Source organism: Choloepus didactylus, chromosome 22 (genome assembly GCF_015220235.1).
Source record: "Choloepus didactylus isolate mChoDid1 chromosome 22, mChoDid1.pri, whole genome shotgun sequence".
Lineage (NCBI taxonomy): Eukaryota > Metazoa > Chordata > Mammalia > Pilosa > Megalonychidae > Choloepus > Choloepus didactylus.
In genome coordinates this window covers 11,033,068-11,105,156 of record NC_051328.1, presented here as the reverse complement: position 1 = coordinate 11,105,156, position 72,089 = coordinate 11,033,068, and the positions used below count along the sequence as shown (strand labels likewise).

At 41.1% G+C, this 72,089-nt stretch overlaps 1 protein-coding gene across 2 annotated transcripts; it reads left to right on the top strand.

Moving 5' to 3' along the window:
* Positions 1 to 41,043: 41,043 nt before the first annotated feature.
* CES5A (carboxylesterase 5A) lies at positions 41,044 to 70,332 on the top strand. Of its 2 annotated transcripts, XM_037815617.1 has the most exons (13): positions 41,044 to 41,116; positions 42,668 to 42,872; positions 44,831 to 44,969; positions 46,426 to 46,559; positions 49,818 to 49,971; positions 51,461 to 51,565; positions 53,099 to 53,203; positions 54,514 to 54,654; positions 57,211 to 57,279; positions 59,958 to 60,105; positions 67,625 to 67,774; positions 69,758 to 69,830; positions 69,907 to 70,332. In XM_037815617.1, the coding sequence occupies exons 1-13, from the start codon at positions 41,044 to 41,046 to the stop codon at positions 70,136 to 70,138; spliced, it is 1,728 nt and encodes a 575-aa protein (XP_037671545.1). In that variant the 3' UTR covers positions 70,139 to 70,332. The 2 variants fall into 2 exon arrangements, with proteins under 2 accessions (XP_037671545.1, XP_037671546.1); XM_037815618.1 differs by lacking the exon at positions 67,625 to 67,774.
* The last annotated feature ends 1,757 nt before the right edge of the window (positions 70,333 to 72,089 follow it).

Here is a 72,089-nt window from a genome sequence, read left to right as displayed (position 1 = left end):
AATATTTTAAACTCTCCCTCATTTTTGAAGGTCAGTTTTGCCAGAGAAAGAATTCTTGGCTGGCAGTTTTTCTCTTATAGTACCATAAAAATACCAGACCACTGCCACTTGCCTTCATGGTTTCTGATGAGAAATCAGCACTTAGTCTTATTGCAGATCCTTTATATGTGACAAGACTATTGTCAGAAAGACAAGGGCTTTTATCTTGCTGCTTTCAGGATTTTCTTTTTATCTTTGACATTTGACATCCTGATTACTATGTGTCTCAGAGTAGGTCTGTGCCAGTTTGTATACATTACGTCCCCCAGAAAAAGCCATGTTCTTTGATGCAATCTTATGGGAGCAGACATATTAGTGGGGATTAAGTCGGACCATTTGGATTGGGTTGTTTCCATGGAGATGCACCCCACCCAGCTGTGTGTGATGAGTCTGATTAGATAGTTTCCATGGAGGTATGTCCCTGTCTATTCAGCATGGGCCTTGATGAGCTTACTGGAGCACTATATAAGCTCAGACAGAAGGAGTGAACTTGCTACAGCCAAGAGGAACACTTTGAAGAATGCACAGAGCTGAGAGAGGAGCTGCAGCTTACAGAGACATTTTGGAGATGGCCTTTGAAAGCAGACTTTTGCTCTAGAGAAGGTAAGAGAGGACAAATGCCCGAAGAGCAACTAATAGTGACATTTTTGAGGAACTGTAGCCTAGAGAGGAATGTCCTGGGAGAAAGCCCTTTTGAAAGCAGAACTCGGGAGCAGATGCCAGCCACGTGCCTTCCCAGCTAACAGAGGTTTTCCGGACGCCATTGGCCACCCTCCAGTGAAGGTACCCAATTGTTGATGCATTACCTTGGACACTTTATGGCCTTAAGACTGTAACTGTGTAACCAAATAACCCCCCCTTTATAAAAGCCAATCCATTTCTGGTGTTTTGCTTGCTAGCAGCATTAGCAAACTAGAACAAGGTCTTTTAGGATTTATTCTATTTTGAGTACATTGCACTTCTAATGGACATGTATATTTAGGTCTTTCATAAGAGTTGGAAAATTTTTGGCCAATATTTCCTCAAATATTCTTTCTTCTCCTTTTCTCTTCTCTTCTCCTTCTGGGACACCAATGACACATATGTTTGTGTGCTTCATTATGTCTTTCACACTCCTGAGACTCTGCTCATTTTTTTCCATTCTTTTCTCTGTTTGTTCTTCTTTGTGTAAGATTTTGGTTGTCCTGTCTTCTAGTTTACTGATTCTTTTTTTCTGCCTGTTAAGTCTTCTGTTGTATGCCTCTAGTATATTTTTAATCTCTTCTACTGTGCTTTTCATTCCCAAAATTTCTGTTATTTCTTTTTTAACTTTCAAATTCTTCTTTATTCCACCCATTGTCCTTTCTTTCTTTACCCATATTTTCCTTCATCTCTGTGAATTGATTTAGGAGGTTTGTTTGAACACCTTTGATTAGTTGTTCCAAATTCTGTGTCTCCTCTGAAGTTTTAATTTGTTCCTTTGACTTGGCCATATCTTCCTGTTTCTTGGTATTACTTGTAATTTTCTGCTGATATCTAGGCATCTGGTTATCTTGATGAGTTTTCTCTGAAAGTCAGTTTCTCTCTCTTGCCTAGGGTTTTATTGTAGATTGACTTTGTGTTAAGGCTCTTTTTGACAGATGGTTCAATTTATTCTAGACCTTTAGAATAGCCCATGTTTAACTGATCAGATTTTTTCAGCTCTTCTTCATCGGCTTGTTTTCCTGGGTATGCCGTATGATTTTTAAGATTGTGCTATTTGTGCAATTGTTTCATCCCAAGAGAAAGCTTCCTTTCTTCTCTTCCTTCTCTAGGAATCTTGATCTATTCTGTTTGTTTTTGTTTTGCCTCTATAGTTTTAAATTTTTCACACAGATTTTGTTGCCTCTAGCTGCTTTGTGTGTGTGTGTAATATAAGATATTTACATAGAAGTGATAACTTCCTAAGTGCAATTTAACAAGAAATTAGAGAGCAGATTTCAAAGAATGTTATTGGTTTCAGTTCCACAGTTTCAGTTATTTCCTTATTGTGAAATATAACATATATACAAAAATGTGACAACTTTCAAATTACAATTTAACAAGTAACTATATAGCAAATTTCAAAGAATATTATGGGTTACAGTTATACCATTTCAGTTCTTTCCTTCTAGCTATTCTAATACCCTAGCAACTAAGAAAAGGAGAATTATATAGAGATTCAGTATTCATAATCCTTTGTGGAATTCTATCTTGTCTGTTGCTACCTCTTTCTCTAGTTTAATCACTTTCCTGATCTTCAGGGATGTCTAGGCAGTGACCACCCTAACTTGTTCATGTTGAAAAGGGGTGTCAACATTATGGGAAAAGGGGTCTGGTCGATGTTCTTGAAGAGGCTATTGCCTCTGGGTTTTGAGACTTAGCTGGCACAGTAGTTCTCTGGAGGATTTAAATTTCTAAAGAATAAACTTAGTGAATGAAACTTTTATAGAGTCTCAGATAGGGACCCAGGTATTCTTTAGGGTTTTGGGGGCTACTGTTGACTTGGGCTTATCATACTGTGATCATTTAGGATATCTAGCTGAAGCTTGCATGGGAGTAACCTCCAGGATAGCCTCTTGACTCTATTTGAAATCTCTTAGCCACTGAAACCTTATTTTGTTGCCTTTCTTTCCCCCTTTTGATCAAAAGGCATTTTCAATCCCTCAATGCCAGCATCAGGCTCTTTTCAGGAATCCATGCCCTACATTGCCAGAAAGACTCACTCACCTGGAGAATCCTGTCCCACATGGATGGGAGGGTGATGAATTTATTTGCAGAGTTGGACTTAGAGAGAGAAAGTCCAAATTTGAGCAACACAAGAGGTTCTCTGGAGGTGACTCCTAGGCATAATTATAGGTGGGCTTAGCATCCCCTTTACAACCATAAGTTTCACAAGAGTAAGCCTCAAGATTGAGGACTTGACTTATAAAGTAGAGGATTCCTAATTTCAAATAGCATATGTTTTGTCCATGATAATCCATCCATATCTCACATTGTCATCACTTAGTTGTACAATCCTCATCACTCTCCATGTTAAACAATTCTCATGACCCAAAAGATCCCATAGCTCTTTTCAGCCCTTAGTTATTTTTCCCTAGTATTTTTATGGCACTAGTAAGGTATTCCTATTAATTATAGCCCCTAGTGGGCAATAGGTAGATTTTTCCCATATACCACTCTGTTGTCAACTCTCTGTACCAGAGTCATACCTTAGAAGTATATCATGAAAGCACCTATTTATGTTTGTAGTGCTGATCTTTGGGATACATGCCTTTAAACAGCCCCTTTCAATCCTGTTCACCTTCCATGCAGCTCTGATACTTATAATCGCATTAACAGTCATCACTCCTATCCATTCCCATACCTTTAAATGCACCCTCACTAACATGTCTGACCATATTAGGTTATCATTCCCCCTTCACTAGCTTCTATCTGTCTCTAGGTCCCCAATATTCTACATTATAAGACATTTATTTTTACATTGTTCCAGGGAGTTCATAGCAGTGGTAACATACAGCATCTCTCATTTTATGTCTGACTTATTTCACTCAGCATTTTATCTTCAGGGTTCATCCATGTTGCCATATGTTTCAGGATCTTGTTCCTTCTTACTGCTGCATAGTATTTCATTGTATGTATACACCACATTTTGTTTATCCACTCATCTGTTGAAGGGCACTTGGATTGTTTCCATCTCTTGGCAATTGAGAACAGTGCTGCTATAGAACATTGGTGTACAAATGTCTGTTTGTGTCACTGCTTTCAGATCTTATGGCTCTGTACTGAGAAGTGGAATTGCCAGATCATAGGATAATTTGATATCTAGTTTTCTGAGAAACCACCAAATTGTCTTCCACAATGGCTTACCATTATACATTCCCAGCAGCAATGAATAAGAGTTCCAATTTCTCCACATCCTCTCCAACATTTATTGTTTCCTGTTTGTTTAATGGCAGCCATTCTTATTGGTGTGAGATGGCATCTCATTGTGGTTTTGATTTTTCATCTCCCTAATAGCTAGTGAAGATAAACATTTTTTTCATGGTTTTTTTTTTAGCCATTTGTATTTCCTCTTAGGAAAAATGTCTTTTCTTATCTTTTGCCCATTTAATAATTGGGCTGTTTGTACTATTGTTGTTGAATTGTAGGATTTCTTTATATATGCAAGATATCATTCCCTTATCAGAAATATGGTTTTCAAATATTTTCTCTCATTGAGTTGGCTGCCTCTTTACACTTTTGAGAAAGTCTTTTGAGGCACAGAAGCTTTTGATTTTGAGGAGTCCCCATTTACCTATTTTTTCTTTTGTTGCTTGTGCAGATAAGGTCTAAGAAGCTACCTTCTATTATTAGGTCCTGAAGATGTTTCCTTATATCATCTTCTAAGAGTTTTATTGTGCTGTCCCTTATATTGAGGTCTTTGATCCACTTTGAGATAATTTTTGTATAGGGTGTGAGGTAGGGGTCCTCTTTCATTCTTTTGGTTATGGCTATCCAGTTCTCCCAGCCCCATTTGTTAAAGAGACTGTTTTGTCCCAGTTCAGTGAATTTGGGTACCTTATAAAAAATCAGTCAACCATAGATCTGGGTATCTATTTCTGAACTCTCAATTCAATTCCATTGATCAATTTGTCTATCTTTGTGCCAATACCATGCTGTTTTGACCACTGTGGCTTTATAACAGGCTTCAAAGTCTGGAAGTATAAGTCCTCCCATTTTGTTCTTTTTTTTAAGAATGTTTTTGGCAATTTGAGGCCCTTTTCCCTTCCAAATAAATTTTGATAACTAGCTTTTCCAAGTCTGCAAAGGAGGTTGTTGCCATTTTGATTGAAATTGTGTTGAATCTGCAGATCAGTTTGGGTAGAATTGACATCTTGATGTTTAGCCTTCCTGTTCATGAACACAGAAGATCTTTTCTCCTCTTTAGGTCCCATTGGTTTCTTTTAGCAACAATTTGTCATTTTCTGTGTAGAGGTCTTTTATATCCTTGATTAAATTTATTCCTAGGTACTTGATTTTTTTAGTTGCTATTCTGAATGCAATTTTTTTTATTGTCTCTTCAGTTAAGTCATTATTAGTGTATAGGAACATTACTGACTTATGTGCATTAATCTTGTATCCTGCTACTCTGCTGAGTATATTTATTAGCTCAAGTTGCTTTTTTGTCAATTTCTCAGGATTTTCCAAATATAAGATTGTATCATCTACAAATAATGACAATTTTACTTCTTCCTTTCCAATTTGGAAACCTTTTATTTTTTTGTCTTGGTGAATTGCTCTGGCTAGAACTTCTAGCACAATGTTGAATAATAGTGGTCATATTGGACATCCTTGTCTTATTCCAGATCTTAGGGGAGAAGGCTTTTAGTTTCTCACCATTGAGTATTATGCTGGCTGTGGGTTTTTCATATACACCCTGTATCATATTGAGGAAGGTTCCTTCAATTCCTACCTTTTGAAGTGTTTATATCAAAAAGAGACACTGAATTTAGTCAAATATTTTTCAGCCTCTGTCCAGATGATCATTTGATTTTTTTCCTTTTGATTTGTTAATGTGTTGTATTACATTGATTGATTTTCTTACATTGAACCACCCTTGCATGCCAGAAATGAACCCCACTTTGTCATAGTGTATAATTCTTTTAATGTGCCTTTGGATTTGATTTGAAAGTTTTTTTGTTTTTTTTGTTTTTGAAATTTTTGATTCATATTCATTACAGAGATTGGCCTATAGTTTTCTTTTTTTGTAGTATCAGAGTGATATTAGTTTCATAAAATCAGAGTGATATTAGTTAGGTAGTGTTCCTTTTTCTTCAATTTTTTGAAAGAGTTTGAGCAGGAATGGTGTCAATTCTTTTTAGAAAGTTTGGTAATATTCCCCTGTGAAGCCATCTGGCCCTGGGCTTTTATTTGCAGGTAGATTTTGATGACTGATTGGATCTCTTTGCTTGTGATTGGTTTGTTGAGGTCTTCTATTTCTTCTTGGGTCAGTCTATGTTGTTCATGTGTTTCCAGGAAATATTCCATTTCCTCTAAATTGTCTAGCTTTTTGGTATACAGTTGTTCACAGTGCCCTCTCATGAATTTTTTTTAAATTTCTTTGGGAACTGTAGTAATTACTCTGCCCTCATTTCTGGTTCTGTTTATTTGGATCTTCTCTCTTTTTTACTTTGTCAGTCTAGCTAAGAGTCTGTCAATCTTGTTGATCTTCTCAAAGAACCAACTTTTGGTTCATTTATTTCTGCTTTAATCTTTGTTGTTTCTTTTCTTCTACTTGCTTTAGTGTTAGTTTACTGATCATTCTCTAGCTTCTTCAGTTGTTCGGTTAGGTCTTTGGTTTTAGCTCTTTCTTGCTTTTTGATGTATGCATTTAGAGCTATACATTTCCCTTTCAGCACTGCCTTTGCTGCATCCCATAGATTTTGATATATTGATATATTTGATTCATTTTTAGATATTTACCTATTTCTCATGCAATTTCTTCTTTGACCCACTGGTTGTTTAGAAGTGTGTTGTTTAATCTCCATATATTTGTGAAAATCTGGTTCTTTGGTGGTTGTTGATTTCTCGTTGCATTCCATTACAGTTGGAGAATGTGCTTTGAATAATTTCAATCTTTTTAAATTTATTAAGACTTGTTTTATGCTTCAGCATATGATCTATCCTGGAGAATGTTCCATAAGCACTAGAGAAGAATGTATATCCTGGTACTTTGGGATGTAAATATATATATATTTCCCTTTATATATATATATATATTTCCCTTTATATATATTTATGTGTGTGTATATATATATATATGTATATATATATATATATATATATATATATATATATATATACACCTTACATTTATCATATTGTTTAGCTTCTCAATTTCCTTATTGGTTCTCTGTCTGGTTGTTCTATCTATAACAGAAAGTGGTGTATTGAATTTTCCCACTATTATTGTAGAAATGTGTATTGCTCCCTTCAGTTTAGCCAATGTTTGTTTCATGTACTCTGGAGCTCCTTGATTGGGTCCATAAACATGTATGATTATTTCTTCTTGATGAATTGTCTCTTTTATTAATATATAGTTTCATTCTTTATCTCTTATGACCTTTTTGCATTTAAGGTCTATTTTGTCTGATATTAGTACAGCTACTTCTGCTTTCTTTTGGTTGTCACTTGTGTTGAATATTTTTTCCGTCCTTTCACTTTCAGTGTCTTTGTGTTGCACGGTCTAAGATGAGTCTCTTGTAAACAGCATATTGATGGTCATACTTTTTAAACCCATTTTGCGAGTCTGTATCTGTTAATTGGAGAGTTAATCCATTCACATTAAAATTTATTACTGTGAAGGGAGTTCTTGAACCAGCCATCTTATCCTTCGGTTTTTAGTTGTCAGATCTATTTTTTTTCCACTCTTTTTTAAATTTAAGTCACTCTTACTACTACTCTTCAATTCTGTGCCCTCCTCAGACCTCTCTGTCTCCTTTTTTTTCTCAGCTGGTAGAGCTTCCTTTAGTATTTCTTGCAGGGCAGTTCTCTTATTAACAAATTCTCTCAGCATTTGTCCGTGAAAATTTTAAACTCTCCTTTAATATTGAAAGTGAGCTGTGCTAGAGAAAGAATTCTTGGCTGGCAATTTTGTGTCTTTGGGAATTTTAAATATGTCATTCCACTGCCTTGTTGCCCCATTGGTGCTCACTGAGTAGTCAGTGTTTAGTCTTATGTTGCTTCGCTTGTATGTAGAGAATCGCTTCTCTCTTGCTGCTTTCAGAACTTTCTCCTTCTGTTCAGAATTTGACAATCTGATCAGTATATGGCTCAGAATGTGTTTATTTGGATTTATTATATTTGGAGTTTGTTGGGCATATTTTATTTGCAAATTTATGTCATTTAGAAGGGTTGGGAATTTTTCCCCAACTATGTCTTGAAACACTCTTCCTAGCCCTCTACTCTTCTCTTCTCCTTCTGGGACACCAATGATTCTTATATTTGTGTGCTTCACATTGTCTATCATTCCCTGAAATCCATTTCAAATTTTCTGGTTTTTTTCAACATTTGTTCTCTCTTGTGTTTGCATTCAATTGCTCTGCCTCTGGTTAACTTGCCCTTTACTCTGCCTCTTTAAATCTGCTGTTGTGTGTCTCTAGTATATTTTTAACTTGATCAACAGTATCTTTTATTTCCATAAGATCTGATATTTTTAAAATTTATTCTTTCAAATTCTTCCTTATGCTCTTCTAGAGTCTTCTTGACATCCATTATGTCTTTAGCTATCTCATTGAAGTTATTTTGTAGATTTGTGTGTACTTCTTTAATTAATTGCTTCAAATTTTGTGTCTCTTCCAGCTTTTAAATTTGTTCATTTGGTTTGTCCATCTCTTCTTGGTTCTTCAGGTGCTTTATGATTTTCTGTTGGCTTTGAGGCATTTGCTTATCTCAGTAATATTATTTTAGGAAATGCAGTATTATTTGTGCATTCATATATAATTTGGCAGAGCTACAGCTTGCTGGAGTGCAGCTTCCCTGTCCTATCAGCAGAAGGCATTCTTGGGCCACCTCTTACTCTCAAGTCAGTTTTCCCCCAACTTCACCTGTGCACTGGGTGGCATCCAGACCATGTGGGAATCCAATCAGTGTACCAGATCTCTGTGTGCACTGGAGACTGCCTGCCCTGGGGGGGTGTGTGTGTGTGATGTGGGCCCTGTGCAGTACGGCAGGGAATATGCTCAACAGCATCCTCCAGTTCAAATGTGCCCTGCTCCCTGCCTGCCATGAACCCATGAGTCTCAGGGGTGTGGGAGGGGCTCCTGGTGCTTCTGTATGGTGCCCTCTCCTATTCTCGCTTCTTGCCTGTGCACACCTGGACTTCCATTGGGGGAGAGTAAATGCAGTCAGTAGTCACCTGCTGCCTCCCAGGTTCCCTCATGGGAGCTCCCAGCCATGTGGCTGTGGAGAATTATCTCCCCAGTTAATTGTTAAGGTGGTGCATGGGAGTGGAGAGCTACTGCTCACTCCCTTGTCTGGCAGCCATCTCACTGCTGCTGGTCCCAGGAGGCAGTCCTGGTTGAACAAACTTACCCCATCCCTCAAGGTGCAGTCTCTTGACTGCTCACACCCTGAAACGATGGTCCTGGGCATCCTCCAGCCCTGTCTAGTTTCCTTCATGGAGGAGAAGCTCTCTCTGCCTTACCCACTCCGCCATCTTCCTCTAGCTGCTTTTGCCTGCAGGGAAAATTCTGGGAGGACAGTCACCCCAGAAAGGACTTTCTCATGTCAATACTTCTCAGCCATAACAGCCCAGGGGCCCATGAAGGTGGCACACACCAGCTCCAAAGAGCTCTAGGGAGAAGGTCAGGAAAGAAGCCAAAAGCCTTTTTGGTGAGTCCCTGAAGCTGCGCCTTCCTGGCCTGCCCAGAAGATGGTGCCCTTCAGTGAACTGTTCCCCACAAGCTTAGGGAGGCACTGTGTCTTTAAACCTCACTGCCCATGCCCCTGTCAGGGGCAGGATTGACACAATGGCTACAGCCATCCCTCTCTGGGGTGGGCTGAAACAGCAACTCAGAGCCAGGACACAGTGGTCTGAATTCACTGACCAAAAGCCATATTCAGGGCTCAGCCATACTCCCCCTTTGTCCTTGGGCACCGGACTCAGAGGCGGCCTGCCTCAAGAGTGGGGGATGGGTGCCAGCATCCACTGTGGAGCGAGCTACTCACAGTTCTTTATCACAGTTCCTCAGCCTCTTCCTCCCGCTCTTACTGGATTCTGTACAGCTCTCCTCTGACCTCCAGAGCCCCAGAACAGTTGTTTCTGACACTTCCTGCCTGTCCACTGGCTCTTTTAGAGGAGGAGTGAGTCCTGGAGCTCCCTACTCCCCAGTCTTCCCCAGAAGTTCCCCCAACCTTGACTTTTATCTTGATCTTAAAGACAGCTTTGCTTCACCCCAAATCTGCTTAGTTTGGCTTGCTTCTTTTCCCTGGACAATCTCCGAGACCCTTCCTGGCTTTGCTATGCAGTGGGGCCACAGGTTCAGAGCTTTGCTGAAGTTTGTCTTCAGCCTCTGGAAGTAGTTATGGCATGCAATTTTATTTTTCATGGAGATACACATGCTGGAGGACAAGCTCCCCTGGACTCTTGCAGGCCCCTATACAGGCTTTATAATGGACTTGTGCAGGGCTCATTCTTTCAGAATGAAAGGGTCCTTGTCCAGCTGAGGCAAAGCTATTATTCCTTTGAGATGAAAACCTTGTCATTCCCCATGTGCTTCTCAAATTCTTTTCTCTCTTGATCAATGTGAGTGGGTATTAATCTCCCTTAATTCCTTGCAGCTGCCCTCACTTTGGATGGCTGTTTGGGGAGTGTTCCTTTGTTCCCTTTATCTTTCTTTTAAAGCAAATAGATTTTCTTTTGAGTTCTGGATGAATCCAAAGTTTTTGGTGGGAAGTGCTCTCTCTGAAACAACTTCTGCTAGGACAGGACACAAGAGCAGTGAGCAGGAAAGGAGCCATTTCTTGGAGTTGGAGAAATGAGTCTGCCACGGAGGGCAGACTTCTGAATTAACAGGATGGGTTCTGTGGGTGAAGGGGGCCTGCATTCAGGTCTGTATCCACCACATACTTGCCGTGTGACCTTGGGTAACAACCTCATCCTCTCTGGGTCATATTCTTGCTATCTGTGCAATGAGGGGTTTGGATTTGATCAATGGTTTGCAATTTTTTTTAATACTTTGGAACCCTCTTTTAAATTGAAATCTATAGGAGCCCCAAAATGAATCATGTAAAATTGATTGCTGTTTTTATAGGCCAAAAATGTCAAACATTGGCAATAGCATATTGTTTAGCCCAGGGTTTCTCAACTGTGGCAGTATTGAACTTTTGGGCCATAATTACGAGGGACTGCCTTGTGCATTGTAGGATGTTTAGAAACATCCCTGGCCTAAACCTACTATATGCCAGTACCACTCCCCTAGTTGTGACAATCAAAAGAGTCTCCACAGATTGTCAAATGTCCCTGGGGGGAATGCTTGTGCCAAATTGAGAATCACTGGTTTAACTTAATAGAACAGTTAAAAATCAAGCTTCTCCTTCATAGGGGTATTGGAGATGATGTTACCTGGATCCTGTTCTCTGTGGCCCAGCAGTTCTTCTGACAAACCAGTGTTTCAGGAGACATAGCTAAATCCTGATGCACTCAAAGTCCCAAAGTCTCTCATCTCAAAACTTCCATGCGAATCCAGGCTTCTCTTCCCAGGTCAGATTTTTAATTTGAAAGGCAGAGGAGGGATAATCAGCAGCTTTCCTCATTACTCCCAACTCAGAAGGATGTGCAGAAAACTGCATTTTCTAGGCATTCTCATGTGGTCACCTTCTCCAGGAAACTGTCTGTTATAATGACAACACGATAACACGCTTTTGACTTCTGTATCTCTTCTGAAAGAGGTCTGTCCATTCTGTTACATCAAACCAAGTTGCCCCCTGCCTTTCTCTACAAGCTTAGATGTTCGGGCTCTTTGACATTTTGGGGCATTGGGACCCAGGATGCGTACCTGAGCATGAGGGTTTCCAGGAAGGTGGGAGACTTGGCAGAATACAAATCGGTGGTCTATTTGGATCCATGCTGAATCATGTTATACCATGCCTCCAAGGCCCTTAACTCAGAACCTTCATCTCAGTCTCTGCCTGATTCTGGCACAGCAGCTGTGGCACGCTGGGCAAGCTTATGATTCTCTACCTGCAAAATGCAGCCATTGAGACTTCCTTTACAGGGAGGCTGGGAAGAGTAAATTTAGATTACCTATTTAAATGCCTACACAGTGTCAGACACACAATGGGTTCTTGGCAAGTAGTCACGAGGTGTTGATGCCTGTGATGATTTTGGCACTGGAGCCCCAGTTCCCTGCTCAGACAGTCTTTCTGGTGGCTGAGACCTGGCCAAACTGGGACACTGGGGCTTCAGCAGGGCATGGGCAGGGCTTCCTGGAACCCCAATGCCCCCCAGAGAAGCATTCCTTCAGGAGGACAAAACTTTTCTTCTGTAACTGGAGCTGAGGCTTATGATGAGCTCCTCCTCTCTGGAATATTTCCTGGTCTGCTGAAATGACCTCATGGGGTTATTTATCTATTCAGCCAATATTTATTGAGCATTTGTGATACACATCACACTTCACTTGGAGTCTGCCTTTAAAATCTCTTCAAGGGTTATTTGCATTTACTTAGCTTTATTATGTCCTTCCCAAACTAAAAATAATTTTATTTTTTTCTGATTATTAAAAATAACACATGTATATTGTAAACAAACTTTCAAGTAATATAGAAAAATATGAAATTGTAAAAAAAAAAATCAATCAAACTCCTGTCTCACAAATCTGCCCACCCTTCACATTTTGTGGTCCACCTTTCAGAGTTTCTCAATGCACCAATGCCTGATTTTACATGCATGTGCTCAAGGAATATTTACTATTTGCTTTTATGTTTTTATTGAAAGATGAAGTATAACATGCATATAGAAAAAATGCACAAATCTTTAGTGCACCACTCAAAGTTTTACAAAGTGGCACACATTAAACCACACCAAATAAATCAAAGTATAGAAATGTACCAGCTCCCCAGAATCCTCTGGTATACTTCCTTGAAGGCATTACCCAACACACTGGGGCAACCACTATCCTGATGTCTATCAACATAGGTTAGTTTGGCTGCATTTGAACATTACAGGAATCATGCAGTATACAGTCTTTTGGAATCAGGCAGTATACTCATATCTGCTGTTTTAGTTCTACCTTATGCCTGTGAGAGTTGCCAATTTCATGGCATATAATAGCCGTTCATTCTTTTTCATTGCTGTATAGTATACCATTGTATGGATATGCCAGAGTTTAGCCTGTGAATAAACTTATTAATTCTACCAATGATGAGCATTTGAGTTGTTTCCAGTTTTAACTATTACAAATAATGCTGTTCTGAATGACAAATTAACTTCTAAAGCCTAATGGTAGACACCTTATTGACAGTAAGTGCCCTTTAGACAAAAAAGAAACATGGAAACATCTGCCCCATGCTGGATCTTGGTTTCCCCTTTGTTCATTGAGGGGCTCAGAGGAGATGCTCTCAGGATCTTTCCATCTGGGACATTTAGGGATTCTGGGAATGGGTCTCTGCATCCAGGCACCTGCTTGATCCTTTCTACCCTAAGGCAAGGCTTCCGAAGGACTCATCTCTTCAGTTTGAGTGTTGACCAATAAGAAAGGCCAACTATCTCCTAAGAAAGACCAAGCAAACCTTCATCTTGGCACCCTCTAGGACAGATGCACCCTGTGCTGCTTAGAGGGTCCCAGAGCCATTTCTTTCCCACCACTGGGGGAACCTTAGACTTTTGCACTTCATGTCTGCTCTCACAGCCTAGTGCACAGATCACTCCCCTGCCTCTGGCTTCTTGCTGGGCCCCAGGAAGACACAGTGCTTCGTTTCCTACAGAGGACAGCAGGGAATTTTTCCCTGGAGTCAGAAGCTCTTGGCTTGGGCCTCTGGCAAGCAGAACATTTAGCAGTCCCCTGGAAAGACAGGCTGCAGAAGGACAGAATGAACACACTTTCCTTTCCACAGGTGAGCAGGCCCAGCCTTCAATGGGCCCTGAGATGATGACGCATTTTGGGGCTCGGAAAGCTCCTGAAGTTCCCACTGACTGAAAACCTACCTTTGTGAATTCATTCCCTGCGATATGCATGACCCTCAAAGGGCAGGTAAAATAGGGGTTAAAAGCACAGGCTTCCTAATCGAGTTTTAAGTTCAAATACTGATTCTGCCATTTGGCATCCAAGACCTTGGGCAAGATAACAACTTCTCTAAACCATCGTTTTCAACAACTCATTAAATGGGACAATGCATGTCACCCTTTTAGTCCACAGGGCCTCACGCATTGTAAGGTTGGTGCCCCTGGAGGAGGAGAGTGAGAAATCTCTAACATCTGTGGAGAGCCAGGAAACCCAGTTCTCTCTGACTCTCAGTCTCCCCACTGCTCCAGGAAGAGGCTCACTTTGATCATCTCTAGGCCCCTCCTAGCAGGATTCTCTTGGAATCTGTACTGCCATACTTGTTGCCTCCGAAGGCAAGTTTGCAATGTAGAGTGGCGGGTAAAAGCTCAGACCTGGAGGTTGGGCAGATTACTTAGTTCCTGTAAGCTCTAATTCTCTCTTCTCTAAAATGGGATTAATAATACCTACTTAATACAATGGTAGGAAGATTAAGTGCAGTACTATATGTAAAGTACTTAGCACAGAGGAAGCTATGATAATAATAACAAGAATGGAAATATTGCATAATGATCATGTAATGTTAATATGACTACTTATAAATAATTAAAGTAATTTTCTCCACCTAAAAGAAGGTGAACCTTTAAAGCCTGACTTCCACAACAATCATTGAAGGTAAAGGCATTGTATTAACAGCTAACCCAAATTTCAATGCACAAAAATATAATTTTCCTTGTTATTTATAGTTTTAATGGGAGGTCCCAGCTGTCTTGAAGGATGTGTGGTGGCAAAATATTTTGAAATGTCACATTGTCATGCATTCCTTGTACCTACTTGGCCCTTCCCCATTTGGTTGGCTAGGTCATTGTGCATTTATTTCCAAAGGCAAGGAACGTTTCAGCATAGAGCAACAAAAACGGATTTTTGAGGTTCAAAAGCCTTAGCTTTCAATAGAATGGAGATAGCTCACGCTCATGAACAATAGGAAGTTTGGAATTTCTGGGTCACCAGGTTCAGGGAGTTCATTCATACTTTGAGCCCTCCTCTGCTTCAAAAACTTTGCAACAGCAAACAAAATAAAAAGAGACAATTCAAAAGATGAAGCTCCGTTCAAATTCAAACCCAGTGATGGAGCAGAATAGCTAAACACTGTGTAGGCATGGAGCCACGGGCAAGCCGGCAAACAGGCCGTGCTGGCAGGGACTTCAACTGCAGGTTGCCAGTGTGTGCTCAGAGTAGAAATTAAGTTGAGCTAGGGAAGAATGAGGTTACACTTAGTGTGCTTGTGAGTTTGTGGACTGGCATTTGTACACACTGCAAATGTGCGCTCTGTGCAGTACAACTGGACACTTAGTAGGACTCTTTGGTTGGTTCCTTCCTAGTGAAAATCAGGGAGGCTTCCCCTGGACTGGTACCACGAGCTTGTGCTGCTGGCAGAGAGCTGTTTTGTTCCTGGAATGGCCCAGTGTGTATTTAAGGCTGTGACTTGAGCTGGGTTTTGGGACTAAATCCAACTGTTGGCTTTTGGAACCTGTCCAAAAGGGCAGACTTGGAAGTCTGCAGTGTATTCTGCTCAGCCAATGTAGAGACAAGCTAGAGCAGGGGTAACCCAATTTGATAGTGAGTACAGGACTGGTCTTCTAATACCCTGGGAGCAATGGTCACAGCAAAAGACATCTTTAGAAATAGTACTATATTTATTTATCTTTTAGCAAGCTATTGAAGTATAATTTACCTAGAGTAAAACCAGCAAATCTTTAAATGTACAACTTCGTAAATCTTTATATACATTTACACACATGTGAGATCAAAGCACAAAACATTAGCATAACCCACAAAAGTTCCCTTGTGCCCCTTTCTCCTTAATACTCCCTACTGATGTTACCACTATTCTGATTTCTATCACCATTGATTAGTTTTGGCTATTGGTGTCTGACTTCTTTCAGTCGAGAGAATGTTCCTGGGATTCATCTGTATTGTGTGTTTTGATACTGCTTTTTTAAAAAAATGATTGAGTAGTATTTAGTTGTATGAATGCCCCACAAATTATTTGTCCATATTCCCATTGATGAAGATTTGTGGCTCTCTGGTTTTGGGTTATTATGAATAAAGCTGCTATGCACATTCTCGCATAGGTTTTTTTGTGGCCATATGCATCTATTTCTCTTGGGCTATCTATCCAGGAATAGAATTGCTCAGCTATAGGGTTCAGTTTTATAATGTGGTTTTATCATTTTAACTCCTACATGCAATGCGTACTCCATGTCCTTGTCAATACTCAATATATTCAGCTTTTAAAATTTTTTAAATTTTAGCCCTTCTGGTGGGTGTGTAGTGATACTCATTGTGGTTTATAATTACATTACCCTGATGACTAAAGATATTGAGTACCCTTTCATGTGCTAATTAGACATTTAGGTAGCTTTTATAAAATGCTTCCTCAATTGCTCATTTTTAATGGAACTGTTTGTTTTTTAATTATTGATCTGTGGGAGTTCTTTATGTATTCCAGATATAATTTGTGTGTGTATTGTGAATGTTTTCTCCCAGTCTGTGACTTATATTTTCACTTTCTCAATGGTATCTCTTGATGAGTGAAAGTTTTAAGTTTTGATGAAGCCCAATTTACCAATTTTTTTCTTTTCTTGTTAGTACCTTTCGTATCCTATTTAGAAATCTTTGCCTATCCTAATATGAAAATATTCTCCTGTTTTCTTATAGAAGTCTATCATTTAGCTTTCCCATTTAGGTCTATGATCCATCGTGAATTAATTTTTTTGTGAATGGTAAGAGGTTGAGATGAAAGTAACTTATAGTAAATCCTGATGTCTCCAAAATTTTTCAAGGTCTTTTGCTTTTCTATATAAATTTTAGAATCTGCATTTAAATTTCTACCAAAAAACCTGCTGGAATTTATTCACTCTATAGATCAATTTAGAGAGAATGACCTGTTAATAATACTGAGTCCTTAAATCCATGAACATGGTTTATCTCTCCATTTATTTAGGTCTTTAATTTCTCGTAGCAATATTTTGTAGTATTAAGTAAGGGGTCTTTTAAGTCTTCTGTTAAATATATTCCTAGGCATTTAACATTTTGGGGCATGCTATTGTAATCAGCATTTAAAAATTTTCATTTTCTGGTTTTTGGTTAGTGGAAAAAATAATTGATTTTTTCATATTGAGAATAAGCATGTTCTCACAAATGCAATAAAAGACAGATTGTTCTGTAGCCATGGTAACAAGTAGCTAGCAGAACAAGTTTTAAATCTAATCAATAAATCAAGAACAGCTTGCTTCAGTGAACACGCTTTTTCAAATCAGCAAATCAGTGTCAGCCCCTTGCTTCTGAAAATCAGCTAATCAGGGACAAATTCACTTCAATAAACATACTTCTTAATGCCAACAAATCAACAACAGTTTCACCTGAGTAATCAGGCTTCTGCAGAAGATGTCAACCCACTTATGTATCTAAAAAAGTTCACCAATCCCTGAACTCCATTGTCCAATTTCCTTTGTGATATTTTCTTTGACCTATGGACTTTATTTTTTTAAATTCATTTTTATTGAGATATATTCACATACCATGCAGTCATACAAAGCGTACAGTCAATTGTTCACAGTACCATTATATAGTTGTGTGTTCATCACTAAAATTAACTTTTGAACATTTTCATTACCACACACACAAAAATAATAAGAATAAAAATTAAAGTAAAAAAGAACAATTATAGTAAAAAAGAACACTGGGTGCCTTTTTTTCTTTTTCGCCCCCGTTTTTCTACTCATTCATCCATACACTGGACAAAGGGGAGTGTGGTCCATATGGCTTTCCTATTCACATTGTCACCCCTCATAAGCTACATTTTTATACAATTACTTCAAGATTCAAGGGTTCTGGGTTGTAGTTTGGTAGTTTTAGGTATTTACTGCTAGCTATTTTAATTCATTAGAACTAAAAAGGTTGTCTATATTGTGCGTAAGAGTGCCCACCAGAGTGACCTCTCAGCTCCTTTTGGAATCTCTCAGCCACTGAAACTTATTTCATTTCCTTTCACATCCCCCTTTTGGTCAAGAAGATGTTCTCCATGCCACGATGCCGTGACCCATGGAATTTAGATGTGTGTTGCTTAATTTTCAGGTGTTTAGAAATTTTTCAATTACCATTTTGCAATTGATTTCTACTTTAATTCCATTGTGGTCATAGAATATAATATGTATGATTTTAATCCTTTGCAATTCATTAAAACTTGCTGTAGGGCCCAACATATGATCTATGTTGGTAAATGTTCCATGTGTACTTGAAGATAATATATAATATGCATTTGTTAGTGTAGTGTTCTATACATGTCTATTAGGTCAAATTCATTAATACTGTTGTTCAAATTTATAGCTTTACTGATTTTTTTTCCTGCTTATTCTATTAATGGCAGAGAGAATGCTGTGTTCAAACTTTTATCTATGATTGAAATGTTCTCCATTTCCTATATTCAATTTTTGCTTCATTATCTTGAGGCTATATTGTTATGTGCATATACAATTGATATTGTGATATCTTTCTGATCTTTATATCTTCTTTCAGTCACTAAAAAAGTTACCCTTGTTATCTCTGGTAGTAATTCCTGTTTTGAAATGTACTGTACTGAATGTACTGAAAATCTGTGTCTTTTAAGTGCAGTGTATAGTTTGTTTTCCTTAAATGTATTTAATAATTTGGGTGGGCTTTTGTTACTTTGTTATTTGTTTTAAAATATGATTCCTTTTTGTCTCTGCTTCTGGCTTTTCTAAATATATAACATAAGAAATTAATCCCTTTTACCCTTTTTACTATTTTCATCATATACTTTGCTTTTGTGCATCTTGGAGTCTCATAATACATTTATATTATATCTGTTTTTTTAATAAATTGCAAAGGATAAATTTAAAATAAAATATTTTCTATTAAACATTTTATTATTAAATGTTTAATACTAAATATTAAATATTTAAAATACAATAAAATAAATTTAACCTAGGATGTGAAAGACAGAAAACTAAAAACATTGCAAAATAAATAAAAGAAGTCCTAAATAAATGGAATGTCCTTCCATATTCACGGATTGGAAACTAAATATTGTTGAGATGCCAATTCTACTGAAAGTTATTTGCATATTCAATGCAATCCTAATCAAAATTCCAACATCCTTCTTTGCAGCAGCGGAAAAGCCAAGCATCAATTTTATATAGGATGGCTACTATTAAAAAAATTAAAGATAACTGGTGGTGTTGAGGATGATCCTCTGGATCCTCTGCAGGAACTGGAACTCTTATACATTGCTGGTGGGAAAGTAAAATGGTGCAGCCACTGTGACATCACAATCCAGGTGAGGAAGTCCAATACTTCTGCATTTTCCCCAGCTCCTCAGAGGGGCCCTGCATATATATTTTTATTCTCTGCCCAAGTTACTTTGGGATGTGTTGCTATTTCACACTAACCTGTACAAACCTTGTGTACAAGTCTTTTACATCCTTGGTTAAATTTATTCCTAGACATTTGATTCTTTTAGTTGCTATTGTAAATAGAATTCTTGTCTTGATTTCCTCTTCAGATTGTTCATTACTACTGTACAGAAACACTACTGATTTTTGCATGTTGATCTTGTTCCCATGACTTTTCTGAATTCATTTATTAGCTCCAGTAAGTTTGTTGAGGATTTTTCAGGATTTTCTATGTATAAGATCATGTCATCTGCAAATAGGGAAAGTTTTACTTCTTCCTTTTTAACTTGGGTGCCTTTTATTTCTTTTCTTGCCTAGTTGCTCTGGGTAGCGCTTCCAGTACAATGTTGAATAACAGTGGTGACAGTGGGCATCTTTGTCTTTTTCCTGATCTTAGAGGGAAAGCTTTCAGTCTTTCACCATTGAGTATGATGTTAGCTGTGTGGGCTTTTCATAAATGACCTTTATCATACTGAGGAAGTTTTCTTTTATTCCTAGGGATGCTGGATTTTGTCAAATGCCTTTTCTGCATCAATTGAGATGATCATGTGGTTTCTCCTTAATTCTGTTAATGTGGTATATTACATTAATTTATCTTCTTATTTTGAATCACTCTTGCAAACCTGGGATAAATCCCAGGTGATTGTGGTGTATAATTCTTTTAATTGCTATTGAATTTGTTTGTATTATTTTGTTGAGGATTTTTGAATCTATATTCATAAAGGATATTCATCTGTAATTTTCTTTTCTTTGGTTTGTATCTGGCTTCATAGCATACACATTGTTCCTATACTCCTTCATTCTCTCCACCTTTTTGTTGTAGTTGTTACAAATTATATCTTTATACATTCTACATCCAAAACTATAGATTTTTTCATTACTTTTTATGCATTTGCATTTTAGAACCTGTAAGAAGTAAAAATTGGAATTACATACCAAAAATAAAATATAATATTAGTGGCATTTTATAATTACCCATATGGTTACCCTTGTTGGAGGTCTTCATTTCTTTATACCCCTTCAGTCTTCTGTCTAGTGTCCTTTCCTTTCAGTCTGAAGGACTCCTTTTCAAATTGCTTGCAGGGCAGGTCTCATGGGGATGAGCTCTCTCAACTTTTTTTTTCTGGGAATGTCTTTCTCTCTCCCTCATATTTGAAGGACAGCATTACCACATATAAAATTCTTGACTGAAAGTTGTTTTCTTTCAACACTTTAAATATTTCATCCCACTGCTTTCTTGCCTCTGTGGTTTCTGATGAGAAATCAGCACTTAATTTTATAGGAGCTCCCTTGTGCATAATATGTTCTTTTCTCTTGCAGATTTCAGGAGTCTTTTCTTGTCCCTGGCATTTGACAATTTGACTACTATGCATCTGGACATGGTTTTCTTCAAGTTTATTTTGTTTAGCTTCATCAGACTTCTTGAATGTGTATATTTATGTCTTTTGTTTAATTTGGGAAGTTTTCTGCCATTATTTCTTTGAACAATGCTTCTTCCCCTTTCTCTCTTCTTCTCCTTCTGGGACTCCAATAATGCTTATTATTGTTATGCTTGATGGTGTCCCACAGGTCTCTTAGGCTCTGTTTATATGTTTTTCCATTAGTTTTACTTTTTGCTCCTCAGCCTGAATAATTTCAATTACGTTGTCTTCATGTTCACTGATTCTTCTTCTACCAGCTCCAGTCTGCTGTTGAAATTCTCTAGAGAATTTTTCATTTCAGTTATTGTGGTCTTGAACTCTGGTATTTCTGCTTGGTTCCTTTTGAAAACTTCTCTTTATAGAGATTTTCATATTGTTTGTTCATTGTTTTCTGATATTCTTTAGTTCTTTCTCCATGTCTTCCTTTATCTCCTTGAGCACATTAAAGATTTCTTTTTAAGTCTTTGTCTGGTATGTCTAAAGTATGGTATTCTCTGCTGCTGGCTTTTTAATTTTCATCTTATTCTTTAGTTGGGCCATCATTTCTTGTTTCTTTGGGTTTTATTTTTTTTGTAATCTTTTTTTGCACATTGTGCATTTTAATATTTTAATCTGTTAACTATGGGATTTAGTCCTTGAGCTGTCTGTTCCTTAAGTTTATATCCAGTTAATGATATGACAGAGATTTCCTTGAATGCCAGGAGCTAATAAAACAAAAAAGCATTGCAGAAAACACCTTTCCCAGTCTTTGAAATTGGCCCTGTGTTAGCTATTGCTCTCCTTCAGAGTTACTTCTCCTATCAAAAAGATCAGCCCAAGGCCAAAAAGTGAGATTTCCCTGTATTTTCTGATCCCTGCCTCATATCCTGTGCTTTGCTTGCTTATAGCCATAGGAATTCCCCTGTTTACAGAAATCCAAATGTCTTCTCCACTCTCTATAAGATAAACTTTCCTCTCTTCTTCAGTGCTCAATTGTGTGACTTAAAGCCAATAATCCTTTGCCCCAGGCTGCTTGGACTTAATTGTTTCTTACAATGTTCTAGCCCTCTGCAAGCTGCTCTGCCTGTGGGTCAAGTTCTGAAAGGGTGAGCCAGAGATGAGTTGCCTGATTCACTCTTTCAGGCTGCTTCCCAATAGATTGGCATCATACAGACACCCCAGAATGTGCATAGGGGTTACTCTGCTTACAGTGGGAGCACAGGCTGACCCCACATTGCCCCAGGGAGGGGGTGTGTTGGGGACTGTGCTGGTTTGAATGTATTATGTCCCCCAGAAAAAGCCATATTCTTTGACGCAATCTTGTGGGGCAGACATATTAGTGGGGATAAAGTTGGAATGTTTGGATTAAGTTGTTTGCATGGAAATGTGCCCCACCCAACTGTAGGTGACAACTCTGATGAGATATTTCCATGGAAGCGTGGCCCCACCTATTCAGGGTGGGCCTTAATCAGTGGAGCCATATAAATGGGCTGACAAACAGAAGGAACTCAGTGCAGCTGCAGCTGTGAGTGACGTTTTGAAGAGGAGCTTCAGCTTACAGAGACATTTTGGAGATGGCCTTTGAAAGCAGACTTTTGCTCCAGAGAAGCTAAGAGAGGACAAATGCCCCAAGTGCAACTAAGAGTGACATTTTTGAGGAACTGCAGCCTAGAGAGGAATGTCCTGGGAGAAAGCCATTTTGAAAGCAGAACTCGGGAGCAGACACTGGCCACGTGCGTCCCAGTTAACAGAGGTTTTCTGGACACCATTGGCCATCCTCCAGTGAAGGTACCTGATTGTTACCTTGGACACTTTATGGCCTTAAGACTAACTGTGTAACCAAATAAACCCCCCTTTCATAAAAGCCGATCCATCTTTGGTGTTTTGCATTCTGGCAGCATTAGCAAACTAGAACAGGGACCATACAGGATGCCACAAGCTTCTATTTTTAAAGCTCTGTTTTCTTGATTAAGCACTCACCCAGTTATTATAACCCTTTAACTGTTTTTTGTTTTTTGCTTTTTTTTGGAGTTTTGAGGATGATGGCTCTCCCAGTTTTTGCATTGGCTCAAAGATTCTGTGGGAGAGTGTCACCCTAGAGCATCTTACACTGCTATCTTGGTCAATCAGAAATTTCCATGGTTGTGATGAGAATTCAGCTGTTAATTTTATTGATGATCTTGTACATGACAAGTCACTTTTTTCTTACTGCTTTCAGGATTTTCTCTTGTGTTATATCTTAACATATTTGTTATAATGTGTCTTGGTAAGAATCTCTGACTTTATCTTACTTGGGGTTTGTTTAGCTTTGTGGATGTATATATTCATGTCTTTCACCACATTTGGGAATATTTGGCCATTATATTTCCACAAATTCTTTTTGTACCATTTTCTCTCTCCTGCCTTTCTGGGACTCCTATTACGTGTATGTTGTTATGCTTGAGGATGTCTCACAGGTGTCTTAGGTTCTATTCATTTTTGTTCATCCTTTTTTTCTTTCTACTCTTCGTATTTAGTAATCTCAAATGATCTATCTTTTAGGTTGCTGATTTTTTCTTCTGCCTGGTCAAATTTACTGTTGAACATCTCCAGTGGATTTCTTATTTCAGATATTCTACTTTTAAACTCCATACTTTCTATGTTGTTCCTTTTTTTTTTTTTATCATCATTTTATTGAGATATATTCACATACCATGCAGTCATACAAAACAAATTGTACTTTCGATTGTTTACAGTACCATTACATAGTTGTGCATTCATCACCTAAATCAATCCCTGACACCTTCATTAGCACACACACAAAAATAACAAGAATAATAATTAGAGTGAAAAAGAGCAATTGAAGTAAAAAAGAACACTGGGTACCTTTGTCTGTTTGTTTCCTTCCCCTACTTTTCTACACATCCATCCATAAACTAGACAAAGTGGAGTTTGGTCCTTATGGCTTTCCCAATCCCATTGTCACCACTCATAAGCTACATTTTTATACAACTGTCTTCGAGATTCATGGGTTCTGGGTTGTAGTTTGATAGTTTCAGGTATCCACCACCAGCTACCCCAATTCTTTAGAACCTAAAAAGGGTTGTCTAAAGTGTGCGTAAGAGTGCCCACCAGAGTGATCTCTCGGCTCGTTTTGGAATCTCTCTGCCACTGAAGCTTATTTCATTTCCTTTCACATCCCCCTTTTGGTCAAGAAGATGTTCTCCGTCCCACGATGCCGGGTCTACATTCCTCCCCGGGAGTCATATTCCACGTTGCCAGGGAGATTCACTCCCCTGGGTGTCTGATCCCACGTAGGGGGGAGGGCAGTGATTTCACCTTTCAAGTTGGCTTAGCCAGAGAGAGAGGGCCACATCTGAGCAACAAAGAGGCATTCAGGAGGAGACTCTTAGGCACAAATATAGGGAGGCCTAGCCTCTCCTTTGCAGCAACCGTCTTCCCAAGGGTAAAACTTATGGTAGAGGGCTCAACCCATCCAACCACCAGTGCCCTATGTCTGTGGTCATGTTAGCAACCATCGAGGTAGGGTAGGTGAATACCCCTGCATTCTCCACAGGCTCCTCAAGGGGGCACTACATCTTTTTTTTTTTTCCTTGTTTTTCTTTTTTTTTTTTTTTTAACTTTCCCTTCTTTTTTAAATCAACTGTATGAAAAAAAAAGTTAAAAAGAAAACAAACATACAATAAAAGAACATTTCAAAGAGACCATAACAAGGGAGTAAGAAAAAGACAACTAACCTAAGATAACTGCTTAACTTCCAACATGTTCCTACTTTACCCCAAGAAAGTTACATAATATAGCAACATTTCTGTGAACTTGTTCCTACTATATCCATCAGAAATTAACAGACCATAGTCATTTCTGGGCATCCCCAGAACGTTAAATAGCTTATCTGTTCTTCTTGGATTATTGTTCCCCCTTCCTTAATTGCTCTCTACTGCTAGTTCCCCTACATTCTACATTATAAACCATTTGTTTTACATTTTTCAAAGTTCACATTAGTGGTAGCATATAATATTTCTCTTTTTGTGCCTGGCTTATTTCGCTCAGCATTATGTCTTCAAGGTTCATCCATGTTGTCATATGTTTCACCAGATCGTTCCTTCTTACTGCCGTGTAGTATTCCATCGTGTGTATATACCACATTTTATTTATCCACTCATCTGTTGAAGGACATTTGGGTTGTTTCCATCTCTTGGCAATTGTGAATAATGCTGCTATGAACATTGGCGTGCAGATATCTGTTCGTGTCACTGCTTTCCGATCTTCCGGGTATATACCGAGGAGTGCAATCGCTGGATCGAATGGTAGCTCTATATCTAGTTTTCTAAGGAACTGCCAGACTGACTTCCAGAGTGGCTGAACCATTATACAGTCCCACCAACAATGAATAAGAGTTCCAATTTCTCCACATCCCCTCCAGCATTTGTAGTTTCCTGTTTGTTTTATGGCAGCCATTCTAACCGGTGTTAGATGGTATCTCATTGTGGTCTTAATTTGCATCTCTCTAATAGCTAGTGAAGCTGAACATTTTTTCATGTGTTTCTTGGCCATTTGTATTTCCTCTTCAGAGAACTGTCTTTTCATATCTTTTGCCCATTTTATAATTGGGCTGTCTGTACTATTGTCATTGAGTTGTAGGATTTCTTTGTATATGCAAGATATCAGTCTTTTGTCAGATACATGGTTTCCAAAAATTTTTTCCCATTGAGTTGGCTGCCTCTTTACCTTTTTGAGAAATTCCTTTGAGGTGCAGAAACTTCTAAGCTTGAGGAGTTCCCATTTATCTATTTTTTCTTTTGTTGCTTGTGCTTTGGGTGTAAAGTCTAGGAAGTGGCCGCCTAATACAAGGTCTTGAAGATGTTTTCCTACATTATCTTCTAGGAGTTTTATGGTACTTTCTTTTATATTGAGATCTTTGGTCCATTTTGAGTTAATTTTTGTGTAGGGGGTGAGGTAGGGGTCCTCTTTCATTCTTTTGGATATGGATATCCAACTCTCCCAGCCCCATTTGTTGAAAAGACCATTATGACTCAGTTCTGTGACTTTGGGGGCCTTATCAAAGATCAGTTGGCCATAGATCTGAGGGTCTATCTCTGAATTCTCAATTCGATTCCATTGATCTATATGTCTATCTTTGTGCCAGTACCATGCTGTTTTGGCAACTGTGGCTTTATAATAAGCTTCAAAGTCAGGGAGTGTAAGTCCTCCCACTTCGTTTTTCTTTTTAGAGTGTCTTTAGCAATTCGAGGCATCTTCCCTTTCCAAATAAATTTGATAACTAGCTTTTCCAAGTCTGCAAAGTAGGTTGTTGGAATTTTGATTGGGATTGCATTGAATCTGTAGATGAGTTTGGGTAGAATTGACATCTTAATGACATTTAGCCTTCCTATCCATGAACATGGAATATTTTTCCATCTTTTAAGGTCCCCTTCTATTTCTTTTAGTAGAGTTATGTAGTTTTCTTTGTATAGGTCTTTTACATCTTTGGTTAAGTTTATTCCTAGGTACTTGATTTTTTTAGTTGCTATTGAAAATGGTATCTTTTTCTTGAGTGTCCCTTCAGTTTGTTCATTTCTAGCATATAGAAACATTACTGACTTATGTGCATTAATCTTGTATCCCGCTACTTTGCTAAATTTGTTTATTAGCTCTAGTAGGTGTATCGTCGATTTCTCAGGGTTTTCTAGATATAAGATCATATCATCTGCAAACAATGACAGTTTTACTTCTTCTTTTCCAATTTGGATGCCTTTTATTTCTTTGTCTTGCCGGATTGCCCTGGCTAGCACTTCCAGCACAATGTTGAATAACAGTGGTGACAGCGGGCATCCTTCTCTTGTTCCTGATCTTAGAGGGAAGGCTTTCAGTCTTTCACCATTGAGTACTATGCTGGCTGTGGGTTTTTCATATATGCTCTTTATCATGTTGAGGAAGTTTCCTTCAATTCCTACCTTTTGAAGTGTTTTTATCAAAAAGGGATGTTGGATTTTGTCAAATGCTTTTTCAGCATCTATTGAGATGATCAGTTGATTTTTCCCTTTCGAGTTTTTAATGTGTTGTAATACATTGATTGTTTTTCTTATGTTGAACCATCCTTGCATGCCTGGAATGAACCCCACTTGGTCATGGTGTATGATTTTTTTAATGTGTCTTTGGATTCGATTTGCAAGTATTTTGTTGAGGATTTTTGCATCTATATTCATTAGGGAGATTGGCCGGTAGTTTTCCTTTTTTGTAGCATCTTTGCCTGGTTTTGGTATTAGATTGATGTTAGCTTCATAAAATGAGTTAGGTAGTGTTCCATTTTTTTCAATGTTTTGAAAGAGTTTGAGTAAGATTGGTGTCAGTTCTTTCTGGAAAGTTTGGTAGAATTCCCCTGTGAAGCCATCTGGCCCTGGGCATTTATTTGTGGGAAGATTTTTGATGACTGATTGGATCTCTTTGCTTGTGATGGGTTGGTTGAGGTCTTCTATTTCTTCTCTGGTCAGTCTAGGTTGTTCATATGTTTCCAGGAAATTGTCCATTTCCTCTACATTATCCAGTTTGTTGCCATACAGTTGTTCATAGTATCCTCTTATAATTTTTTTAATTTCTTCAGGATCTGCAGTTATGTCACCTTTTTCATTCATTATCTTGTTTATATGGGTCTTCTCTCTTTTTGATTTTGTCAGTCTAGCTAGGGGCTTGTCAATCTTGTTGATCTTCTCAAAGAACCAACTTTTGGTGATATTTATCCTCTCTATTGTTTTTTTGTTCTCTATGTCATTTATTTCTGCTTTAATCCTTGTTATTTCTTTTCTTGTACTTGGTTTAGGATTGGTTTGCTGTTCATTTTCTAGCTTCTTCAGTTGATCCATTAGTTCTTTGATTTTGGCTCTTTCTTCCTTTTTAATATATGCGTTTAGTGCTATAAATTTCCCCCTTAGCACTGCTTTTGCTGCATCCCATAGGTTTTGTTGGTATTTTGTGTTCTCATTTTCATTCGTCTCTATATATTTTAGCAATTTCTCTTGCCTATTTCTTCTTTAACCCTCTGATTGTTTAGGAGTGTGTTGTTTAACCTCCAGGTATTTGTGAATTTTCTAAGTCTCTGATGGTTATTGACTTCTAATTGGTATTCCATTGTGGTCAGAGAATGTGCTTTGAATAATTTCAATCTTTTTTAAATTTATTGAGGCTTTTTTTATGTCCCAGCATATGATCTATTCTGGAGAAAGTTCCATGAGCACTAGAAAAAGAGAAAAGTATGTGTATCCTGGTGATTTGGGATGTAATGTCCTGTAGATGTCTGTTAAATCTAATTCATTTATCAGATTGTTTAGGTTTTCAATTTCCTTATTGGTCTTCTGTCTGGTTGATCTATCTATAGGAGAGAGTGATGTGTTGAAGTCTCCCACAATTATTGTGGAAACATCAATTGCTTCCTTTAGTTTTGCCAGTGTTTCTCTCATGTATTTTGTGGCACCTTGATTGGGTGCATAGACATTTACGATTGTTATTTCTTCTTGCTGAATTGCCCCTTTTATTAGTATGTAGTGGCCTTCTTTGTCTCTCAAAACATCCCTGCATTTGAAGTCTATTTTATCTGAGATTAATATTGCTACACCTGCTTTCTTTTGGCTGTAGCTTGCATGAAATATTTTTTTCCATCCTTTCACTTTCAGTTTCTTTGTGTCCCTGTGTCTAAGATGAGTCTCTTGTATGCAACATATTGATGGGGTCATTTTTTTTGATCCATTCTGCGAATCTATATCTTTTAATTGGGGAGTTTAATCCATTTGCATTCAACGTTAAAACCGTGAAGGCATTTCTTGAATCGGCCATCTTATCCTTTGGTTTATGTTTGCCATATTTTTCCCTCTCTCTATTAATATCCTTTATTGTACCCATACCGAATCTCTTTAGTACTGAACCTTTCTCCAAGTCTCTCTGTCCTGTCTTTGTTTCTCTGTCTGTAGGGCTCCCTTTAGTATCTCCAGTAGGGCAGGTCTCTTGTTAGCAAATTCTCTCAGCATTTGTTTGTCTGTGAAAAATTTAAGCTCTCCCTCAAATTTGAAGGAGAGCTTTGCTGGATAAAGTATTCTTGGCTGGAAATTTTTCTCACTCAGAATTTTAAAATATATCGTGCCACTGCCTTCTCGCCTCCATGGTGGCTGCTGAGTAGTCACTACTTAGTCTTATGCTGTTTCCTTTGTATGTGGTGAATTGCTTTTCTCTTGCTGCTTTCAGAACTTGCTCCTTCTCTTCTGTGTTTGACAGTGTGATCAGTATATGTCTCGGAGTGTGTTTATTTGGATTTATTCTATTTGGAGTTCGCTGAGCGTTTATGATTTGTGTATTTATGTTGTTTAGAAGATTTGGGAAGTTTTCCCCAACAATTTCTTTGAATACCTCTTCCTAGACCTTTACCCTTTTCTTCCCCCTTCTGGGACACCAATGAGTCTTATATTCGGACGTTTTCATATTATCTATCATATCCCTGAGGTCCATTCGATTTTTTTCAATTTTTTTCCCCATTCTTTCTTTTATGCTTTCATTTTCCGTTCTGTCATCTTCCAGGTCACTGATTCGTTGTTCAACTTCCTCTAGTCTTGTACTATGAGTGTCCAGAATCTTTTTAATTTGGTCAACAGTTTCTTTAATTTCCGTAAGATTATCCATTTTTTTATTTAGTCTTGCAATGTCTTCTTTATGCTCTTCTAGAGTCTTCTTGATTTCCTTCATATCCCGTACTATGGTCTCATTGTTCATCTTTAGTTCTTTGAGTAGCTGCTCTAGGTGCTGTGTCTCTTCTGGTCTTTTGATTTGGGTGCTTGGGCTTGGGTTATCCATATTGTCTGGTTTTTTCATGTGCTTTATAATTTTCTGTTGTTTTTGGCCTCGTGGCATTTGCTGAACTTGATAGGGTTCTTTTAGGGGTTGTAGACCTATTGAAGTCCTTATCTCTAATTTATGAGATCTACAGCTTCGTGGAGTACACTTTCTCTAACTAACCAGCAGGTGGTGTCCATGAGCCACCTGTTCTCCACAAGCCAGTTCTCCCCTGCTTAGCCTTTTTGCTGAGTGGGGGAGTGAGTCTTGTGGGGCCCAATTGGTGTACCAAGCTTGCGTGTGTAGTTGGTGTTGGCTGCCCTGTATGTGGGGCGTGTTTCTGGGCAGTCGGGGAGGGGGGGTGGCCCTAACAATCAAATCTCCCTGATGATCCTAGAGTTTTAAAGCTGCTGCAATAGTCTAATCCTTCAGTTCAGTCCTGCCACAGTTTGTCTCTGCCACTGACCCACAAGTCTTTGGTATTGGCGTATGGCTCCTGAGACTTGCAAGTGGGCCCCTCTTCCAGGCTGTGCACCCCGGGTCCTCTGTTGAGGGATGACTGTGCTATGTCACAGGTGAGTGCCGTCACCCCAGGGCAGTTCTGGGCTGCTGGGCTGTGTAGGGAGGCCTCCCAGTCTGCTCAAATGATGGCTGAATGGGGCTTTGTTAATTCACACTGCTCCACCTTCCCAGCTCTGGGACAATCAGCTGAAGGTTGCAGGGAAGGCTAATGTCCATGCCCAGTTTTGTGGTGTGTGCACTGTTATTTGAAGCACTTCCGGTCACACTGGGTTGTCTGGGGGCAGCTCTGGGCTATGGGGGCTGGCGATGGGCAGGAGTGTTTCCTGTCCACCAGGATGGTGGCTGTGAGCAGACACCCCCCTTTTCTTGGGAAGTTGTGGTGTTTAGTGAATTTTCTCAGCCACTGGATTATTGCCTTTTGTCTCAGAGCTCTCTTAGTTCTGCTCTTGACTTGATGTGCCCAAATTGCAATTCTTTGAAGCTTTCTGTATTGGGCTTCTTAGAGTAATTGTTTTAGAAAAAGAAAAAAGGATTAAAAAAAAAAAAAAAAAGGGCCCTCCTCAGAGATCTAATGGGTTATTGAAATGCTAATAGACAAAGCAACCAGGGCCATTAAGGAAAGGTCCACAGGGCAGAGAGATCAGCTTTTCTTCGGGATTTGCATATGCGCCTCAAGGCCTGAGCTCCGCCCTTCCCCTTTCTGTGTTCACCAGAACTCCAAAAATCCTCTGCTTTTATTTTGGAGTTTTCGTGTTAATTTTTTTTTTTTCTATGCCTGTCTCCTCTCTGCTGGGCTGGCAGCTCTCAGATTCTCTGGTGTCTGGTCTCAGTCTATCTATGGTTGGAGTATGGATCAGTAGAATGAGTTTCCGAGAAGGGCTACCACTGTAGTTCTCCCTTCTCCTTCCCGGAGCTGACAGCCCCTCCTCCCACGGGACTGAGCCTGGCAGGGAGGGGCGCGGGTCCCCTGGCTGCAAAAACTTACAGATTTCACTGATCTCAGCAGTTCGACATTTTCATGAGTGTTGTATGAAGTATGCCCAAAGACAGATTGCTCTGTGGTGTCCAGTCCACGCAGTTCCTGGCTTTTTACCTACTTTCCTGGAGGAGTAACTAAAACTTACAGCTCACCAGTCCTCCATCTTGCCCCGCCTCCCCTCCTTTTTATAATTTTTATTTCTTTACTAATATTTTCTATTTGGTGAGCATCATTAACATGGACTTTTTTAAAGTTCTTTGAACATGGTTTCCATTATCTTTGAGTGCACTTGAAGTAGTTGATTTTTTTTTAATGGGTATATAATCTTTAATAACATTTGAAGTAGTTGATTTTAAAGTCTTTGTTTAATAAGTCTAACATCTGGGCTTCCTCAGGGACAGTTTCTGTGAGTTGTCTATATTTTCCTGTTTTTCTGCATGCCTTATAATTTTTTTTTATTGTAAACTGGGCATTTGGAATAATATAATGTAGCAACTCTGGAAATCAGATTCTCCCCTTCCCCAAAGTTTGTTCTTGCTGCTTGTTGTGATTGCTGCTGTTTGTTTAATAACCTTCCTGAACTAATTTTGTAAAGTCTTGTATTCTATATCATGGAAGGCTACTGTAGTCATAGTTTAGTTACCTTAATTGTCAGCAGTGATTCAACAGAGATTTCCTTAAATTCCTGGAACAACCACAAAGACATTTCCCCATCTTTGCTCATGGACTCTGTGTCTTTTGGTGCACAACTTCAACACTCAACCAAGAAGTTTATAAATCTGCCTTAATCTTCATTTAGGTTTTTCTTAGCTCTTTTCTGAGGCTTTGTCCCACTGTGAACATACCTGTGACCATCTAGAGTCCCAGAAATAGATGGGAGCTTTACAAAGCCTTATTCTCCAAAGCATCTCACTGCACAGCCTTTCCTCCCAAGCTTCTTGATATATTTATTGCTTGTCCTAACTGTATCCCTTGTCCAAAGCAGAAATGGCTAATACATTTGTCTTGAAATGTTTTCAGCAAATATCTCTAGGTATTTATTTCTCCACTGTAGGATACTTTTGAGTTTAGGTGAAATAAATGCATACCCTTTGTTCCAGTTCTTCAGGGAGCCACCAGACAGGTCAAAATAAACAATGACATTTCTTTCAAAATAAGATATTATCTTCTACCTCCAGCACCAGGAACTAAACTGGGAATATGGACTGCCGTCTTCAAGACTGTCAATGATCCAGGGAGTGGGAGATGGGGCCAGTATGCATTAAAATGCAACAACAATATCCTATCAAGATCCAGCCACATTTTTCTTGATTAAGCATTCTCCTAGTTGTTATAAACCTTTGGCTAGTTTCCAGAGTTCTGATAAAGTTGATTCTCCCAGTTTTTACCAATTTATTCACTATTTTTGTGGAGAGACAAGTCCTTGGAATTCCCTACTCCACCATTTTTGCTGGCATCAAAACCTACATCTGCTGAAGAACATCCTTTACTATTTATTACTAAATACTAGGTCTGTTGGGAACACATTCCCTCAGCTTTTGTTTGTCTGAATATGTATTTATTTCTTTTTTTTATTTATGAAGGATATTTTCTATAGGTATAGAATTCTAGATTGACAGTACTTTTTCTTTCACCATTCCTTAATCTTCTGGATTCTATTGTTTCTCATGAGAAATAGCCATCCTTCTTATTGTTATTCTCTAGAATACAATGTGCCTTTTATCCTCTGGCTGCTTTTAAGATTTTCTTTTTAGCTTTGTTCATCAGAAGTTTGATTATGATATACTTAGCCATGTTTTTCCTTTGTATTTATTCTGCTTGGGTTTTGCTTAGTGTGTCATATATATGGGTTGATGACATTCACCAGTTTTTTAGCCAGTATTTCTTCAAATAGTTTTGCTCCATTCTCTTTCTCCTCTCTTCTGAATTCTAATTTCATATGGGTTAGACCTTTTTATATTGTGCCACACGTTCCTGATGATTTTTTCCCCTTTCCTTTCTTTTTCCACTTTGTGCTTCAGTTTAGATACTTACTGTTGCCCTATCTTCAAGTTCACTAATCCTTTCTTCAACTGTGTCTAGTCTTTTGTTAAGCCCATTCAATGAAGTCTTTATTTCAGCTATTGTATTTTTCAGCTCTAGGATTTCCATTTGGTTTATTGTGGGGTTTCTATTTCTCTACTGAAATTCTCCATCTTCTCACCCATTTTTCTTCTAAATTATATAATGTGTTTATAGCAGTCATTTTAAAGGTTTTGTCTTTTAGAATATCAGTATCAGTATCATTTATGGTACTCCTACAGGCTTTATTTTTCTTTTGATTATGGGTTAAAACTCATTTATTCACAACTCAGAATATTTTCTATTTTATGCCATATATTGAAACTAGGACTCACCCCATTGATTTAATCAAGAATTGAACTAAATTAGACCTGGGCCTTTGGTTAGTTACAGTTGACCTCTGATTTCAGGTGGAATCCCTCCCTCCTTCAGGGTTTTGGTGCCTAAGCTGTGTGAAGATATGAGATTTCTCTGTGTTTTCCAGCCTTTATCCATTATCCCTGTTCCATTGCTTACTCAGCAAAATTCTTGTAGGAGAATTTGCAGGTAGGGAGACTAATTCCGTGTTTGAGACTTTTCCAGATTTTAGTATTTCAGGCTAGACAACATTTGGCTTTAGAAGCTTTGAGGTTTTCTCCTTTTCCCTATGTCAGGCTCACTCCTCTACCTATTTGTGATCCTAACTTGGCAACTTCTCCCAAAGATGGAACTGTACTTACTTGTACTTATCTGTACTCATTTAGAAAGAGCATGTCCCTCTGTGGAATTTAATTCAATTGAACTTCATTGTGTCCAAAATATGATTTTTATTTTTATTTTATCCAGTGTTTCCTTATAGATACAACAGAATCTTTAACAAGCTTTATGTCATAACTGGAAACAGATCACCATGAGATTTTATAAACAGGATTATGTTTTGGAAAAACTAAAACTGTTTATACTTCACACTTAGAAAAAGGCAAGATGATGACTGCTTAAGTTTTTTTATATCACTTTATAATGTGGTAAATCACAGGGACTGATTTTCAAATATTACATCAACCTTGCATAGCAGGAATAAACCTAACTTGATTGTGATATATTCCTTTCATATCACTGGATTTTGAATTGCTAATATTTTAAAGGAATTTTAAAAAATATGTTCAAAAGAAATATTAATATTTAATTTTTATTTTCTCATAAAGTTCTTGGCAGGTTTGGAGTCAAGGTTATGCAGGTTTCATAGAAACAACTGGGATGTTTTCCCTACTGTTTTATTCTCTGGAAAAGTTCCTGCAAGATTGACATTGATCATCCTTAAACATTTGACCAGGATTCTCTTCCACATTTACCTCCTCAAATTTGACAAACAAACTATCAAATGAAAGAATCATTTAATCCAAGTCAGTGCCTGGAACATTATGATGTCTCAAGCATGTCAGAATGTTCTTTGAAATTTGAGATTATGTGTAAGATTAGGTGATCAATTTTATTTTTTCTAAACTGTATCTTTCTTATAATCAAAAAGCTCAGGTTCTTTTTTTTTTTTCTTTTTGAGGTTATCTGAAGCTTTTTCTCTACCTTGCCCTCCTTTACCTTCCCATACATCTTCTCCCTACAAAGCCCTGTGAATATATAAGCATCCTCCGATGCTTGCAGAATCCTCATAGACTCAGCTTACACTAATAGCAGAGTCACCAGGATCAATTTTCTTTTAGTGCATGTGACTATGATCCTTTTCTTGCTGGAAAGTCTCTATAATTTGGTTCTGAGATCTAATTGGGAAGTGCTTTCTGTAAGGAATTTTTTTAAAAGACTACAAAGACAGTGGAGTACGCTGGGTAATACTAAGTTCTCTTACCATTCTGAAGAAGGATAACAAGAGTTGGAAAGCTGTTAATAAGGAGTTAATGGCTAAGTGTGGGATCAAGAGAGCCTTGGTGGTGGTCACCAAGAGGCCCTTATCAGCTGTAATGAAAGGGCAGACACAGTAGAACTATAGGCTGAAGACCTGTAAGCCCATCAAGAATGCACTAGTGAGAGGCATACCAGAATTACTAGGAAGTTTGGTGGTGGCTTTCCTCTGCAGTCCAAGGAGGTGATCAGAGAAATGGACTTATTAACATCTAGGGAGATACTGGAGGTAATGGATTTCAGATGGTGGCACTTAACTGCCAGAAGCCAGGAGGCTGCAATTACTCTAATGACCACAAAGTGCAGAGGGTCAGCCAAGGGTGCTTGACCTGTAAGGCATGGTGGAGATGGTTGATAGATCATGGTGTACATAGGGGCAAAACAGTCAGGCAGTCAACAAGGGTGCTGCCTAAAAGCCATAAAAAGGGAAAAAAGCAAGACTGGAGGATCACTATTGTCAATAGCATAATTATAAAAATGTTCTTTCATGAATTATAGCAAATGTACTACACTAATGCAAGGTGTTAATAATAGGGTGTTAAATGGGAACTCTGTATATTATGTATGATTTTTCTGTAAACCTACAACTTCTCTAATAATAATAAAAGAATGGAGTAACAGAAGGCTGTGTGTGATTGCTCCAATAAAAAGTCACAGTCTCTTGAATCTCTTGCTCAGTTCCCAGATTAGAGCTAATTTTCAGATCTGGAAACCACTGAATGAAAAGATGGTCAGGTCCCTAGGGGAAACAACCCTACAATTCTATGTCAAGTATATAGCATGACAATTTTCCCAGTTCTTATGGAAAGGGACCTATGGCTATTTGTTTGGTTGACTGTGTGCTGAGGAAAGCGGGAAAACCAACATTTCAAGGACTATTGGAGACAGAGATTGAATTAACGTTGACACTTGGAGATCCAAAGTGTAATCATGAGCCATCCTCAACCCCAACCCCTTAGATTGAGGACCTACAGGGACCAGGTAATAAATGGAGTCCTAGCTCACAGGAGACCCTCTGAATCAATGGATCCCACCCAGTAATCATTTCCAAGTGCCCAAGTGCATAAATTGGAATTGACATACTTGGCAATTGGAATACTCGCCTCCACCACCATCCGCCAATCCCCTCCCACACACACATTGGGTTCCGAGTCTGTGGAGTAAGAGCTGTCATAGTAGGGAAGTCCAAATGGAAACCTTTAAAACTGCTAGAAGCCAGGAGACCCCCTACCCCGTGACCAAGGTAGTAAATAAAAAGCAATATTGTATCCTTGGGGGTAGGCTTATGGCACAGTTTAGCACCACCATTAAGGACCTAAAAGATACAGGTGTGGGTATCTATCTTATATCTCCATTTAGTTCGCCAGTCTGATTCCTGCAGAAACAGAATGGACTCCAGAGAATGATTTTATACTATTGCAGACTTAAAAGTATTAACCCTGATCATAGCTGCTGTGCTAGATGTGGTATAATAGCTTGAACAGATTGATAAGGCTTCAGCTTCAAGGCGTGCAGTCATTGGTTTGGCAAATGTGGTTTTTTCCACTCTGGTTAGAAAAGATCAGAAACCAGTCACATTCACATGATATTAATAATATTCATTTGCAGAGCTAACTCTTTTACCATCTATCATAATATAGTCCAAAAAGATATAGACTGCCTGGACATCCACAGAATATGGTAATATGATCTGGAAGACTCCAGGATGTGGGAGGTGTCAGTGATAGGAAAAGATGCAGTGTGTAGCCTATGGCAAATTCTGGGGGAGAATCATGAGCAGGTCCCTGGAATTCTGGACTATGCCCATGCCAACTGCAGCAGGGAATTACATGCCCTTTGAGAAAGAGCTACTGGTATGTTCCTGGGCCCTGGTAGAAAAGAAATGCTTGCCTATGGAGTGCCAAGTGACATCTGTCTGGATGTTCTCATTAAGAAATGGGTCCCCCTGGACCCACCAAGTCATAAAGTTGGATGGTTCCTGCATGGGTCCATTGAAAGATGAAAATGACACACCCAGGATTGAGCCCAACCAGGACTAGAGAACACAAGTAAGCTACAGGAACAGGTAATTCTGATGACCACGTTATTTACTACAGTTACCCTAGTGCCCCTTCCCAAGCTTGCACTTAGGAGGGTGAGTTCTGTATCACCAGCTGCAAACAACTGAGATTTGTTTACAGTTGGGCAAGCTCAGCACATGGGTCCAAGCAGAAAATGGACATTGGCTGCATTACAGACACATTCAGGAGTGGTTCTGAAAGGCAGTGGGGAGGCCAAAAGTGCACCTAATCATCCACTATATGTAGAAGGAGAAGAGACCTGAAGTAAGATTATATATGTGTTCCTGGGCAGTGGTCAATCACCTGGAATTCTGGTCAGGATCCAGGAAGAAAAAGGACTGGAATGTTGTAAACAAGGAGGTCTGTGTAGAAGCATGTGTATGGACATATGGGAATAGGGCAACATGTGAAGTTTTTGTATTACTCATTAATGCCCACCAGAAAGTATCCACCATGGAAGAGGCAATGAACAAGTGAGCAGATAAAATGATTTGGCCTGTTGACATTTGCCAGCCTTCATCATTAGCTACTCCAGAACTGGTGGGATGGACACATGGAAGAAGTGGCCATAATAGCAGAGAGAGATGGAGGCTGTGTATGTATGGGCCCAACAGCACAGACTCCCACTTACCGGGGATGACCTAGCTACTCCTGCCTCTGAATGTCCAACTTTTCATCAACAGAGACCTACACTGAGTCCCCAGTATGGCACTATACCCCTCAAGAAGACCAACCAGCCACTTGATTGTAAGTTTACTACACCAGCCCCCTTCCATCCTAGAAGGGCCGGTAGTTCATCCTCATAGGGTAGACACTCATTCTGGGTGTGGGTTTGCTTTTCCTTCCCACAGAGAATCAGCTAGTATTTCAGGTGTTATGGAATGCCTGATCTACAGGCATTGAACCACACACAGCATAGTGTCTGACTAGGGGCCTCATTCTACAGTGGAGGAGATACAGGAGTAGGCCCATGATCATACAATCCAGTGATTGTATCACATACCACACTGTCTGGAGGTGGGTAGCCTCAGAACACTCAAGTGATTTTCTAAAGGCTTAGCTGAAGCGACAGCTTGAAAGAAACACTCTGAAAGAATGGGGTGCCATTCTTCAGGATTTGTTGCATTTATGAAATCAGAGACCTCCATATGTTTCTATATCCCAGATAAGAAGGATAGGACACATGAATCTGGGAACCAAGGGGTGGAAGCAGGAATGGCTCTACCTACCATCACTCCCAGTGACCCACTGTGGGGGAGGGGGTTTTGTGCTTCCCATCCCTAAAACTCTGGGCTTTGCATGGTGGGAACTCCTGGCCCCCAAAATGAGGATCATTCTCACCGGGAGACACAGTATGGATCTATAACTTGTGGCTCCGTCAGAGTATTTTGGAATTCTTATGTCCAGAGACCAGTGAATTGGGTTCTTTCTTTGTTAAAAAGGGAAATTAAGCATTAGATATGCATAAAGGACATGTTACCACCAAACTGAGTCAATCTCTTCCATCAAATCAGTATTTAAAGAGAACTGAGGAAGGAATGACTTCCTAATTATACATCTACTATTTGCTCTTCTGCCTAGATATCACCTCTAATTATCTCAGTTAGAGATCCCCCTTATGTGCAGGGAAACACTGATACATCAGTTAACAGTGATACTCTCTCCCATTTGTGGAATACCGTGTAGAGCCAAATGCTTTGCATCCATTACCTAATGCAATTATCCCCACTTTGTAGATGAGGAAACTGAAGCTCTGCAAGGTAGAATGACTTGCCCAATATCAAAAGACGAAGTAGCAGCAGAGCTGGGACTTGCACCAATGTTTCCAGCCTCCAAGCTATTTTGCCATTTGGAGAACAGGGAGTAAGAAATGAGGGGCAATAGGAAGATCAGGAAGATGGGCTGGCTTCTGCAGTTCTTGGGCAGTGAAAAAATCACCTAAACTCCTGGGAAGCTGATTAACCACTTGATATCACCTTCTTGGACCCTGATGTCCCCAGCAGTAGCACAGACCAGTGGCCTGGATGACTCTAAGAGACAAAGACTTTTGATGGGTCCTCCCTGTTCTTGCTGGTTGCTTTGCTAAGACCCTGAGGGAGAAAACCAGGATGATAATGATGGCATGAATCTGAGGTTGGCTTTCAAATACATGCTAATCTTCTCCTCTTGACATGCCAGAGAGATCATTCCCTACCCCTGGCTTCTCCTAAGGGGAGGGTAAAGGACCTTGAAGGAAACAGAGCAATGGCAGATACCTCATGGTGGAGACCTGGCCTGGAGGTGGACAAATGAAGGAAGGATGCTCCAGGGATGGAGCCAGGTCATTGGGCAATACCCTTCTCATCCCTCATGGGTCCAGGGCTGAGTGGACTTAGAGTTTCTTTTTTGTAAACTGTTCCTTCACCTCCGCCTCCCATCCACGTTACACTCAAATTTTTTAACATGTTCTCCAAGGTTTTCCCCCATCTGACTCCATCCTACCATTCCAGATTATTGCCTCATTGAACTCCCATCACTGCATCCTCATCCTTGTACTTCCATGAGGGCATCCTGTCTTTGTTCATTACATTTGCCCCCTCTGGAATGTTTTGCTTTGACTTCTTCCCCTGGTGAAATCCTGCTTGTGTTTCAAGATCCCATGAAAATATCATTTCCTCCTTGCAAACCACCTCCTCATTCTCAAATGCTAAAATCATTCTCTCCTTTTCTCCTAAGCACTTCGTTGATGCCTCTCTTATATAACTTACAATACCCTGTCCTTGTTTGTGGTAGATAATTTCATTTAGTTCAATCCAGTGAACTCAGTCCTATTCAACAAATTAAACGGTCTTTTGTTTTCCAAATTAATGCATAGCCTCAGAGTTGCTCCTCACTCCATCACCTTCATCTCCATGATGGTGTTTGGTTGCATGAGTTTAGGGGTGCTTATATAACCACATGAACAGAGGAGCAGAGGGAAACTGGATCCACTTGCCAAGGTCCTCCCGCTGTTGTGGTCTCCACAGCAACATCCCTCTGCATCGGGTTCCTGGGTAGATGCTCAACTCTAAAATGGTGAAACCACAGTCTGAACACACAGTGGGTTCTCTCTTCCTGATCAAAACCCATTGGTCTTCCCCTGCTGACTCAGTTCCCCACCTTAGCCCTGACCACCACTCTATTTCACCCCCAGATCTGGTTGTGGCTCCACTTTGTTCTCAAACCCAGGAGGCAACTCTGTAGCCCTTAGCTCTCTTGCCTAACACCTCGGCTAGCTCCCCAGCCAGACTCTCAATCACCTCCAAGTTCCCTTCAATTGTTCGTGGTGTTGTCTGTGCTCCTTCCAAGGAATAAGGGATCCAAGGGAGGTAGGGAGCACCCTATGAGATCTTTCTTTGTCAAACTGCTTCTCCTCTGCTATGGCTACCCCAGGATGGAGCAGAGATGCAGGACACCCTAGTGGAAGGCTCCTCCCCACTTTTGGATTTAAGTCTAAGAGGGGGAGTCAAAACACCTAAAATCACCCCTGCTTTTCCTTCGTTTCCTTCTCTTTCCCAAGACCCACAGTGCGAGAGAGCAGGTTTTCTCCTTCTTTGTCCTATTTGTAGTGTCTTCTACACAACAACTTTCCCCTTCTCAAGATAATGAATGGTGGCCAGGGATGGGACTATGGTTTTTTGGGTACAGAAATGCAAAAACATGTTGGTTTACTCTTTTCAGAACACTATCTGCATTGCATCAGATATATAAAGTTTCCATTGACAATAAGCATTGAAGTTGTCTTCTTTTTTTTAATGTCAGAGTATTTGAGAATACTTCTACAATCCCATGAGTCCAGAGTCTACAAAATTGTCTGCCCCCAGTTTAAGAGTTAATCATCAGCTTCTTTTTATGTAAATGAGAACAGGAAAGTCTTGCTTGGGTAATTCTCTCTGAAAATCTTGGTCTGATGCTATTCTTCACCGACTCTGTGTCCTGCTCAACATTTGCCTACTAGGAAGCCCTTTCTCATCCCTGACTGAAGCTATCTGAAGCCAGCAGAAGCTGTGGATGTCCGGGGAGCTCAGGCGGGTCAATCAGATGAACAGGGATTGGGCGCACCCAGGCCAGACCCTGATCTGGGCTGTTTGGGTCCTTGCAGCTACCACTGAGGGTGAGATGCCCAGTGAGAGGGGAAGGGTCTTGGAAGATGGGGTAGAATTGCTCCCTGGAGGATTTTCTACTGATTATGTGTGAAAGAGGGGAGCCGATTCCGTCTCTGTGTTCATGCAAAAGAAAGTTTATTCTACTCATTTCTACAGGTTTTTATAGCATACAAGGTAGTCTCCTACGTGACTGTTTTCAGGTATTTCAGGGAGGGTGCATTTTTTCTAAAGCCGTAAGGTGTGATTGCGTGTCTTTGATCTCAAGGGACAATCTCTTAGGGGCTAGAGGGGAGACAGCAGGAGCAGGAGACAGGAGCACTGAAGGAGCCTGGCTATGTCCTTATCTGAATTGGTGCCTGCCTTCAGGCACACAAAGCTGTGGCCTTCTCCCAGCCTGGTGCCCACCCTCAGGCTCCCAATGCTTAGGAGGCGGCCTCCCTGTATAACCTACCAAGCCAGGGAGCCTTCCGTGTCTCCACAATTATACATGTTGGTGGAGATGAACTTATTTTTCAAAGGTCTCTGAGGACCCATGGAAGGCTGTGTGTTTCTGTCAGGGAAACTGGTGTTCTTTGGTGTTGCTGAGAACCCAAGACAAAAGCCTCCTTCTTGGGCACAGGTAGAGCACAGGAGACTTTGTCCTGCCCTCAGATTGCTCACACCCTTTGAGGGGCTTGGAGAGCTTTCTGTCTTGAGCACTGCAGAGGCACGTGGAATGGAGCTGGTGCTATTGTTGTTCTGGCTGCAAAGACAGGACTTTCACCATTGAAATGACATTAGAACAGGGACCCAAGACACCAGAGTCCTGCCTGGTGAATACCTAGGCAGTTTCTTTCTTAAGACTTAATATTTCATGTGGAAACTGAGAAGCTGGGATGAGTTCAGTCTCCCAAATGTCACCTTCATATCCCCGGAGGTGGATGAGATGATTTCAGGAGGCATCTGGATGAGAATTTTAAATTTTAATTAATGCATATTTATTTTAATGTGTATTCAATAGCATATACCTAATTCAGCAATATCACAAATCCATGGATGCTATTTCTTAGGATTCCTCTAGGTAAAGTTTCTAAAGTTTATTTAAATTAGATTGTAAAAGAAATAAAAAAAAAACAATAATCATACAGCCCATGCACAGACAGGCCAACAATTGTGCTGGTGGGTAGGAAGATGATGGAATGTGGGAAACTCTGACCAATGATTTTGTGGGGCCCTAAAATCTACAGACCCCAACATGTATCAGTCATTTAGAAAGGGAGAGCTCCGTGCTAGAGATATGCAGCAGAAGGGAAATCAGTCCCTGGGCTAACCAGGGAAATTTTGTGGCTTGATGCTGGGCTCCTAAGAGAAACTAACTTAGTGTTCACTGAAGGCAGTGACTTGTCTGGAAGTCTTGAAGGAGGTAGTGAGCACAGATTCACTGTGAGAGTGTCTGGATGCTTTCTGTTGCACAGCCTATGGGCTGAGAAAGAGCACCTCTGCTGGGGGAGCCTCGGAATTAGGCTGACATCCTGTCTCTTCCCAGCCAGCTCCTGATTCCTCCCCATGTGATCCTTCAGGGCTTGCTGCTGATGCACCACTCAGAAACACCCAGCTGGGATGGGTCCGGGGAAAGCAAGTCACCGTGCTGGGAAGCCCCAAGCCTGTGAACGTGTTCCTTGGGATCCCCTTTGCTGCACCTCCTCTAGGACCCCTGCGATTTGCAGCTCCACAGCCAGCACTGCCTTGGAAAGACTTCCGGGATGCCACCTCCTTCCCTAACTTGTAAGAACAGGCTCAGTCCAAGGGTGGCCTATGATTCTGGGAGTTGGGGGCAGAGCATTGAGGGGGCGTGAGGGTCATGCTGGCCAATGGGAAAGGAGAGTAGGGTTGGAGGTCGGGGCAATGGTGGAGGAGGGCTACAGGAGTGGGTGCGTGCATTAATATTCTCATGGTTCCACAACTGGCAAATAAGCAGAATCCCTGGGCTCCCATCTGAATTTCCTGAATCAGAATCTCCAGAGCTGGGTCTGGAAATCTGGATTATCTGAAAGTTCTCAAGGGATTCTGAGGACCAACTACATTTGGGGAGCACTGTGATGGGTTGCTGAGTCTTTTGGCTAGAAGGGACCCTCAAAGTGTTTCCATGAGACCTCTCACCCCAGGCATACCCTCTGCAGTCAGACTGGGTGAGGGCTTTTGAAGGAAGAACCAAACTAGAGGGATTTTAGCTCACAGCAAAGAATAACATTCTGGTAGTCAAAACTGTACCTAATACAATGCCTAGCCCTTTGTCAATGAATACATGAACATGTCCCTCTGACACAGGTGGTGGCCTGCAAGGTAAGTAGGTCCCGGTCATTGGAAATGCCAAGTCCAGCTGGACAACTAGTTGCCTGGTTAATTGTGGAGGGGCCTCATGCATTGAGTGGGAGGTGAGACCTGAAAAGTCCCAAGAATCTACTGACACTAAGATGAAACTCATTTTTTATTCAACCATTCATTCAACTAATATTCATTGAGCACCAAATCAATACGTAGTTCTCTATTAGGCCCTGGGTGATGCCACAGTGAATGTCACCACTGTCCTTATGAAGCCACCGTCTAGTGGGGGAGGAGAGACATAAACAGTAACTGACAATTAAAACATAGGGTGACAAGGGCAACCATTAGGAGATCAGAGAAGGGTGCAGAGGGAGCACAGAGGACCACTTAGCCCAGCCTTGAGGGAAGGTCAGGGATGGCTTTGCTGAAAGAGGTGACCCTTCAATTTCTGATAAAACAAAAGGGCAGGGAGGTCTAACTACCTGTCAGGGTAAAGAATTTCAGAGATGGTTTCCTGATGCCATACTGTAGACTATTTGATTAAAAAAAAACAAAAAAAACAGAACTAAAAACCTAACATTAATTGAGCATTTAGTATGATAGAAATACTCATATGTATCATCTCATTTAATCTTACTGAGCGTCAGTTTCTATGCTAGGACTATGTGGTACAGAAGTGACTAATAGAGAGTCTTGAGCTTTTAGCTACTCACAGTTAAGTTGGGGGAGCTGATAAAGCTCATGTACAAGCCTAGGAGAAATTCTAGGAAAGAACAGAAAATATGTGGGTGCATCCAAAGAGCTATGGACTCTCTGGAGAAATCCCAGAAGGCTTCTCAGAGGAGGTGGCACTGTACTGAACCTGAAAGAAAGGGAAGCCCACCAGCAAGTAGATATGGGGCAAGAACAGTCCAGGCTAAGGCTTAAATGCAGGAGTCTCCCTGCATGTTGGCTGCAGTTGGTTCTGGTAGAAAGGCCTGGACGTGTCCCTGTGTTCCTCTGGGAGCAGAAGAGGGAACCAGAAGAGCAAAACGCTTCATATTCAACCCAGTGTCCTGTCTGCTACAGTGTGGGGAATCGTTAATCCAGCTGGAGTCTTTATGTGTGTCTGTATTACAGTAGTGGGTATAGATGTAGGCATGTGATGGGGATTAATGGGACAATTATTCTGCATGATGTGATTTCCTGGCCAGCAACCAGATCAAAGAGAATTATAATTGGGTTTCTTTTTTTGTTCAGCAACCATGGGTCAAGGGTAGTGTTGGGCACTATTGGACTTAGTGCCAGTAGCACCCCATGTGCCTCTTCTGCTCCGGTGGAGGAAACAGCCAGGCTTTCCTAGCGTTACGAGAACTGGCCCCTTCCAGTCAAGTTTAATGACAGCAGTTCTGGGGTTTTTTCTCCTCCCGTTCTCCAAGGTGCTTCCAGAACTTGGAGTGGTTGGTCTCCAATCAACACATGCTCAAGGTGCGTTATCCTGAATTTGGAGCATCAGAAGACTGCCTGTACCTTAACATCTATGCACCGGCCCAGGCTGATAGGGGCTCCAGGCTTCCGGTAAGGCTGCCTGTGGTGCTCGGGGCTCCAGCTGACAGGTGCTTGGCCTGGGATCCAGGCAGGGCAGCTGAGTGTCTGGAATCAAACCTAGCTCCTGTTGGGTGAAACAGAAATGTCATCACAGGACACATTAAAAAAAAAAAAGAAAAAAGAAAAAAAGAACTTACAAAAAATCATAATGATATATTCATTTTATCTTCTCTGATTGATTCTTTATTGGCAGTAACTTGATATTTTGTTTGTTCATTTGCTTTAGTTTGCTTTTCCCTCTATCGAATATTTAATACTGTGTAAACTTGTAGAAAAGACTGCTTAAAGGGCCTCTGTGATTTATTATTATTTTTTTAATTTGAGAAATCCTTTTTGTTTTTACAGAGGATAATTGCATCCTGCAATTTTTCTGGTTAAGTTTGACAATTAGGTAATAATGTTAGTTATTTCATTTAAAAAGGTAAAAGATCCCTGTTTAAATGAGCACGGGAAAAGATCCATTCCGTGATCTATTTTTTGATCATGCCCTCTCACCCGCTCTCTCCCACATCAGTACAAAAGGAGACCTGCTCTTTTGTATCCTAAAAGCAACGTCTACTGAGTGCTGTGTGCCAGTCACAGTGTATGGTCTCATTTAATCCCCATGGCACCCCTATGGGGGAAAGTTGATTGAACCCATTCTACAATCAGGAAGAAACAGCACAGGAAGGGCAGAGAAACTTGCTCCTCAGTAAGTGCTAGATCCTGGCACCAAAGTCAATGTGCTGACTGGCTCGCCTTTCTCCTTAGTGACTTTTTTCTCTTTTCTTGCCCCAAATGTTGCAGTTTCTAATATGACCTCAAAAAAAAAAAAAAAAAAAAGGAAAGAAAGAAAGAAAGAAAGAAAAAAGAACTGAAGGAATTTATTAGTAACTACGTAAATAGGAATAATACTATTTGAATAATGTTTTATGTTCCCAGGTCTTAACCTTTCTAATCAATGTAGTAAAGTTTCTACGTCACTTTCTCTTTCTCTGCCTTCTCTCTTCTCTTTATAGAGCAGAAAAAAGCCTGAAATTGCAACATTTAAACTGCTTTTCTCTCATATATGGCTTACAATTATTTCCATCGTTCCATAGGTCATAGGCTCAACTCTATTTAGTTAACACTGTCTGAGCATTGAAATGTGCGCACAGTATTCTATGAGTTTTAGATGTGCAATATTATTTAACCTGCGTGATTCATACTTCACATCTTAAAGATGAGAAAAACAAGTTCTGAGAGGTTACATGATCTGTGCAAGGTCACATGGCTAGACAATAGTAGCAGGGCTGGGACTCCAGCCCAGGCACTTGGACACCAGAACCCACACGCTTAACCCTGGGCCCTGCTCTTTAGAAAGTGAGACATTTACATGTCCCTGAAGAAAGAGTGTCCCAGCATGCACTGGGAGGGGGTGACTGGAGAATTCCTCTCCCCTCCTTAGGTCATGGTGTGGCTCCCCGGGGGTGCCTTTGAGACTGGCTCAGCCTCCATCTTCGATGGCTCTGCCCTGGCTGCCTACGAGGACGTGCTGGTTGTGACTGTCCAGTACCGGCTAGGGATATTTGGCTTCTTCAGGTGAGTCTCCAGGAGTATCTGATGCTCCTGACCCCCAAGTTGGGGGGGCGGGGATTTAGGGCCCAGCAACCTTCAGTGACACTGAACAAAAATTGGCCACAGATAAAGCTCCAAATCTTAGTGGTTTAACACAATAAAAATCTCTTTCCCATTCATATAAAGTCCAGTTGGGTGTTCTTGACTGATTGACAAGCAGCTTTCCACATGGTCATGCAGGGACCCAGGCTCCTTCCATCTTGTGGCTCTGTCTTCCTCCAGGGCCCCAGGTCCTCTGCTTTTAGCCAGTGGATAGAGAAAGAGCATGGGGGATCCTGCGAGGAGGGGTTTCTGGAACAGCCTGGAGGTGGTGCTCATCATTTTTGTTCACACATCACTGGCAGAACTCAGTCATGTGGCACATCCAACAGCAACAGGGTGGGTGGGTGGGGTTGGAGGGGTATGAAGGTAGCTCAGCTGTATGCTCTGAAAGATGAGGGAACAGGTTGGCGAGCAGTACAGTCTGTCATGGGGAGCACCTCAAGACTCCTAAAATGCTCACTCTGTTGTACTGGCTTCCCTCCCACCAAGAATATCTGACGTGTATTGGGCACTCACTATGAGACAGGCATGGTGCTCTGTACTTGCCATGCATCATTTCCAGTCACCCTCAAAATAATCCCACCAGAAATGTACTGCTATTATCCCCATTTTACGGTTGAGAAAACTGAGGCATAGAGAGGTTAAGAAACTTCCCCAAGGTCATAGAACAGAACTTCCATTATCCTGCCCAGGACACAGAAGAACCTAGGTCCTGGCCAGGGCACAATGTGAGGAAAGAGGAGTAGTGAGAGATGGGGCCCCAGTTATACCTGGAGGCCACTGTTGGACACTGTGGGGAAGGCAGAATGATTCAAATACCATTCCTACCCTCAGGAGGCTCCCAGTCTGGACAGGGGTGGAGAGGGGGTGGGGGGGATAATGCAGAGACACAAGTATCTATCTGCCAGGCAGGTAATAGTTACTGCTCTAAGTGTAAGAGGCAGCAGGGCTGTGGAAGAGAGAAGGGAGCTGCAGGGAGTCAGGGTGGCTTCACGAGGGAGGTGGCATTCAAGTTGCACCTTCAAGACTTGGTTGGCTTTGGGGAGCAGAGGCTGGGAAGGGGCATGCTTGGCAGACTGTCCTGCCTTAGCAAAGCCTAGGAAGTTGGAAGGGAATGTAACAGCATGTGAGACTGAGATAATATCTGCGAACTGTGCTTGGAGCCTGAAGCACTGGGAGGAGGCTCAGGGGCTGCTGGGGGACCCTGATCAAAGCAATTGTACTTCTAGCTGCTTTCTACATTGGGATTCTGCATAAGATCCCTTTGGCAGAAAGATCCCCCCAAAGTCTTTGCAATCTCCAGGTTCAGGCATAGGTAGATGAGAATGCAATTTAAGAGATGGATGCAGAAAGGCAGGGAGATGCTCACTTGGGAAAGACCTTGAATGCCAGGCCATACCTGGAGTTTGGGCTTTATCCAGTAAAGACTGGGGGACTTAGGAGTCCTCTGCTGAGAACAAGAAGCTGGGCTGGGGCAGCAGATGAAGATGAGGGTCCAGTCGGAGGCTACTGCTGCTATCTTGGTGCAGGCTGGAGCAGGGTTGTGGTCAGATAATGAAGCTGCCCTGCATGGTGTATGTTTTTGCCTGGCACTGTCAATCTTCACAACAACCCTGCAAAGTAGGCACTATTGTTATCCCCATTTTAGATGTGAGAAGTTTAAGGTAAAGCAGGTTAAGTGACTTGCCCAAGGTCACCCAGATCCTAAGTGACCAGGCTATGAATCCTGTGCAAGGGGCAAGGTCTTAACCATTAAGGTATATTGCTTTTTGGGATAAATAGAAATGGAGTAATAGGGACAGGTATGGAAAACTTGAGAGGGGTAGAATTGGCAAGGCTTGGCTCTTGACCAGATGTGGGGGTCATGGGAGAGAGAAGGTGGGGTCGGAGCTAGATAGAGAAAGGGGACCCAGGGGAGGAGCAGTTTGGGATACTGGAGAATGCAGAGGAGCAGAATACAATCTTGGGGCTACTTGTGTGCCTGGTGTGTACCACATGAACTTTTTGAGTCTGGGCATTTCTTTGATTCTCTAATATTTTTACTTGTTCAATGGCCCAAACATCCTGGGAAGCACATGCTGTTCTCCAGGGGCAGGGGGAGCATGGATCTGGGACCAGGATAGTTGGGTTTGAAGCCCAAATATGCACCCTTTGAGCTTTTGGGCAAGGGGATTAACTTCAGCTTTCTCATCTATTAGAAGGAGATGATGTGTCCATCGGTGTCCTGACCATGTGCTCAAAGATGTAATGGAGGAGAGTTGGTACAGCTGTGGCCAGGGAGGAATGCAGCCATTGCCCAAACCACTCGCCAGCAGCAGGGAGCAAGGGGTGTTGGAATAAACATCCAATCTCTCTGTTTCCCACCCTCAGACCTCCTGCCAGTTCCTTCCACTGTCCTCACACAGCTAAAACTTCTATTGTGTTAAAATAAAAATAGTGTGGAGAGAGGAGCTGGAGAGGCAAATGGAGAAAAAAACAGTGCCACACATGTCATAGAGGATTCTAGGAGCATTCACCATAAAGCACTTAGAACTGAATGCCTGGCACGTGGGCTGATGTCATTATCAACTAAGTCATTCATCGGAGCCTCTATACCCAGAAGGCCTTGTGCCCTGGTGCAGACCAGCTCTCAGGAGCAGCTCTCTTCTCCTGGGGTCCAGGACAAGACAGCTGCCATTGAGAGAGTTTAAATGAATCACCTAAGATTACATAGGGAGTGATATTTTGAGTAAAATTCCCTTTTATTTGTAGAATAGAAGCCCTGGTATCCGGTTGCTAGGATTGCTGATTATTTGTGTAATAGAAATTCTCAGCTGAAGCATGAAATAACAAAGGATGCATAGAAACCTTTTATTATTCCCACTGGGAACCTACGAGTACCCTGACAGTGCATGTACAATACTATGTATGTGCAATTTTATGGGTTGTATAGCTTTCATCAGATTCTCAAAGAAAACCAAATCCCAGCAAAGGGTGAGACCTAAGCCCAATTTCCCCAGCTCCTCCCGACCGCGACTCTCAGCCCCTTCACAGCTGCGAATGACGACACCGTGACTGGGGCGCACAGCTCCTGCTGAGATTTCCCTGCACCGGGGCGCACGGTCCCTGCTGAGATTTCCCCGCACCATGGGAGGCAGGCAGTGGCTGACTGAGGATCCTGCCCTTGCCTCTCACCTGCAGCACTGGGGACCAGCACGCTCCAGGAAACTGGGCCTTCTTGGACCAGCTGGCTGCCCTGAGCTGGGTCCGGGGGAACATCGAGTTCTTCGGTGGGGACCCGGACTCCGTAACCATCTTCGGCGAGTCAGCGGGAGCCATAAGTGTTTCCAGCCTTGTGAGTTCTGGGCTTTGTGACTTGAATGCCTCTCGGTGGGGGAGAATAACAAAAATGAAGGTGATGAATCACTCACATTTGATTGGTGCTTTCATGCTGAATAAACACCTTTATGCACATTGTCTCCCCGAGCCTCACAAATACATCCTGTGTTAGGGGCTCAGTTTCATTTTATGGACAAGACAGCTGCCGTTGAGAGAGTTTAAATGAATCACCTAAGGTTACATAGGGAGTGATACTTTGAGTAAAATTCCCTTATATTTGTAAAATAGAAGCCCTGGTATCCGGTTACTAGGACTGGTGATTATGTGTTTAATAGAAAATCTCAGCTAAAGCATGAAATAACAAAGGATGCATGGAAACCTTTTATTTTAACTTAAAACCGAAAATGTACATTTCTTCACCAAAGGTTAGCGATAGTGCCCTGTCTTTTCAGAACTGGTCTGACTCGAGTTCCAACATTGGCCCTCTTACATAAAGCATCCCAAATTCACTGCCTTCAAATTGCAGTTTCAGTCTCTTTTCAGTGAATATAAACTTAAAGTTGCCTGCAAAGCAGTCTGACTGCAATGCACTTCCTTGCCAGATATATTCTCCAAAAATTTTATTCTTATCGTGTCCCCTAATTTGGCAGCAATATTTTTGAGCTACTTGCCTTTATCACGTTTTTGTTTCCCCCAATAATTTTTTTCTTTTACCTTCAATGTTTACTGGTTCATGTGATATTTCATTCAATTATGCAATTATAATAACAAGTGCAACTGACAAAACAGGCTTGGAAGGAAAGGCTCTTGGTAAGAAACTGGTGGGAACAGAAATGTGTGGAGATACTAGAACATAGCCCATTGGCTCTCAGTGGTCAGCATTTCTTGGGCATCAGTTAACATGTTTTGCAGAAGGAAATGGAGAGTCTCAGTTAATCCCAGAAATCAATTATGCAGAGATAGGTTAAAAGAGCTTCTGTGTGTAGCTCTTGACTGTATACAAGGTATTTTTATATCTTCAAAACAACCTTAGGTGGATTGTATTAACCTATATATACATATGCTAACAGCCACTGTTTCATAAGCATTTACTATTGACCAGGTACAGTGTAAAGCCATCTGTGTTCATTACTTCCCCCAATCCTCACAACCACCCTGTTATGCAGGCTCAGTTATTATTCTGGTTTTACAGGGGAGTAATCTGATGTTTAGAAAGAATAAGCAAATTTGTCTGAGATTACTCAGCTAGCAAGTGAAGGAGCTAGAACTCACCCTAGAATGTTTGACTTCAAAGTTCACAAGGAACCTGGAGCTCAGAGAGGTTAAATATGCCCAAGACTTCACAGATGGTCCTTGAACCCCAGATCAGGTCTCTTTCCTCTAAGGTTAGGGCTCTCACAGAGGCCTCCTGGAAAGGTTTCTGTAAAGAAAGGATGGGTGGTATGTGTGATTGATGGACAGTTCTCTGGGTAACTTATCCTGGGTCTCCTGTGTTCTCTCTCCAGGTTCTGTCCCCCATGGCCAATGGCTTATTCCACAAAGCCATCATGGAGAGTGGGGTGGCCATTATCCCTTGCCTGAAGGCCACTGGTATCCAGAAGGATAAGGATGTAGGTATATTGTTAACGCCTCTCCAGCTTCCTCTGCTTGGTCAGAAAGGAATGTGGTCAGGAGGCGACAGACTATCACTTTCTCACCATGCGCTTGCTTTCCTTACTGAATGTGCCCAAATGACCTGATGTTGCCCAATGAGAACCTTGCTCCATTATGGAAGGCCTGGTTCAGCAGGAAATACGTCCAGCTACACAATTGCAGCACTGCTGGTGTGTGAGTGTGAGAAAGTATGTGTGTGTTATAGTTTTTATATATTGTCCATTATTCTTTGCTTGTGATGTATAACTCAGTCCCCTGTATTATATACAACTCATTTCCTGTACCTGCTCTACTCCATAGGGAATGGCTACCAGAGCACCATGTTAAGAAAGATTCTGAGGCTGTTTCTAGCTTAGAAGGAAATAGCACTGCAATTGTTATTTGGCAAGGGATTGTGTGAAGGGAAGGTGGGGCATAGGTCCAAGATATTTGTTATTTGTCGTCTTGTCTCAGCTTTCTAATAGATAGTAGGGACCTGGAGACCAAGGTCACCCTGTACTTACTGGTGCCCATTGCCCAGCTCTATGTCCAGACCTGTGGGTTTATAAGTGGAGATGGCATGTCCTAAACTTGGGGAAACTATAATCTTTTAATTACAAGGGTTTTTAAACTGGAATCCCACAGATAGGGTTAGGAGGTTGTACCTGAACCTCCTACATTTGTATGCAGACCCTACATGCTTGTGCATTTTCCTGAGGAGAGGGTCTGTAGCTTTTATCAGATTTTCAGAGCATCCATGATGCCCAGAAGATTAAGGACACCACTTCAGGGGACAAGTTCTACCTATAGAACTTGTGGAGGTTCTACCTTTGTGGAGGATCCAATGACAGGGCAAGAACGTGCTTAGTAAAGGGCTAGGTTGGGAAGGTGGGGATCCTTGGGGTGACCATAGATTGGAAGAAGAAGGAGTTCAAGGGGTCTGTGATGATCCACAGGAGGCAGGATTTGGAACTTAAAATTAGTGTTCAGACATAAAGAAGATGCCCAGGGCATTCCAGGCTGGGGGTGAGAGATAGGACTTGAGCGGAGCTGACTAGCTGGGGATCTGATCTGGAGTCATGCCTCAACTGACAGTTAAGGAGCTAACAAAGCTGCTGCTCATTCTTGGAGTTCTTTCCATGCCTGACTCCATTTAGCACCCCAGTGTTTGGCTGCTTGGCTCCGAGGGCAAGGACGAGGACGAGTCAAGGTCACAGGACGAGTCTCTCTGTAACCCAGGAATCTTGACTCCATTCCATTGCCACAGACTGACAATTCCTGCCCTCTGCTTCTGCAGTTGCTAAAGATGACAAGGAGAGGCCAGGCAAGAGAGTAAGGAGAGTAAGGACAGTGCAGTGTCAGCCTGTCCTCACCACCATTACTTCAATGCACATTCTGTTCTAGGTGTGTGGGGAGGGGCAGCCTGTAGTTGGGCAGAAGACTCTTCCCAACTTCTGTTTTCCTGGATGCTTTCAGTTCTGTGCTGTGACCTTGTCTTTTTCTGGAAATAGCTGCAGGCGCTTGCATATATCTGTGGTTGCAAGAAGGTGGACTCCGAGGCCCTGCTGCAGTGCCTGAGGGCAAAATCCTCCGATGAGTTACTGAGCCTCAGCCAGGTGAAGAGGGAGGGGAGAGTTTTGGGGTGAGGTTACCCTTTGAATGGAGTGGTGAAAAAATCCTACCACTCTTATTCATTTTAATTGGGACCTGGAAAAGAGGGTTTGGGGTTTGGGGTTTCATGGCCATGGTTATAAAAACCAGTGTGGGATACACAACCCTTGTGAATAACTTAAGGAACTTGGTGGGGTGGAGTGCTGCTTAGCCTGGAGAAGAACCAGCGAAATACAAGCGTTGTCTTTAAGTCATTGAAGGCATCTCATTGGGTAAAGGGATTACACTTTTTTGACATACTCCCAGAAGCTAAAGTCAAGATCAAGAGCTGGAAGATCTATTATGAAACCATTCTAGCTTGGTGTAACTGGGAACTTTCTAAAAGCTAATTTGTCTTAAAAAGGACTGGGCTCCTTCAGAAAGTAGTGGCTGCTCCCCTCTGCAGATATTCAAGCAAAGTCTAGATAACCACTGACACGTTCCATCAGAAGATGGTTAATTGGACTGAATGATCTTCTATGTCCTTTCCAATCTTAAGAGCCTTTGATAGTCTCTGAAAGAGCGAGGTCATTATTTATCAGATTCCAACATTTGTTAAATGGTTCTCTGGCATGTATTAAGTATCTGCTGGGAGCCCTCAGCTGGAGTCCATGAAGACAGATAAAAGAAATCCTTGACCTGATGTAGCATGAAAACACTTCCACCCCTATCCCCCAAACAGAAACCTAAAAATATCACGATTAGAACCAGGCATTACTTTCTGAGAACCAAGAAATATCCAGCTATGTCCAAGGCAAAGTGCTCTGGGGAAGATATCTCAGGAAGTTGTTCACACCAATCACCATGATCCTGGCCGTCACTTTGCCCATTGCATCTGGCCAATAGTTCTCAAACATGAATGGGCATTGGCATCTCTGGAGGGCTTGTTAAAACAAGTTAGCTGTGCTGCCCTGGAGTTTCGTAGTCAGCGGGCCTGGGGTGAGTCCTGAGAACTTGCATTTCCAATAAGTTCCCAGTTGATGCTGATGCTTTGAGAAGCACTGCACTAGGCCACTGTTTTTCTGAGGCAAATACTATTGTTATCCCCATTTTACAGATGAGAATACTAAGAAACATTGAGTCCTCTTGTCCATGCGAGTGGCAGGGCTGGCCAGGCACTGATATGTTGGGCTGAGCCAACACTGGTTTATTTTTATTTTCCTGATTAATTTTGACCATTGCTACCCTGAGTTGGCTTAGTCTGGCTAGGATCTGGGAAGGGCAGTTTTTTATGGACAGAAGCAGTTGCTGATTTTGCTTCTCTTCTTTATTTCAGAAGACAAAGTCTTTCAGTCAAGTGGTTGATGGTCAATTCTTCCCTAACGATCCTCTAGACCTATTGGCTCAAAAAGCATTTAATCCAATTCCTTCTATCATTGGAGTCAATAACCATGAATGTGGCTACCTACTGACCTTGGTAAGTAGTCCAGCCATCCTTCCTGCGTGTTCCTCAACACCGATGCAGAAGTCCTGGACATTTCCGTAGATGACACCACGAGTTGTGAGTGTGGGGCCTATCAGCCAAGTACCCTGTGATAATCTTTTCTGCCTCTGTGAGAAGATACCTGAGGATTGGGGAAGTCACAGGAGAGGTCCACCCTGCTCTCAGTCCAGGCTTACAGTGAGAGAAGCAACTCTGTAAAAAGTGAGAGGTTTGGATGCATTTGATCTTTATTGAAAACATTACAAATGATTGTTTCAAATAAAAACAGTCATTACTTCAAAGATTGAAATTCAGATAGTTTGGGGAAATGTCAGTCCCTCCAAACTTTCATGTCCAGCTCTGGATGCTGACTTTTTGGCTTCTAAGAATGCACTCTCTCTCGGTTTGGGCAAGTTGCAAAATCATTAAAATCATTTTATTCATTCAACAAGTATTTATTGAGCATTTACAATATGCTCGACATGCTTCTATAAACTGAGGATTCCACAGTCAGCAGGGCCCACGGTTCTAGCTCATGTTCTCGAAGGGAGAGACAGATGAAATGCAAGGTTGAAATGATGATTCCAGAGAGTGATATGGGTTATGAGGTGCAAAATCTGGGGAGAGCAGTTTGTCTTTCCATACGAGGAAAGGATATTGCGAAGGGGTTCTCTGAGGAAGCATCATTTGGGTAGAGCCCTGAAAGCTGAGAAGGAGCCACAATTTCTTGACACTGGGATTTAGGAAGACTCTCCTCATTAGGAATAAACTTTATCTGTTCTCAGAAGAATGGGGATTTCAAATTCTTCAGATCATCAAAGCTTATTTATATAGACCAACCTCCCCATTTTCAGCTGGGGGAAATGAGGTTAAGAAATAAAGAGGTTTGTAAAGTTACAAACCCAGTTGGTGGGCATCTAGAAGCAGGCTCCTGGGTTCACTGGGCTGTTGAAAGAATGTTCTACCATCATTAATTTGATCCATAGGGCTAAGCTTTGAGGTAAGTGGAGGTGGGAATTATTGTCTTTGTGTTATAAATGAGGCATCTGAGTTACACACTGTGGCCTAAGTAAGGCCTTTCAGTGCTTTCTGGATCTGTGCTAGAAGGAAAGAAGCAGGTGCTTCTAATGACATCACTGCCACAGCTACTGCAGACAGCTCGAGTGCCTTCCACATGCCAGGGACATGCCATTTGTACAACAACTTTCAAAAAGGGCATAATTCTCCCCATTCTACAGCTGAAGTCAGTGAGGCTTAGAGAGGCGAAAGTGGTTTTCCTAAGCCTCCCAGCTAGGAGGAGAAAGTGCTGCATAATTTTTATGCATTTAGGCTCTGCCTTTAAATGCTGGGTTCTTTGCTTACCTCTGTGTGACTTTAGGGGAGTTGCCTGACCTCTCTGGACCACCTCCAATCTCTCGTCTTGCGAAATAGGTCTAATATTAGTGCCCATCTTGTAGGTTCACTTCAAATAGCCTGGCATTATAGTAAGTACCAATAAATGCTAGATTTTGGCATTATTCAAGTGGCAGAGCAGGAATTGTTACCCAAGTCTGTGCAGATCAAGAGCCTGTACCAGCGCCGTTGTCTGTTATTCCATGCAACTTTCCGGTTAAACCCATTGCCAGCTGGGAACCATAGGAAATCCTCCAAAAGCATGTAACAGCAGATCCTTAATATTCAGAGAGGATTTTTAGTAGTTAGTGTATACTTGTGGATAACTTTAGTGTGTCTGGAGGACCCTTCAGATGCCAGGAAAAGGTAGGATTAGAAATCTACCCAGTATTCATTACCCCAAGATTTTCAGCAGAAATGGCCAAGGAGATGTTTTCATCCATTTGGCAAATGAATAGTATTTCTATCCCACATTTCTAGGCTTGTAATAATGGCAGGAAACTATCACTTGATGAATACCTTCACAGAGTTCTTGCTATGTACCAGAGTTGCAAGTGCTTTATATTATAAACATTGAACCACTTCATCATATTCTCAATTCTCATCAATTCTCATCATAACTCTGTCAAGTGGGCACTATTGCTATCTCCATCTTACAGATGAGGAAACCGAGGCACAACAAGATTAAGTCACTCGTCACAGCCACACAGGCTGGAACTCAATGCCAGGCTATAGCTGCCGAGCCCACCACCACCCTCGCTGCCCCACTGGCTGGCTCTCCCCACTGCTGGCTTTTCAAAATCCTGGTGGCAAAGGTCTTTTGAAGGGGACTAGCAAGGCACTAGTTTCAGGATTTTCTGGTCCCTCTCTGAGCTTGGTATCAGAGCCAGGTTGTGGCCATTTCACAGGGTGGTCACTCAGGCCCCATGAGACCTCGGATATGACAAGGAATGGCTGCCTTTTGTCAAATATGAGAAAGAGAAACTCCATGGACTGAATAACCTGCTGAGGCTTCTCCTAAATGTGGCAGTGTGGGGGCTGGAAGGGCTCCTCCTGCTTCCCACTCTCCCCTTTGAGAGACGGGAGCCTTGGCCCTTGAAGAGACTGGTGTGCCCTCTGATGGCCAGCTGTGCTCACAGAGGCTATTTCTCTCCACAGAAGGAGATTCCTGAGGTCCTGAAGGGCTCCAACAAGTCTCTCGCACTCCTCTTGCTACGCACAGTCTTGGTAAGTGAGCTTGGGTGACGGGGCTGTGCAGAGATTCATCCCTGGGTCACACTCAGGGATGGAAGCTGGAGGTACGGACATTCTTTTCCTCATTCATTCATTCATTCATTCAATAGACCTTTTCTAAATATGGGTCCACAATCCCTTATCCACAGTTCCATAATCCAAAGAGCTCTTTGTACAAAAACCCAAAGGTTTTTTGTAAACCACAGGGCAGCCAAACCTGACCTAGATTTCACTGGCCATGAGTCTATATGGTTCCCATGTACCATTTACTTTATTTATCCCATACATATGCTTCTCTGCAACCATATTAACGGGGTGCTGGGGTGCTGCCAGCATAATATACATTTACTATATCCATATTAATTATACATAATATACATATAAATATACATAATATACATTTAATATATGACCTATCTACACTCTGAATAATTCCAACTTCTGAAACATGCCTGGGTCTGGGGACCCAGTCAGGCACTGTGCTAGGTTCTGGCAAAACCAAGGACCATTCATTTGCTCAATCATTTATTCATCCATTGAACAAACATATCATTATCAGGATATAGAGATGGATTCCTTTCTTTCCTTCCTTTCTTCCTTCTTTCCATAAACATTTATTCAGTGTGTACTCTGCTGAGTTCATTCATTTATTCATTGAACACTTGCTTGTTGAGAGCCCACATGCTCCTGCACTTTCCTAGGCCCTGGGGGAGCGAGGCTAAGCAGGTTCTGCCCCTGCATTGAGGACCTGGTAGACTGTTGGGGCGAATGGACATGATGAGACACTTCAGTCACTTGTAGATGGACCCGAGAAGAGGAATGTCCGCAGCCCTGTGGTCCCTATGGGGGGGGATGCTGTCTGCTCCCAGGGCTTGGAGCAAAGGGGCAGTTTGCCTGGCTGATGGAGGGGCAGGGATGAGGGGAGCTGGGGGAGCCAAGAGGAGCCACTGGCAGCAGAGGGGAGTGAAGGGATCAGCAGAGGGGTCAGCCACAGCAGGGGAAGGTGCCTTGCAGTCATTTTAGGTATGGAAGAAGTGTGCACTTCTTTCTGAGGGCTGGGAATAGACAGAGATGTGATGTGATTGGATTTCCATTTTAGAAAGAGCCCTGTGTCTGCAGAATGGGTCAGACTGGAGGCCGGGGACCCCTCAGGCTCTAAGGCTCTGTGGAGGGGGAGGGGGTGTTTGATGAGTCTCAGATACCTGAAAAGGAGAATTGAGAAATATTTCAAATATTAGTTGGACTGTGGGATCTCTTAGGCTGGATTGGGGATGACTCCATGGAGCTGGGCCTTCCAGAAGGGGAAGTTTGGAAAGGGAGTAATTTCAAGTGGAGAAGCCAAGTTCCAGGGTGAGCAGTAGGTTGTGTGCAAGGAGCAAGAGGATCAGAAAGGCGTGCATCTCTCCTAGGCCCGGGAGCATGCTGAGTTCTGATGCAGAAGGCATAGCCTTGCTCCAAAACCCTAGGGGTCTGCCCTGTGACTGTGCTCCTGGGGCTCACCAGAGACTCTACACACCTTCCTCACCCACCGAGGCTGCCTCCACCCTGGGGTCTGCCAGTTATATGGCCCAAGCGACCAGCCAGACACTTACACCACTGCCTGAGCCTACTGCAGAGCCCTTGCTTCCTCTAGGCCTGATTGAAAACCACCAGCCTTCTAAGGACCCCATAAATGAGTCTGAGCAGTGCTCCCAGGTGTGGAATATGCTGCCTCCAAATTCCAAAGAAACCTACCAAGCGCTGTGCCTCCATCTTAATGGTAGGGATTTGATGTATAACAACTTGTCCCATCGTTCCCCAGAATATCAGACCCCTAAAAATGTCACCAATATGGCAGACCCCCAGGTCTTCATGACCTTTACCTTCCACCTTCTAGCATTTGGGCTTGGGGCAAGTTGAGGAATTGAAGACTAGGAGGCAGGACGGTGCCAGGTCAAAGACAGCCTTGGGTGGAAACCAACAGAACTGAAGACCTACTCTGGGCTGGATAGCATGCTTTTTTCTTCCCATCTTGTGTCATCCTCCAAACAACCTGGTTTGCGTGTGTGTGTGTGTGTGTGTGTGTGTGTGTGTGTGTGTTTGTTTGTTTTGCTTTGTTTTGTTTTTAACAGATGAGGAAACTAGGGTTCCAAGAGACCACCTAGCTTAGGTGAAGGGGTGGAGTCAGTGCTGGTAACCAGGAGCAAGGCTAGCTTCATGGGTGGGCAATCTGTGCAATCACAAAGGGACTTGCTCTCAGAAGAGTTTATGCTTGGTTTAATGCTCTGCTTTTACCATCTTGAAATTCTTTATAATTTTTTAACAAGCGACCCCACATTTTCACTCTGCACTGGGCTTCACAAATTATGGAGCTAGTTCTACCCAGAGGTAACTATTTCTGAAACATGATAGGGAGGCACTACGTACCATGACTAGGGGCATGGGATTTGGGTGCAAACAGACTTGTGAAGGAATCATTGTTCCACCAGTTTTGACAAACCACTTAACCTCTCCATGCCTCAGTTTCCTCATCTGTGAAATGGGGCTAATTTTGAAAACTGCATCATAAAGTTTCTGTATGTTTTTAATGGCACAATGCATGTAAAACACGCAGGATCATGCCTGCACATGGCAAGTGTTTAACATATTGGCTGTTGTTGGTCTGGGTCCCCTGTGACCATGATTTTTTACAGCGCATCCCCAGCGAGGATTTGCATCTTGTGGCTGATGAATACTTCAACAACAAGGAATCCCTGGTTGAAATCCGAGATAGTTTTCTGGACTTGCTTGGAGATGTGTTCTTTGTGGTCCCTGGACTGGTCACAGCCCAGTGTCACAGAGGTGAGTCTCTGAGCACTTCCCTCCAGAGCCATAGCCTAGCAAGGCCAGTGGCCGCAGGGAATCATGTCATATGCTGACCGGCTGCCTGCTCTGCTCTTCTCCCTCACTGTGAGGGGCTTCCCAAGGACGTCTTGTCCAGCACTTGGACCTAGCCCTGTGATACTGACCCTTGCAACCTCTCTATCTTTCAGAGTTGGAGACTGTTGATTAGTTCTTCTTGTTTCTATTCCTTCCCCTTCTTCATGTAGAAAAATCCTACTTCCCCATAATTTTCTGGGGCCCATCCCTCAGATTCTTTTCTCTCTGGGGGTGTCTTCCCAAACATTTTAGCTGTAAGGGGAAGTGGAGGAATCAGGAAAGAAAAGTTGACTTGTTGAGATGCAAAATTTTTCTTTTTTCCTTCTTCCTTCTTTCTTTCTTCCTTCCTTCCTTCCTTCCTTCCTTTCCTTCTTTCCTTATTTCTTTTTCAACAAATAATTACAAAGGGCCTACTATGTGTCTGGTACTGGAGATATAGCAGTGAGCAAAACAATGACCCTGTCCTCAAGAAACACACATTCCAGTGGTGGGGAACTGATAATTAACAAGTAAGTACAGAGTATGTCAGGTGGTGATAAGTGCTATGGAGTAAAATAAAGCAGGGAAGGGGACAGGAGTGAGAGGGTGCTGGGAGAAGGCGAGATGAGGACTGAGAATTGACTATTGAATTTGGCAACATGGAGGTCATTGGTGACATTGACAAATTATTTGGATAGAATGAGGGGATAAAAGCCTGATTAAAATGGGTTCAGGAGATGAAATAAAGCTTCAGTGGCTGAGAGATTTCAAATGGAGTCGAGAGGTCACTCTGCTGGGCATTCTTATGCACTATGTAGATAACACCTCTTAGGTTTTAATGTATTGGAATAGCTAGAAGTAAATACCTAAAGCTATCAAACTCCAACCCAGTAGCCTTGACTCTTGAAGATGATTGTAAAACAATGTAGTTTGTAAGGAGTGACAGTATGATTGTGAAAACCTTGTGCATTTCACTCCCTTTATCCAGTGTGTGAAAGGATGAGTAGAAAAATGGGAACAAAACCTAAATGAAAAATAGGGTGGGATGGGGGGGTGATTTGGGTGTTCTTTTTTATTTTTATTTTTTTATTCTTATTCTGATTCTTTCTGGTGTAAGGAAAATGTTAAAAAATGACTGGGGTGATGAGTGCGCAGCTGTATGATGGCACTGTGAACAGTTGATTGTACACCATGGATGATTGTATGTTATGTGAATATATCTCAGTAAAACTGAATTTTTAAAAAATGGGTTCAGGAGAAAAATGGGAAAACTGAACTCTAAACTCAATGCAATCCCAATATCAATCAAAATCCCCAGCAGGGTTCTTATAGAAATTGACAAACTTTCTAAAATTTATATGAAAATGTAAAGAACCTAGAATGGTTAAAACAATCTTGAAAAAAGAGTAACAAAGTTGAAGGACTCACTATACTTTATTAAAAGACCTACACTTAAATACAGTCGTCTTCAAGAGTCAAGGCTTCTGGGTTGCAGTTTGATGGTTTCAGGTATTTATTTCTAGCTATTCTAATGCATTAAAACCTAAAAAGGATTATCTATATAGCGCATAAGAATGACCACCAGAGTGACCTCTTGACTCCATTTGGTATCTCTCAGCCACTGGAACTTTATTTTGTTTCATTTTGCATCCCCCTTTTGGTCAAGAAGATGTTCTCAATCCCACAATGTTGGGTCCAGATTCATCCCCGGGAGTCACATCCCGCATGGCCAGGGAGATTTACACCCCTGGGAGTCAGGTCCCACATCGGGGGAGGGCAGTGAGTTTACCTGCCAAGTTGGCTTAGTTAGAGAGAGAGGGCCACATCTGAGCAACAAAGAGGTGCTCAGGGGGAGACTCTTAGGCACAATTATAAGCAGGTTTAGCCTCTCCTTTGCAGTAATGAGCTTCATAAGGGCAAGTCTTGTGATAGAGGGCTCGGCACATGAAACCACCAGTCCTCAATGTTTGTGAGAACATCAGGAACAATCCAGGTGAGGGAGCCCAACACCTCTGCATTTTCCTCCAGCTACTCAGGGGGGCTCTGCATATATATTTTTATTCTCTGTAAAGGCCATGTTCTTTTAATCCTTTGCTGTGGGTGCAGACCTATTGTGGGTGGGACCTCTTGGTTAGGTTATTTCAACTGAGATGTGACCCAACCCATTCGAGGTGGGTCTTAATTCTTTTACTGGAGTCCTTTATGAGAGGATAGGAGCTCAGAGTACCCCAGAGAAGTAGAGAGATGAATTTAAGGGAAAGTCATAGAGAAAAGCCCTGGAAAAGCTAAGAGAGGAAACCACTGAATTCAGAAGCTGAAAGCAACAAAACCCAGAAGAGAAGGACCAGCAGACACTGGTCATGTGCCTTCCCATGTGACAGACAGAGGTGTCCCAGATGCCTTTCTTCAGAGAAGGTATTGTCCTGTTGATGCCTTAATTTAGACATTTTCTCAGCTTTAGAAATGTAAATTTGTAAGCTAGCAAATTCCCATTGTTAAAAGCCAACCCATTTCTGGTAATTTGCATTCTGGCAGCTTTAGCAAACCGAAGCATTAAGGAAGTCTGATGTTGACTGAAGGATAAAAAAATAGAACAACAAAACAGAATGAGGAGTCCAGAAAGTAAGTCCACATATATATAATTGATTTTTGTTAATAGATTTTTGACAAAGATGCTGAGGTAACTCAGGGAGGAGAGGCAAGTTGGAGCCGGAATCATTTGATATCTCCATGGAAAAAAATGAACCTCAAACTCTATCTCACACCATACATAAAAATTAATTTGAGGCAGATTATAGATCCAAGTGTAAAAGCTAAAATTGTACTTAGGAAAATTAAAAGTATCCTTCAAAATCACTGTTAAGGATGTCAGTGAAATTCCATCCCTCCACAAAAGCAGTGAATAAACTTGCAAGGACTGTCAGATTTAACTTTCTTGGAACTCTGGAAACTAATCATTGATGGATAGCAACCAAGTGAATGTTAATCAAGGAAAAAACAGCTGAGTCTCAGTATGAGAGATTTGTGGAATTATAACGTACCCTGACCCCATCCCCCAGTATCCAACTGGATGGCATCCTTGAAGACAAAGCTCACCCTCCCAGTATAGATTCCTAATACCAGGGGAAGCAAAATGGACTGACTGTTATCTCAAACTGTGGTTTTTGGTTTTGACCTATCTGGTAGGTTCCTAAATGACTACTCAAAGGATTTCCTTTATTTCACCTAACTTAGAACTCTCTCAGGGCTAAGGTGGATAACCAAGGATGTTTTAAAAGACTATTTAAAGATAAATATTAGCTGTTGCTGCCTAGGGCAAAGGAAAGCAGTTGCAGCAAATAATAGAAACATCAAAAAGCTTGGAAGAAAAGGTTGAGGTATGAGATCCTTTTGGGAACAAGAGCTTTGAAATGCTTCCACATGTTGCTAGGAACCTGGAAGACCCAGAGTGTGGTGCATGCTCAGAAAAGACCTGAGATGAACCTAAACCCTCAACAACTCTGACTGTCCCTCAGAGTCTGTGAAAACAGGAAGTAAAGGCTAAGGTAGAGTTGTAAATTGACTGGCTGTGTGTTAAAGGCTTGCCTCAACACACATACAAAGCTCATTTGCAAAACTTGAAAATTTGTATTTGGTTCCAGGCATTCAAGGAAATATTTATTGAATCACTATCTGAGCACTAGGATACCAAACAGAGATATGAGTGGCCATGCACAATAAAGAATACAGACTTTACAAAATTAATGTGGAAAAGTCATGAAACAAACCAATGTAGTTTGCAACTACAATAAGCAGCAAAAACAAGCCCTGAGTGTGGATATAGCCTTATTGTCCAGAGCACCAAAGGAAACATGGAAAATGTCTCACCAAATAGAGAATATCAATAAAGAGATGGAGATTATGAAAGGAACCAAATAGAAATTCTGAAGTTGAAAAGTACAATAACTGAAATAAAAAACTTATAAGAGGCATTCCATAGCAGATTTGAGCAGACAGGAAAAAAAATCAGTGAACTTGAAGATAAATCAGTTGAAATTACCCAAGAGAAAAGAGATTACTCAGAAATAAAAGAGAATGAAGAAAAATGAACAGAGCATAAGAGACCTGTGGGACATTATGAAGCATACCAACTTACACATAATGGGAATCCCAAGAGAAGAAGAGAGAGGAGGAGAGAGATAAAAAGGAAGAAGGAATATTTGAAGAAATAATGGCCAAAATCTTCCCAAATTATAGGAAAGGCATGAATCTACACATCCACAAAGCTCAATGAACCCAAGTAAGATAAATTTAGAGATTCACACTGTGACACATTACAATCCAACTGTCCAAAACTGAAGACAAAGAGAAAATCCTGAAAGCCACAAGATGGAAGCAACTTGTCACATACAAGGAACCTTCAATAAGATTAAAAGCTGAATTTTCATCAGAAATCATGGAGCCAGGAAAAAATAGGATAACATATTCAAAGTGCTGAAAGAAAAAAAAAAAACTGTCAATCAAGAATTCTTCTATATGCAGGAAAACTATCCTTCAAAAAGTAAGGAGAAATTAAGACATTCCCAGATAAACAAAAACTGTGACAGTTCATTGATAGAATGCCAACCTTCTGTAAATGCTAAAGGGAAACCTTCAGTCAGAAATGTAAGGACACTAGACTGTATCTCAGATCCACACAAAGAAATGAAGAACACTGATAAAGGTAACTAGATAGGTAAATATAAAAGTCAGTATTAATGTGTTTTTGGTATATAACTCCTCTTTTTGTTTCCTATGTGATTTAAAAGACAACTGCATAAAACAATAACTACAAATCATTGATGAGCATGCAATGTATAAAGACACTTTGTAAAGTAACAAAAAGGGAGAGAGAACTATATAAAAGGAAAGTTTTTGCATATGATTAAAATTAACTTGGTATTAATTTGAACTAAAATGTTATAATTAAGATGTTAATTGTAATCCTCGGGAAACCACTATGAAAATAATCAAATCAATCTATGTTAATAGAATGAAGGGGGAGAAAAACACATGATCACCTCAGTTGATGCAGGAAAAAAGCATTTGGCAAAATCCAACACCCTTACATGATAAAAACACTCAACAAACTAGGAATGTAAGGGAACTTCCTCAATCTGATAAAGGGCATCTATGAAAAAATCCACAGTTAGCATCCTACTTAAAGGGGTAAGACTGAAAGCTTTCTCCCTATGATCAAGGACAAGACAAGTATGTTTGCTCCTGCCATCTCTATTCTACACTGTTTCCACATAAACACATTTAGCAAAGTTGCAGGACACAAGATCAATATACAAAAATCAATTATAGTTCTATATTGTAGCAGCAAATGATCTGAAGAATGAAATTAAGAAAGCAATTACATTTACCATAGCATCAAAAAAAAAATAAAACACTTAGGAATAAATTTAACCAAGAAAGTACAAGACATGTACACTGAAAACAACAAAAACATTGTTGAAAGAAATTAAAGACCTAAATAAATTTGAGGACACCTCCTGTACATGGATTGTAAGACTTAATGTTACTAGGTTGGCAGTACTCCCCAAATTGGTGCAATCCCTTTCAAAGTTTCAACTATCAGTTTTGCATAAATGGACAAGCTGATCCTAAAATTCGTGTGAGATTGAAATAATAGCAAAAACAATCTTAAAAAAAGGAAAAAAGTTGAAGGAATAGCACTTCCTAATTTTAAAGCTTACTACAGAGCTTAGAATAATCAAAACAGCATGATACTGGTCTAAGAATAGACATATGGAATCAACTGAATTGAATTGAGAGTCCAGAAATAAACCCATACATCTAAGGTCAAGTAATTTTTGACAAGGATGCCAAAACCATTCAATGGGAGAAATAAGAGTCTTTTCAACAAGTTGTGCTGGGACAACTAGACAGCCTCATGCAAAAGAAGGAATTTGGGCCCCTACCTCACACCATATAAAAAATTAACTCAAAATGGATGAAAGACCCAAATATAAGAACTAAGATTATAAAACTCTTAGAAGAAGACATTGGAGTAAATCTTCAAGACCTTGGATTTGGCAAAGGACTCTTAGATATGTCCAAAAAGCGTGAACAGCAAAAGAGAAAAATAGATAAATTGGACTTCATCAAAGTTAACCCTTTTGCATCAAAGGCTACTATCAAGAAAGTGAAAAGACAACCCATAGATGAGAGAGAATATTTGCAAGTCACATATCTGGAAAAAGTCTAGTATCTGGGATATAAAACATCTCTTATGACTCAGCAACAAAAAGACAAACATTTCAATTACACATGGGCAAAGGACTTGAATAGACATTTCTTCTATGAAGACACACAAATGGCCCACAAGCACATGAAAAGATGCTTGAGAAATTAGAACTTTCACACATTGCTGGTGGAGATGGATAAACAAATTGTGGTATATTCATTCATGACATACATGCACACAGCATGTATGAATCTCAAAAAGATTAAGCCAAACACAAAAGAATACATACTTTCTATTTTTCTATTTATGTGAAGTTCAAGAAGAGGCCAAATTAATCTATGGTGATAGAAATCAGAACATTGATTGCCTATAGGTGAAGGGAGTGATTAAGAAGGGGAGTTTTTGGGGTGATAGAAATGCTCTGTATTTTGATTGGGGTTGTGGTTATGTGAGTTTGTATACAGTTGTAAAAACTCATCAAGCTGTACACTTAAAATCTTTAATTTTCATTGTGCAGAAATTTTATTTAAATTAGAGAGTGAAATGAGAGGAAGTGGAGGTAATGAATACAAGGCAACTTTATTGCAGGGTGTTGCTGGAAGGGATGTAGAGAAATGAGGCAGTAGCTGGAGGGGAAGGTGAGACCAAAAGTGTGTGTTTTTGTGTGTGCATGTGTGTTTGCATGTGTGTGCTTGTGTATGTGCATATGTGTTTGTGTGTGCACATCTGGTCATAGCATGTTTGTGTGTATATGTGCACATGCATGTGCATGTGTGTGTGTTTTAAAGGATGATTTTGAAATATATTTGTATACCAATGGTGATGATCCAGTAGAGAGAAAAATTGATGTTGGGGAGAGAGGGGGACATTCCAGAGCAAAGATCATTATAGAAGAAAGGTGAGCCAATGTAGGAGTCACAGAATGTCTTAGAAGCAGGGAATTAACCTTATTCTGTTTGTCTCCAGCTAGCTGGTTGAACCAGGATCAATGAGAGAAAAGTCATAAGGAGGTAGATCTTGGCTCAGAACTCCTAGTGAGTTCCTGATCACTAGGGTGTGAGAGCTGCTGTATCAGGAAATTCTAGCCTCAAATGGGGTAAGGGGGAGTTAATTTGGTTTAGGTTGCCTCTTGCCTCTGAGTGTCCCGGCCATGGGTCTCTGAATCCAGGGCTAGACGGGTAGGGATGCAGGGCCAGCCCCAGCCCCGCTACACACGGGCGCCTGACACAGGTCTTTCCTGACTTTTGTCAGATGTTGGTGCACCTGTGTACTTCTACGAGTTTCAGCACCGACCCCAGTGCTTTAAAGACACGAAGCCTGCTTTCGTCAAAGCCGACCACGGTGACGAAGTCCGCTTTGTCTTTGGAGGTGCCTTCCTGAAGGGCGACGTTGTCATGTTTGGTAAGGAAATGGCCTTTGGGGGTTCTACGCTGGTAGGAATCTGGGGCTTGTGAAGAGGTGTGATCATGAAGCTCTACCCCCACCCCCCCCCCCGCCACTATGCTCTACCCCTGGAAGACTGATGGTTTGGTATTTAAGCACCTTCTACGGTTTGCAGATACAGCCTTTCTCTAGAAAATGCCCCTAATCTTATTTTTAGAGGCCAAAGTGAAAGGAGGCTGCCAACATTTGTTTGGTAAATATCTCTTTTTACTAAAGTCTATAGGGGTAGGCACTTTTTTTTTTTTCTAATGAGAACCACTTTCTTCCTTCTCGATGACCACTGGTATCACCCTCCCTGTTCTTTACAGAGCTCCTGAGCTTAACAGGCAGTGACCGCATTTTCACAATTCCAGCCCACAGTGATTTGGATCCAACTTACCTAATGTATCTGGTTGTGAACTGTCACTAGTAGTGTTAGTTCAAAGATTCCTGAATGTATGACATGTTCAGTACTTAAAGTAATAAATCAAACAGTTGAGATTATCGATAGAAAAAAATTTCAGAAACTATACACAGGGGATATCAGCAAATATGTAATTAAAACCATTGTACAATGCAGGCTCTTCACTAATTCATGCTGCCATCTACAATGAGGACAGAGCTTCCCTTCTAGAGTGTGCTTGTGCACTGGGGTTTATTCACTATTTCATTTATTCATCCTCATCTTTAAAATACAGGTAAAACTAGAACTGCTTCCTAGGGTTGTCATAGGATTGAATGAATAAATTCCTATAAAGTGCACAGTGAGTGCTTAGTATTTGTTACCTTTATTATTACTCAGCAACCATGACTGAGCCTGTGCTATGTGATGGCACATGGACTCTCTCAACTGGAAAAAAAAATTGCAGCACACTTATCAAAGGGTTAAAGTCCTTGATATCTAAAGAGCTCCTACAAATCAATGCAAAAAGAACAGCCCAATAGAAAATTGGGTAATAGACATAAATAGATAATTTATGGGAAAGCAAAGCAGTTCTCATACGAAGAGAACTGCAAATTAAACTAAGCTGAGAAATCACTTTTCCTCAATCAGGTTGGGAAGAACAGTCTATTTGGGGACAATGCATTCGAGCAGGTGTGGGGAAACAATCTCATATGTTATTGGCAAACTCTACCAAAATTTAAAATGCATGTAGTCTTAGCTGTTCCACTTCTAGGATTTTTTTACACAATAATACTTTCACATGTGCAAAAATGCACAAGCACACTAAAGCATTGTTTTTACCAGTGAAAGATTGGAAACAACTTTAAAGATCCATCAATAGAATACTGGATAAAAAAATTATATATTTATATATAATTATGTAAATATATATTTATGTTTAGCATATTTATATATCATATTTTTATAGAACAATAAATGTCAATAAAGGGTTACTATGGCAAGTGGAACTATCTCCTAGATACAATTTTAGCAAAAAGAGCAAGATTCAGAGTATATGCTATCAAGTTTGTAAAACAGGGTTTGTTTATGCATTTTTACTGCCCACCTTGTCTTCAGAAGGGTGCTCAAGAAGCTAGTAACAATGGTTGCCTCTGAAGCTGGAGGGTGGAGTTAGGAGGGAAATCTATTTTGAATTTTGTAGCTTGAGCAGGTATCACCTTTTCAAATAAATAAATATAATAAATAATTAATATCAAGAGAGAGAGGGAGATATATGGTCTCTGTCTCCAAGGAAAACTACAGCCTCCTGGGAATGGCTGAAAGAGTAGACAGGAAGGTGTGTGTTCAACCTCCACCATTCAGAAGCCATGATTCCTTGGGCAAGTCACAGTGGTGCTGAGCCTCAGTATCTGCATATGCAAAATGGGTACAGTGTCTTGTTAGGCTGGAGAGGATCCAATGAGAGGGAGGTATTAAAGTGATTTATCTAATGGAAGGCCCCTTGGGCCTCTGGGGGATCACTGTGAGCTGCTGAAGTTTGTGATTATCTCCTACAGAAGGAGCCACAGAGGAGGAGAAATTGCTGAGCAGGAAGATGATGAAATACTGGGCTAACTTTGCTCGGTCTGGGTAAGCACCTTTGGGCCTCCCCTACACCGGGGTGTTTGAAGATGAAAATTTCACCCATTTCTGCTCTCACTTCCAGGGATCCTAATGGAAAAGGCTTGCCTCTCTGGCCAGCCTACAATCAGAATGAGCAATACCTGCAGCTGGACATTGACGTGAAAGTCAAAGAGAGATTGAAGGAGCAGAGAGTGGAGTTTTGGACCAACACCGTACCCCTGATACTGTCCTCTTCTGAAGCTCTCCGAGGTCCTCTTCCTGCCTTAATCTTCCTTTTTCTGATCTTGCCTTTGTTTCTCTCTTTCGCTCCTTGAGAAGTTACCTTGCTGTGATTTTGCTTTCCGTCTGCTCCTGCAATTTCTCCTCCAAACATTAGCCTCATTCTGAGTTTGGCAACTTTATCTGTGGATCTTGGTGGAAGTAAGCTGCTTTAGCTGATGTTTTATGGACTTGAGAGTAATCCTTATAGAATGCTTTCCAACATCAAAAAAGGCAATTTGCCTTGGATGACTGCCATATTTCTTCAATAAATCTGGAGGAGGGCTGGCCTATTAGTGGGCATAATAACAATCTTATTACTCATATGAAATAAAATCAGAATGTAAAATATATACAGGGAACAGAATTTAATTCTGCATTGTAAACTCTCCCCCTGCCCTGCATTCAGCACCCAAGATGAAGCTTCCAGAGAAGCTGTCTGTGTGTGTATTACCTAAAATGTGAGTTCTCCAATCCTAATCCAGGAATGTTACTTGGTCTGAACTGGGTCTCTGACTCCACAAGATATGTGGGTATGTGTGTATGTGGGGGTGGGGGGGGTGGGGATATGCTGGAAAGCCTTCTTCTCAGCAATGGAAGCCAGTCATCATCCAAGATCAGGGACCCAGAAGTCAAATCCTAAGTAGCAAGGGTCAGCTCAGGACACTAAGAAGAAAAGAGGGTTCCCTGATGCTTATCTCTCTGGGGCTGAGACTAACCCATCATTCAGTAACTCTACATCAGGTGCCTGATTGGTACATGTCTATGCTGGGCCCACGGGTTGGAGTGGTGATCAAAGACATGATCTCTATCATATCAGCAAATAGGCATTAAACTTTCACACAACTGAATATTTTATGGTGTAAATTTGATAAGTGCTACTCAGGAAAAGTAAGGGGTTTTAAGAAAATGTAATAGGGGAACCTAATTTAGATTGATGTCTTGGGAGGCCTTCTCTGTAAAAGTGACATGTTTAAAAAGAATGGATAAAAGTTGGCCAGATGATAGGTAAGGAGAATGTTGAATGAAGTGCTCTTACTTTTTCTCTCACTATTCATATAATTCATCTAGGTAATTAATGTTTCTTTGTAACTGAATACACATGGCATGCATAGAATAGGAGAGTTCCTGAGATGTCCGTAACTTACGGTTTATGTGGGTCAGAGACTCCAACACATGACCTGAATCTGACCCCAGAACTGTCCTATTCAGCCAAAACAATGTCAAAAATGTTTCGGAATTAGATTAAAAGCCGTAGTTCCAGCTTCTCCAGGAAGCTTAGATCTGGCAACACTAGGGCTGCATTCCCATATTGTAAGCAGGACTTCTGCAGCCAATACTGCAACTTTGCACAAATTAGGAGAAGGTACTCCTTCCTCAAGACTCTCTACAGCCATCTTCCAGGGAACTTTCATGACCATTATCTATGCCTATCATGTGAATGATACGACCTCTGAAGTGGTACCTTTGTGCAGTGCACAGCCTGAACAACTGTTCACAGTGACCCTGATGAAGCAACCTGCAGGAACTGCGTAGAGGCTGCCCCCCTTTTCAAAGGCATGAGCTCTCAACTTTTCATAATCTTCAGCATTCTCCTTTGTCTTGTGCCTGACCGTTGTAAGGGACAGTCAGAGCACAGCCTGCCACCTCTCCCTGTGGCTCACAAATATACCCTGTGCTCGGGACTGGGTTAGCTTGGCTCCTAGAGAGTGCCTGGAGGTAAAACACATCCCCTAGTAGATAGTGGCCTGCAGGCACATTCCTTCCCCCTTCTGCCCCAAGCATATGTAAAGATTCACTAGAGACAGCCTGGCTAAAGGATGTCCATTTTACAGCACCCAGCTCATCCCCACTGGTAAATCTGTCCCTGGCAGGGTTTCCTCCACTACGGCACATGGTGCGGGTAGAGCAGCTCCCAGCATTGGCCAGCGGATTGAGACCTGCTGGCCAGGGGGACTGACACTTGTGAAGATGGCCTTGCTTTGTCTCTTCTCTATTTGAGTAAAA

Coding starts and splice junctions, on each gene's coding strand:
- CES5A (XM_037815617.1), top strand. CDS start 41,044: ATGAACAGGGATTGGGCGCACCCAGGCCAGACCCTGATCTGGGCTGTT. Junction 53,204..54,513: donor AGTTACTGAGCCTCAGCCAG/GTGAAGAGGGAG, acceptor TCTTTATTTCAG/AAGACAAAGTCTTTCAGTCA. Junction 67,775..69,757: donor GGGCGACGTTGTCATGTTTG/GTAAGGAAATGG, acceptor TATCTCCTACAG/AAGGAGCCACAGAGGAGGAG.